Source organism: Pseudomassariella vexata, assembly GCF_002105095.1.
Source record: "Pseudomassariella vexata strain CBS 129021 chromosome Unknown BCR38scaffold_6, whole genome shotgun sequence".
NCBI classification, from domain to species: Eukaryota; Fungi; Ascomycota; class Sordariomycetes; order Amphisphaeriales; family Pseudomassariaceae; genus Pseudomassariella; species Pseudomassariella vexata.
Window position 1 is genome coordinate 57,995 of NW_024467961.1, and position 60,948 is coordinate 118,942.

Genomic DNA, 60,948 nt, shown 5'->3' on the forward strand with positions numbered 1-60,948 from the left:
TGCCCTACGGCAGAACAGCAGCGGCTACGCGTACGCGAGGCGTACGCTCACCGCCCCCGACAATTTGAGGTCCGCGGCTACTCGGACGGGTTATCTAGTGAGGGCAGGCTCACACCACCTATCTCATTGACCAGCGACGGGTTTACAGTTGTACGACCCCGGGGCCGCCCCCTAGGCGGATCGCGAGTGGAGCAGGAGCGAACCGAACGGTCTGCGTCAGCAATGCGCAGCTTCCTCACTAAGGGACGTACGAACGAAGATATACCATCGACAGCTTAATGGTAGTCTCTATTCTCTACTGGAATATCGCAGATTCAAAGGCGAACGCAACGCTAGCACTGGATAAGGGGGGTGACTATGATATAATAGCGGCTCAAGAGCCATGGATCAACCGGCGGACGAAGGCGATTTATTGCCTGAAGTCGTCCAGGTACGAAGTAGTGTACAGCAGCGGCAGAGCTGCGCTATATGTCCATAAACGATACGACGTGGCTACGTTGCGACCCCGTACCGGGATGGACTGGAGCAATATTACGTTCGGGGCAGGCCCGGACGCCCTTACGATCTGGTCTATCTATTCACCAAACCAGACCGGGAGCCGCTGGGTCAGCCCGCTCCAAGACCTCCCTAATGGGGCGCCGGAGGGGACACAATTCCTCGTGGGGGACTTCAATACACATCACCCGCTGTGGGACGTCCACGGACGGTCGTCACGGGGCAGCGACAACGTAGTGGAGTTTACGCGACGCTGGCGATTAGAGCTCGTTACGCCGTTCGGGGAAATCACACGGCAAAGGCACAAACAACGAGACTCAACTATCGACCTAGCCTGGGTGACGAAAGGGGCTAGGATTGATTACGATGGGGACCCGGGCCTAGAGGGCTCAGACCACAGAGCGCAAGCGATTAGGGTAATATCCAACGGGGAAGCAGTCAAGGAGGGCCGCCGCAGTGTCGAATGGTGGAACTGGGCGATGGCGGATAAGTGTCTCATCGTAGCCGAATCAAGCCAGAGATTTATGAATTATTTGCCGGTTGAGACGATAACGGAGTTGGACCAGGCTGTTGACTTGGTTATCCGGAACCTCCAAGAGATTGCCGACGTGGCGGTCCCGAGACGCACCGTTGGCCGAGGCGCTGGGGTCCCGTGGTGGTGCCCGCAGGTTAGCAAGGCTTGCGCTGAGACGAAGAGACGACGGCGGGACTACCTCCAGGCAAGGTCGCAGACCAACTGGGACGAATATACAAGAGCCGGCCAAAAACAACGGCTCAAAATCAGCGAAGCGCAGACGCGTAGCTGGCACAAGAAGCTCGAGGAGACGGCGAAGGATCACAAAAGCCTATGGGCACTGCAGATGTGGGCTAGGCTACGGAGCTGGGCCCCCCCTGAGGCCCACGGGTTGCCAGATCTCCGGAGGGACGCCGGCGACACGCTTACGGCACGTACACATGACGAGAAGGCAAAATTACTAGCTGAGAGGTTCTTCCCAGACCCGTGTATAGATCTATCGGACCTCGATCGCGGCCTATTACAGACAAGACCAGAGCTGAACGTCCCTAGGGAGGTGAACACAATGGATATCGAGTCTATCATCAAAGGAACGGCTGCTTGGAAGGCTCCCGGCGACGACCTGATCCCCACTGGCCTGCTAAAGGCCTGCGCTGAACCCCTATGGGAGATCCTAGCGGATCTGGCAACAGCTAGCTTTAGGCTGGGGTACTACCCGGAGCGCTTCCGCTCAGCGAGGGTGGTTGTTATCCCTAAGCCTAATAAAACGACAGCTCAGAAGCAGACCCCTGGCGGCTGGCGCCCCATTGCCCTGCTTAGCACGGTAGGGAAGGTAATAGAGACGGCGATGAGCCAGCGTATCACCAAAGTAGCTGAGGCGGCTGGCCTACTACCAAACGGCCAAATGGGTAACCGCGCTGGGAGGTCCACCGAACTGGCAATACGTATAGTTGAGGACGTGGTCTATACGGCGTGGAGACGCGGGGGCATCGCCTCGCTGCTACAGCTGGACATCAAGGGGGCATTCGATACGGTCAATTACAGACGGCTGATTTCCATATTAGCCCGGAAAGGCTACCCGGAGTGGGTTCAGGAGTGGGTACGCAGCTTCGTGGAGGATAGGACGGTACGCCTCCGGTTCGACGGCAAGGAGTCAGAGCCAATCCCCCTACGAGCTGGCGTCCCCCAGGGGTCACCGCTATCCCCGATACTGTTTATATTATACATTTCAACGCTGTACGAGGAGCTAGCGGAGCAGCACCCACTACTTTTGGTAGTCGGGTTCGCGGACGACACGAACCTGCTAAGCGTCGGCACCGATCCAGACACGACCTGCCGCCGATTGGAGGGCGCATGGGCTACGTGTCAGCGGTGGGCAGTGAGGCACGGGATGGAGTTCGCCCCTGACAAGAGTGAGCTAATGCACTTTACTAGGGCCCGAGAGCCCTTGCCGCAAAGTATTCGCCTTGGGGACGCCACAGTGTCGCCGGTAGTCTCAGCGAGGTTCCTAGGAGTCTGGTTCGACCGCAAACTGACGTGGCACGCCCATGTTGAGCGTGTTAAAACAAAAATGGCAACTCAAAAGCTAGCCCTGACAAAGCTAGTCAATATGTCGTGGGGCTGCGATCTTATACGGGCGAGGCTGTTATATACGGTGGTTATCCGTAGCGTGATCGCCTTCGGGGCGACTGCGTGGCATACTATAAGTGAGGAACCGGCAGGGCCAGCTAAGAGCCTGATGGGGATACAGAACGAGTGCCTCCGGGTAGTCTGTGGCGCCCACAAAGCGACGCCGGTTCGCCACCTGGAAGCAGAAGCAGCAATCCCGCCACTAGACCTCTATCTTAGTGCCAGATCAGGACGGAAAAAATAGGACTAGCAGCCTTCTTATTCAAGACAGGGGCTTTTGGCGTGTACTCGCCGCTATGCCGCTGTGGCGACGCCCCTGAGACGACAGAGCACGTAATCCTCTTTTGCGGGCTGTTGGAAGGACCGAGGGAACGATTACGGGCCGCTATCGCACCACGGCCACTATACTCTCGCAGAGACCTCGCAACAGCAACAGGAGAGCCAGTAGTTAGTGGGACTATTGTAAGGTGGCTGCTAGGGACGGGTCGGACAGCTTCAAGGCCCAGATAGCATCGATCTTCTCAGGGGGGACTTTGTTGGTAGGTTGAGAACCAACGTAGTATGGTAGTGAACGCAACGCAGTCGCCAATAGGGCGAACCGACGACGCAGCGTATGTATTTAGTCCAGCCATTAGGGCACGGTTTGACATACGGGAGTACTAGTAGAGGTACCGGGGGCTTCGAGCCTACGGCGTATTTAATAATAATAATATTTTCGCTTTGCCTTAAGCTCACTGAAAAAGACGAGTCAGCTCCAAGTCGCCACTCGGCTCACACAATATTACGGTCTCGGAGCGTCTTCGTGAATAATGAGGTGGATAGGCTATCTGTTGTGGAGAATTCTTCGCCGTTATACTCAACGGACTTCAAGTTCAAAAACGTCAATCTTGAAAGCATCCATTTCTATCAATACATTATCATTACCTCTCCCTTTTTTACGAACAGCCCGGGTATAAGAAATGGTGTCTTCTTCTCAAATCAACTCATACTTAAACAAACATAGACCGATTTCTCAATTCACGACAAACTCTCTTGCTTGTCGTGTTCAATGAGCAATGCCCAAGATGAATTTTTTCCACAATCGAACAATTTCGAGTCGTTGGTGTTTTAAAACATCAATCCATCGTATGGCTTCACCTTCTTGACGTTGATGTTCTCCCACATGAAGGTGGATCCCCACGTAATTGAGTACAGGCAGACGGAAGTGATGAGCATGTATCGTTGCGTCTCACCATACGACCGGTTGATGGCGTCGCGGGTGGGAGAGCCGATGGGGTAAGAGGATTGGACAGTAAGGTCCCCATAGATGGAGACCAAATCGGCCTGAGCATCGGCGGGCAAGTACTTCGCTAGCTTCTTGGGGAAAATTCCGGTCCACATGCCGGCGGCCATGGCGTATCCAACGGCGCCGCCGATTCTGGCCACAAGGCCTTCGATAGCGAGAATGGCGGGAATGTTCTGGTGCGCCGAGACAGCCATGACGGTCATTTGTTCGCAGATAACGAGGGTGCCACCACCGAAGGCGATGAAGATATGGCACATGACAATGAAGCCGATGTTGACGTCGGGCTGACGGAAGTGGATCATGAGGCCGACACCGAGAATAGTCATGGGCACACCGAAGTAGACGGCGGGCCACTTCAGACGGCCGTTATAGCGAATGATGACGCCCATGACGAGAGCCCAGAAGACAGAACCGATCGTATAGATGTTGCCGATGTAGGTTGCGTTGGTGACGCTCTCGTTGAACACGACGATCAGGAAGGAGTAGAAGTAGGTGTCCCACAAGTACCACGAGCAGTACAGACTGGCTACCATGGTGAAGGTGAAGAAGACGGTGCGGTTCTTCAGCAGAGGCCAGGGAAGGAAGGTGATAGGGGCGAAGTACTTCTCCCAGACGACAAAGGTGATGACGAGGAGCCCGCCAAAGATGAGGAAGCAAATGACGAGAGGGGAACGCCATTGCAAAGGCTGGTTAGAGAACAGGCTGAAGGAGAGCAGGAAGAGGGCCAAGCCGGTCATGATCAAAAGCAGGCCGATGACGTCGAACTCGCGACAGTAGTAGAGGAGATTCTCGACGGGGCCGCGACCGTGGGGGGTGACGTGGATCAGACCTTGCTTCTCGGCCTTCCTCTGGTTGTAGTAGAAAAGGATAGCCAGGGGCAAGCAAATGATAGGGAAGATAATGGCCCAGATACCAAAGCCCCAGCGGAAGCCGGCGGTGGCGAGGAGGCGTTCGCAGGCAGGCCCGTAGACCCATGTGGTGATTAGGTAAGGGGAGGATGCGTAGGCAATCCACCAGGCTCGGTTCTTCAGCTGGGATGTGTCGGCAATGAAGATGGTGATAGTGAAGTCAATGCAAGTGTAGCCGATCTGGTAGAAGACCTGGGCGGCGCAATAGGTCTCGACACTGTTGCAGCCGGCCATCATGACGAGGCCTAAGGTCATGCACAGAGAACAGAAGACGAAGCCCTGGGGTCGGCCGAAAATGTCAAGGGACTTGGCGTAGGGCAACTTGATGAGACCCGACATTATGCTGGCAAGGATGCCAGTGGTGGCCGTCAGGGAGTGGGCGGAGAAGTTGCTAGTGACATAGGGAGTCAAGGTGCCTGCCATACCGGAAGAGAAGGACTGGGCGAAGCTGATGAACCAAATCCTATTAATTGCATTGTTAGTTGTGCTTCTTTGCCATGTTCCTTCCTTCTGTGTCCCCGTTCCCTGGGGTACTTTCGGACTCACAATATGTAAGCGGCAATCAAGTGGTTCTTGGACCAGACCTTGAGGGTGGCCTCGGCGGCCTGGACACCATACTGCAGCTCCTTTTCCTTTTCCTGGTTGGAGTTGGCGTCGGTAGACGGGACACCTGACTTGGCGCCCGTCTCAGTGTCAACAGCATCGTTGCCGGTGCTGTGGCCCGTGTCGTCTTCGGCGATCTCGGGGGCTTGGTTCTTGTTGGCTTTGAGCCCGAGAATTCCTCCGCGGAACTTCATGTTGGGTTGACGGCTTGCGGTTGGACGACGACAAGAAGCAGGATGGTGAAGCAACAACAAAGTGGCAAGATGGCGCTGTCCGTGTCCGAGGAAGCAAGGGAGCAAGGCGAGGGAACATGACGGCTTGGAGCCATGGTTTAAGTATTTAATCACCCTCAAATAACTCTGGACCCGACGCGGCGAACCGAATCCACTCCGAGGACGACTTGAACCCTGTCAACCTACGCGAACTCAGGAAACCGAGGAAAGCGTGCCGTGAGAAAGCACACCTCCACGAGTTTCCATGCGTCCTAACCGCATGCGGGCAATGGCAGCCGGTCATCCAACCAGTCTCCAGTCGTGGGTGACAACTGGTTGGGTTCCCAGTGGCGCCCAGTGGGAAATAACTTGCAAGAATTTTCAGTGGGCTGCGACTTTGCAGGGTGGCCAGACCCCAGTCTCGTCGCTTCATCAAGCCGTCGCAGTGGAGCTGAAGCGCAGCCGTGGTTGGTGGTGATGTTGTGGAAGTTGGCCTCCAGAGGATCCAGAGCCGGTCGCGGCCGGGCCAGTGCGCTGTGTTGGGCATAGTACCCGCAGCCCAGTTATCTTATCAAGGGTTATCAGATCATCAGATTTGCAAAGATCAATCTAGATGGTGCATATGGGGTGGGTGCTCGGCAAGCCATAATGATCGGTGGTGGGGCTAGCCGGGTACAGATACCGAAAGGAGTTTCGTGCCTCCGTGCTTTTCAAACCGACCTATTGGCCTACTCCGGCCTATCGTCTGTGACCAAATGACTTGTCACGTTTCCCTCGTTGGGAACGGGACTCTCTGGAACCTTGTCAAGCATGTGCATACAAGTACATGATGCCTTGTGCATTCTGCCACAGCAACAACCTCGTTTCTCCGTTTTGACCGGTAGCGAGCCTGATCCATAGGCCTACACCTCCCCAGGGATTATATTTGTTAATGCAGTGACTTACCAGAGTCCTAGCCAATGCACTTAACCCTTTTTAGGTAGAGATTGCTTTTCTAGTAACTTGTACGGAAAGTAGTATCTATATATCTAACAATACCGATACGTAGTACTAAGTACCTTAGTGTAAAAACTGATCGTGCTTTTAAGGCTAAAATAGTAGCTAGTTTTGTGTTAATAGCTCAGTTTTACTGTGGGCTGTTTAAGTAATAGGCGTCTAGTTGTCTAGACTAGATGCGTATAGAAAACTAAATTAAATATAACGTACCCTACGGTCTAATTAAACACTTTCCCGTATTTCTATATAACCTAGGTTTATGCCTTATTTTCCACCTTTTACTATAGTACGTTATTAGGAAGAAAGCGATATTTAATTAGCACTTTAAGCGCCTTAACATAACCTAAACTAAGCGTATAATCCGTAGTACGCATCTGTAATATCCCCTATATAACCTTACATTACTATTATCTCGGCAGTATTTTACGATAGCATATACGATTATTAAAGTAAAAACTCACTTATTCCGAAGACGATACGATCGTACGATATATAATCGACCTAAATTTATAGTTATTACCTCCTCAGTTAATCGTGTTAAAGATAAAGTGAATCGACTACTATACTAACGCGACGGGGGACGCATTAGCGTTAATTAGGCTTCGATCTTCGTACGACGATAACTAGACCTCTAGAAGCGCCTTAATCGAAGAATAGACTACTCGAGAGTTTTCTACGATTCCTAACGCGTATCACGCGTAGTTTACTCTCGTACGTAATATAACAAACTAGTATATTTAAGAGGATATCTATAACTATCTAGGAATCAAAGACCCTGAATAACCTAATTAAGGCATAATCCTAGACCGAATACGTGAAAACCCGAATTATACGATATTAAAATAGCTCTCTAATAATTATACTTACTAGTCTTAACTATTTTACGAAGGATACAACGCAGATTATACACCGGCTTACTTTTTTAGAGGGTACGAACGCTATACTTTGCAAAGTGAATAATATATTTAGCTAGTAACGTCGTACGAATAAAACCTTTTATAGGATAAAGGACTACTTCGTATACAAGCTAGAGAAGATTTATAGTCTTATAAGTAGGTTAACGGATAGTTATAAGATAAATCGCGCTAGATCTATAATCGTACGAGGAGGCCTAAGACGCGCTAGCGACGCTATAGGGCGTACGGAGAGCCCGGTTATAATACGCGTACTTTTTAGAATAGTAAAGAAGTATCTAAAGAATATAGTTACGAGTATTTTTGATTGATTTTTAATATTATAGTTAAATTAACTTCTAGCTTATTATACGAGGCCTTAAGGAGTATTCAACTAGACAGTGGGATACGTTAGTACTACGTATTAGAATATACTAAAATATACTAGAAAGTAGGTTTAAGGAGATCTATATAGACTTGTCCTAATTTAGTATAATTATTTAGTATATACCGAACTAACAACTATAATCCCTAGGGAGGCGTGCGTTATCTAAAGTTAGTAGCGTGTCCTAGTCAAGCTGCGAGTCCGACCCGCACTATACCTTGATTCCCGTTGCTTCTCCAAGTCGATCTTACATTTGCATCTCACCTCCTGTCGGTACCTGCACTACTGGTCCACGCCAGTGTCCACGCCAGGGATGCGAAATACATTAAAAGGTCCATGACCGCGTCTCCCGCACATCGTAGACCCCTGATTGGGGGAGTTTGATGAATCACAATGCAATGCTTTAATCAGTAGTGAGACGCCCAGGAACAATCGAATGCGGATGGCGACTCGATCAACCGCGTCATGCGCCCGCGGGGCAGATGCTCTGCAGTCTTCCGCCCCCACTTGAGCATCTCAAGGAAACGCAAATCAGCAAATTGTTACCGCCACCCTGAACCTTTCCTTAATTTATTGTTGCCTCCTACACTGCGAAGTGTATTCGTTTTCACTCATCTAGCAATAGGGCGAGCTACTATGCTAGCCAGGTTTTGTGAGATTAGTTATATCTTCTATATCCTTAATTATTAGCGAAAATCCTTTCGAATCTATATCTAAAATATACTTAAGAATAGCTTCTTCTTCCGATTCGGTTATTTTTATCGAATTAGCGCCAATATCGCGTTATATAGGTCGGCTACTTATTCTATCGCGTAATATTAATTCCGGTACGTTATAGATAGTTATAGCCTTACGCTAACTTAGTTTTAGTCCTTTTTATATAGCTTAGATAGCTAAGTTTAACTTAACATTTTTTTAAATTAGATACTATAATTCGTCGTAGAGAGATACGTTATGAAAGTTAAGGGAGAGTTTTAGGGAAAAGTACGCGACTCGCTTGTAAACTACGTTAGGTAAACTGACAATTAATCCTTATTTTAGGTCTCTTATATTTGTAACACTATGCAGAATAAATGGATCACTGTACACACTTTTGTTTCGTAATGTCCAAGGTTAATTCCCAACTTGCTCACTTGACTTATTATCCTTCTCTGACAACAACAGCACGATAACAAACCGGACAAGGACTAGTTTCATGCTTCAGCCCTGTTGGCCCCACCGTTGGACCCTTGCTCCGTCGCTATGTGACCTCGGGTAGCTTCGTATGACTAGGCCATATCCAATTTCCGATTACTTAATCGACTGTCGGCTTTGCGTATAGATCGGGCTTAGCCACTGCCTGACTATGGCCAGTCCGTATGAAGCACGATATTTCTTTCGAGCCAGCATTTTTTTGATCCGAAATCGTCAATGTCGAGCCAACGCGTCTCAGCTCATTTCTCATTTGCCCATCTGTCCATCTGCCAGTTATCACCAAAGATCTCGTTATTCAGCGAGTACGAAAGTGCAATAGGGTTATAGTCCAATAGTCGGCATGTTTTCTTTATCACACGATTGTTTTCCGGCCGTGGGCGGTGTTTTCGGGGTTTCTTGTAGCACAGGAATCCCATACATAGGAAGGTACGGCCAAGTGAACGGTCGAAGGTCTACGAGACCCCGCATCAAGTCAGAAAGAAGTAGCCATGAGACGAGAGTAAATGCATATCTTTCTGGCCTTCGCATCAATTCTGCCATCTGCCATGGAACAAGTACGTCTTGGTCGAAGAAACAAGCTTTTGAGTCTGAGCGTCCGTGTCAATAAATATCGCAGTGGACCTTCAGCATATGCAGGTTCTCGCCTTTGCTGGCGCCGCAACGCATCTCATTAAACGGCACTACCAGAAGACGACTGAGCATGAAAGTCACATCTTATACTAAATTTGGAGGTGAACGATAATTGGGGCCAGCATGGGATATTATTGCTGTAACGCCTCCACGCACAACTTCGCCCCGTCGACAATACGACTTGAGGCTTAATGCCCGCCCCTCACTAATCCACACAAACAGATATTGACAAGCCCAAACCTGATTTTAGGGAGGGCAAGTCCAGGTGTTTACGATAGTCGCGCCATACTTTGAGCGCAAGAAAAACTCATACCGTTCATTAACTCGAGCGAGGTTGTCACTGTCCGGCGTCTCAATCATGGGAAAGAGCGCAGACTCATGTCTATGTACGTTACAGTCGTCCATAACGGTTAGCACGAGTGCTGAAGCGATTTAGAACTAAGGAAATTATATCTGCTCATAAAATGCTTCCCTGTAGGTGGATGCTTGACCTTTGAATAGCCGCCTCAGCATCGCCTGGCCTGGGTATGTCACTTCAGCCAGGTGGGACAGCCAGCAAGACGCGGGCCGTTAGACGACGCGTATTTTTTATACGCAGGGGAGGTAGGGTCCTTGCGGCCACTGAGGACTCTTTAAGCGAATCCCCATATGCGTATTTACGCAGGTAAGGAAATATTCATTAGATGCACACCCCTCTGGGCGCCGGCCAAACATGTTGACGCTGTGTTTGACAAGGGAAGGGCAGAATGCCTCTGGTCTATGGGTAGCAAATTCAGCCCAGCAGTTGGGCTACATTAGCCTCAGTTCGAGTTCAACTAAATGGGTTGCGATAGATTCTTGAATGGCTGATAGCGCAGAAGCCTTTGGTTAACCTATTTGCGGAAATTTTTGACACAACTTTCTGTGCATCTTGAAATTGCACTCATTTTGTTGCATCGATGTGATTTATGCACCGTTTCATTATGGATCACTTGAGCGGGCGGAGGGAGTACTGAACCTCGGATCCGATCCCGTGCCTTTCCGCTGTAGTAGTATTGCTACGTCCCAGGCTGGATTGCACGGGCCTCGTCATCGCCGATGCGTGTTCTCTTTCTATACTTTTCCTCTTCATGACAATTGCGCACTTGGAGGCTCCTCCGGATCTGCAGTTTCAAGGACATTAGAATAAACCAGTCGGAGTATCTCTCGAGGACCGTCCTATCCACACACCCTCTAATGTGCTCCGATATACGGAACTAACGACGACATACGTCGCCCTGAATACCAAGAGAAGATAACAAACCGTTGTATAAGTGTCAACGACTTCCCCTAGTGGGCAATGACCCGCGCAGAATCCAGCAAACGGGGAGGGCTTGGATAAAAAGCTATGGACTTATAGTCGTGTTGAATTTGTCCACGGCGAACACTTGAAGCTCTGACTCCGCAAATTGCGTGTCATCCGAATACACCTAGCTTGCTTGTTATTGGCATCCATCGTGTCTCCGCCCACTTCCCTGTGCCTACCCCACTTTTGTAGCCCATCTTAGACATGGATTTCGAAAAAGCTGCCGCGAATTTCAAAGTCAGAATCTGTTCACCTGGGACAAATTACTATGGTCCGCAGAGTAACCGCCTGGGCTCTGCGGTCTGGCTCTTGTGGCAGAAACATCCAAAGTCGTTGTTTAAGTAGACGATACACTCGGATCACCGTGTAAAAGCAGTCGAATGAGTCAAACTACGCCTCGCAGGGCTCAGAGCCGAGGTCAATGCCGGACCATCCCTACTACCGCCTTCCTGGTAAGGCTGGAATTTATGACCGTATGAATACGAACAAGAGAGACGTAGGAAATCGTTGCGGCTGTGGCCATGATCACGAGTAAATCCGGTTGTTTCCGAAAGATTCAACCATGGAGAAGTTGAAGACTCATCTCGTCGCTGTGCTAGTGCAATGCTGATGTGGCGACGTTCTAGCGTCGACTTTTCGTAAGTTTACAGAGGTCAAGCATATATATGTAGCATGAAGATGAATCTGGTCATGTTGGGCACGTTCTCCGTAGAATAATTGCGTTCACAGCAGCTTATAGTCCGTAGTACTTGAATAACCAGGCTCGGGTACTCAGCTGACTAAAGCTATTGTTACGAACCGTTGGTTCTAACCTGGCCAAAATCAACCCGACAGGCCCTACAATAGGCCATGACGGAACCCCGCAGGAACAAAGCCCCATAAGGACGGAAAGGAACAACTAGGCCCCCGACTAAAGGAAAAGGTCACGTGACAGGGATCACGCTTGGCAGAGTGATCCCCTACTTGGGATCACCAGGAGCGACGTGATCCAAGTGATTCAACGAGATCAGTGAAGGAGAGATGGATATATAAGGGACAGGACTCCCAGGCATTTCATAGATAGACAGTCTCTACTTCAGTGATCAATCTAAGCATCAATCTAACCCATTGGTGAGGCAAACTGCCTTGACGACTCTATTCCCGATTACCCTACTTGAATACTTCAGTTACCCAAAGCACTCTACTCCATGCGTCAAACCCCGATATTATTGCTTGAGGACTCCGCAGCAGGACTTACTTACTAGCACAAACCCTTACAGACTCTTTAGTGGTTTACGCAGCTAGACTATTAGAGGTTTCGTTACAGGTATGGACGAAATATATATATAGGAGAATACAATACGCGCTAATCCCGAGCTGTCGCATCAGAAACAGCATAAATAACCATTCACTAAAGGTAATGATAATTTCATTATTATTAATAGTGATCCATTTGACAGAGGTTTCTGACTTTCATCGATAACTTCTTCGAACAGCGTCAAATCATCAAACCGATTGCGGCATTCGATTCCTAGCGACCGTTTACGTCGGACAGTGACCTCGCATCGCACGCGAAGCGAGGACGCAAAGCAATGGCGGCGCCGATGGTGATTGACGGGGGACGGGCGGGACTCGAACAGAGTTTTCACCACCCCCAGGCCAACGAAAGTGCCCACGCACCGAACGTGGAGTGCATCAACAGTAAGAATGCAAAGAGGAAAGACATCGAAAGGGAACGAGCAAAAGTGGAACAAGAGATTGCCGACTTGGTCCCACATGAGAAGATTGAGGTCATGGGGGGTTTGATGGAGCGTTGGCTGGGGTTGAAACTGGCCGGCAGGACGCTGGAGGAGGGGGACGACAGACCCGCCACACATGCCGACGTACTGGCAGTGACTCTGGCCCTTGCCAAAATTCCTGCGGCGATCCAGACGATGGTTGAGAAGACCATGCAGGGTACGGTGCAGAACGTGGCCTTGCCTACAACTCGATCCTGGGCCTCAATCGCCTCAGGATCGGCCCAGGGACGGGGACCCGGTAAAGCCCCAGTGTGGCAGCAGCGGGTGGTAGTGCCCCAGCGAAGGGAGAGAGAGGTAGTGATCCGGGGGACAGAGGACCCTAATATGAAGGACAGATCGGCGGCTGAGGTCGTAAAAGCGGTGAACAATGCACGCGGCAGCACCGATGCAGTGGCGGCCCGCAGGCTGCGCAGTGGCGATACCGTAGGTTCGGCAGTGCTACCAGTGCTACGAATACGGCCATATCGCGAAACACTGCAAGAAGACGGCGTGTTGCGGCGTCTGCGCTGCAACGGCACACCCAGAGGGTGAAAAAGACTGCCCCGAGAAGGCACCTAGCGGCAAAAAACGTTGTGTGAACTGCAAAGGGAAGCACACGGCGTGGGACAGGGACTGCCCTACGGCAGAACAGCAGCGGCTACGTGTACGCGAGGCGTACGCTCACCGCTCCCGACAATTTGAGGTCCGCAGCTGCTCGGACGGGTTATCTAGTGAGGGCAGGCTCACACCACCTAGCTCATTGACCAGCGACGGGTTTACAGTTGTACGACCCCGGGGCCGCCCCCTAGGCGGATCGCGAGTGGAGCAGGAGCGAACCGAACGGTCTGCGTCAGCAATGCGCAGCTTCCTCACTAAGGGACGTACGAACGAAGATATACCATCGACAGCTTAATGGTAGTCTCTATTCTCTACTGGAATATCGCAGATTCAAAGGCGAACGCAACGCTAGCACTGGATAAGGGGGGTGACTATGATATAATAGCGGCTCAAGAGCCATGGATCAACCGGCGGACGAAGGCGATTTATTGCCTGAAGTCGTCCAGGTACGAAGTAGTGTACAGCAGCGGCAGAGCTGCGCTATATGTCCATAAACGATACGACGTGGCTACGTTGCGACCCCGTACCGGGATGGACTGGAGCAATATTACGTTCGGGGCAGGCCCGGACGCCCTTACGATCTGGTCTATCTATTCACCAAACCAGACCGGGAGCCGCTGGGTCAGCCCGCTCCAAGACCTCCCTAATGGGGCGCCGGAGGGGACACAATTCCTCGTGGGGGACTTCAATACACATCACCCGCTGTGGGACGTCCACGGACGGTCGTCACGGGGCAGCGACAACGTAGTGGAGTTTACGCGACGCTGGCGATTAGAGCTCGTTACGCCGTTCGGGGAAATCACACGGCAAAGGCACAAACAACGAGACTCAACTATCGACCTAGCCTGGGTGACGAAAGGGGCTAGGATTGATTACGATGGGGACCCGGGCCTAGAGGGCTCAGACCACAGAGCGCAAGCGATTAGGGTAATATCCAACGGGGAAGCAGTCAAGGAGGGCCGCCGCAGTGTCGAATGGTGGAACTGGGCGATGGCGGATAAGTGTCTCATCGTAGCCGAATCAAGCCAGAGATTTATGAATTATTTGCCGGTTGAGACGATAACGGAGTTGGACCAGGCTGTTGACTTGGTTATCCGGAACCTCCAAGAGATTGCCGACGTGGCGGTCCCGAGACGCACCGTTGGCCGAGGCGCTGGGGTCCCGTGGTGGTGCCCGCAGGTTAGCAAGGCTTGCGCTGAGACGAAGAGACGACGGCGGGACTACCTCCAGGCAAGGTCGCAGACCAACTGGGACGAATATACAAGAGCCGGCCAAAAACAACGGCTCAAAATCAGCGAAGCGCAGACGCGTAGCTGGCACAAGAAGCTCGAGGAGACGGCGAAGGATCACAAAAGCCTATGGGCACTGCAGATGTGGGCTAGGCTACGGAGCTGGGCCCCCCCTGAGGCCCACGGGTTGCCAGATCTCCGGAGGGACGCCGGCGACACGCTTACGGCACGTACACATGACGAGAAGGCAAAATTACTAGCTGAGAGGTTCTTCCCAGACCCGTGTATAGATCTATCGGACCTCGATCGCGGCCTATTACAGACAAGACCAGAGCTGAACGTCCCTAGGGAGGTGAACACAATGGATATCGAGTCTATCATCAAAGGAACGGCTGCTTGGAAGGCTCCCGGCGACGACCTGATCCCCACTGGCCTGCTAAAGGCCTGCGCTGAACCCCTATGGGAGATCCTAGCGGATCTGGCAACAGCTAGCTTTAGGCTGGGGTACTACCCGGAGCGCTTCCGCTCAGCGAGGGTGGTTGTTATCCCTAAGCCTAATAAAACGACAGCTCAGAAGCAGACCCCTGGCGGCTGGCGCCCCATTGCCCTGCTTAGCACGGTAGGGAAGGTAATAGAGACGGCGATGAGCCAGCGTATCACCAAAGTAGCTGAGGCGGCTGGCCTACTACCAAACGGCCAAATGGGTAACCGCGCTGGGAGGTCCACCGAACTGGCAATACGTATAGTTGAGGACGTGGTCTATACGGCGTGGAGACGCGGGGGCATCGCCTCGCTGCTACAGCTGGACATCAAGGGGGCATTCGATACGGTCAATTACAGACGGCTGATTTCCATATTAGCCCGGAAAGGCTACCCGGAGTGGGTTCAGGAGTGGGTACGCAGCTTCGTGGAGGATAGGACGGTACGCCTCCGGTTCGACGGCAAGGAGTCAGAGCCAATCCCCCTACGAGCTGGCGTCCCCCAGGGGTCACCGCTATCCCCGATACTGTTTATATTATACATTTCAACGCTGTACGAGGAGCTAGCGGAGCAGCACCCACTACTTTTGGTAGTCGGGTTCGCGGACGACACGAACCTGCTAAGCGTCGGCACCGATCCAGACACGACCTGCCGCCGATTGGAGGGCGCATGGGCTACGTGTCAGCGGTGGGCAGTGAGGCACGGGATGGAGTTCGCCCCTGACAAGAGTGAGCTAATGCACTTTACTAGGGCCCGAGAGCCCTTGCCGCAAAGTATTCGCCTTGGGGACGCCACAGTGTCGCCGGTAGTCTCAGCGAGGTTCCTAGGAGTCTGGTTCGACCGCAAACTGACGTGGCACGCCCATGTTGAGCGTGTTAAAACAAAAATGGCAACTCAAAAGCTAGCCCTGACAAAGCTAGTCAATATGTCGTGGGGCTGCGATCTTATACGGGCGAGGCTGTTATATACGGTGGTTATCCGTAGCGTGATCGCCTTCGGGGCGACTGCGTGGCATACTATAAGTGAGGAACCGGCAGGGCCAGCTAAGAGCCTGATGGGGATACAGAACGAGTGCCTCCGGGTAGTCTGTGGCGCCCACAAAGCGACGCCGGTTCGCCACCTGGAAGCAGAAGCAGCAATCCCGCCACTAGACCTCTATCTTAGTGCCAGATCAGGACGGAAAAAATAGGACTAGCAGCCTTCTTATTCAAGACAGGGGCTTTTGGCGTGTACTCGCCGCTATGCCGCTGTGGCGACGCCCCTGAGACGACAGAGCACGTAATCCTCTTTTGCGGGCTGTTGGAAGGACCGAGGGAACGATTACGGGCCGCTATCGCACCACGGCCACTATACTCTCGCAGAGACCTCGCAACAGCAACAGGAGAGCCAGTAGTTAGTGGGACTATTGTAAGGTGGCTGCTAGGGACGGGTCGGACAGCTTCAAGGCCCAGATAGCATCGATCTTCTCAGGGGGGACTTTGTTGGTAGGTTGAGAACCAACGTAGTATGGTAGTGAACGCAACGCAGTCGCCAATAGGGCGAACCGACGACGCAGCGTATGTATTTAGTCCAGCCATTAGGGCACGGTTTGACATACGGGAGTACTAGTAGAGGTACCGGGGGCTTCGAGCCTACGGCGTATTTAATAATAATAATATAATTTTGGATCAGATTGAAGCGCATGTAATTCTAGAATCATATCACTTTCATTCCAAGAACCAACCATAGTTATGTGGTGAAAAACCGCAGGTCAAAGTGGTAGCGTACGAAAATCTGCCGAAGTGTGTAATTGGACCGTGGACTACGTTATATAATTAACTGATTTCTATTAAATTTAGTAAAGTAACGTGAATGTACACCGAGCTGGCCACCCTTACATAACCTCGCATAGAAATTTTACGATAGTAAAACCACAACGCGGTAAATCAATTGAAACTACTCTGAATCTTCCTCTCCAGAAGATGGCAATGCGATCTTACAAGTTCGCGCATTATGCCCAGTCCCGTTGCAAATACCACAGCGCCTCGGGCGCGTTTCAACACGCTTTGCGCGACCACCATTTCGGCGCTCTTCTTGCTGTATCTGCGTCGCCAACTCCCTAGAGTCCCCTAGGTCCTGTCCTTCTTGGAAAATAAGTGATTCTCCTTCCCGTAATTGCATTTTTTAGTCCTCCGGCGCCGGCTTAGCATCTTATTTGCCTCTCGAAGCTCAGCGCACTCGGCCCGTAAGAGGGCGAGCTCGTGCATTATCATTTTTGCTCCCTTCGCAAACTGGTCGACAGCTGAGAAAATATTCGTCGGAGAGCTATTCTGATGCTCGGAGATGCGCTTTTTCAAAAAAGCAGACTGTGCATGAGCCTCTATCGGGTTCTGTGGCGTCTTTGATACCCACGGTCGGGTTGCAATAAGCTTTGGATCTTCGCATTGGGCCCTTTGGTAATCGTAAGGACGGTTCCAACGAGTTTTCAACTCTTTGCGACGTGCGACGAACCTCGAGGCCCAGCGCGTTCCAATGGGCCCTGCGTTACGTGTCGCGCGGATAGAATTTGCCATTGCTTCCACATCAGCAATCCGGGGCGGAAACGCTCGTGCATCTAAGTCCAGTATATGCTTGATAATGACCTCCTCTTCTAATTCTGTCATAGTTCGTGAATTGGGCAGAATATCGCGTCGGAAAGGTACGCCGTTTTTACGCGTTTGGAGGGTGCTTCGGGGGACTTGGTACGTTTTTGCCGCTTGTCGGAGACTAAGTTTTTGGTCATTTTTGAGAGCTTGAAGGGCTAGCATTAAGTCTGCTTCGTTGTATGATTTTGCCATAATTGGTTGTTGAGAAATCAAACATTAAGTTGGTCGGTCGCGTTGGCGCATGAAAGTGGCCAGCTCGGTGTCATGGCCAGCTCGGTGTACATTCACGTTATATATTTGTTCACATTGACACAATAGGACGGTTCATTACCGCCCTTTGGTTCAATGTTGGTGAAGGAGATTCACATCATTTCCCGATGACACTCATTCTGGCAACAAATCAACCGTCACCCATCGAACAGTTCGCAGCCTGTACTAGATGTTGTATTTAAACAAGCTGCCAAGAACACAGTCGATGTGACCAACCATCTCACACATAGAGGGCATACAATGCACTGCTCACAGCCACTGTTAACATAAGTCAAAAGGCGATACCGAACATGTGGGTATTTGCACGTTTTTCTGGCAGTCTGATGGTGGACCTTCAAGGCCATGACGCCGAATCGCCAGCTTGTGAGGACATATGGCCACCTACCGTACGTTATGGGCCAATGTGACTACCACCCAAAGCACCACACAATTTCTGCCTGTGGGGCAGGCATCCTTCATTTCTATGTAAGGCCGTTGTGACCACAGTTCACTCCTTGGAAAGTCTACAAAAATTATCGCACTTTCAATGCAATACAATTTGCACAATTAGTCCAATATTTGATAGCAAACAACCAGAGCCCATTATATGACGGCATCTAAGTACCCTGCAGTTTTTACCACAACAATCAAAGATGCTACAATGCCAAAACGAAATTTGCAAAAATAGTCATTCTAAGCCTCGGGGGAATCTTCCGTTCCCCGAACCTCGGACTAACCTACCTTAACGATTACGGTATATCACATGTAACTGACATAAATATCTATAGATTTCGTCACATTCTGGCTTCCCGCGAACAAGTGGATTGGGCCAAGATTCACTTATACAAGCAAGCAAACCTAATATGATGTGACCAACTATTGAAAACACTTATACGTGTTCATCGTGATCACCGTGATCCGATCACGGAGAAACAACTGAACTGAGCTAAGACTGTGTGACTGATGCGCGCAAGAGCACATCAGAGCAAGCCTCTTGATATGTGCGCTACGGTCACGTTGTACAAACTTTAGAGGCAGACATCGCCAGCGGGCATTATTCGGTTCTCGGTCAAACGTGGACATTTTCGATTGATGATTCGCGGAACATTTTATCAGCAATCCGTCGTTTAGATAACAGCTGTTCTGGATGCGGCCTTTTCCAAATTGTTCGTTGGCTCAGCCCTGGATCCCGGCCATCACATAAGATTGGCTGATTGGCGGATGCTTTCGCAATATTTTTGAAACTTGATCCCGGCATATTTCGGTGGGGGCCCCTTTTGTATTCGACGGCACAGTCAATGACTACCCTTTACGCTCAGGCGTCACCTCCAAAGCAAACTCCCCCATATTACTTTGAGCAGTCTTTTCTTCGCTGCGATGGCCCAGGTCGGTCCCGGGTCCCAATTCGTGGCAGTCCGTGGTGAAAATTCGTGATTCACGGCAACGAACATGGGAAACCCCAGTCATGCGGGTTTGCTCGAAAACGGGGCAGCTGGTTACTGGTGAAGCGTGGCCTAGCAGCTCGGGCAAGCAAGGAGCTTCTCAGATTGTGTAGCATCGGAGATAATGAACAATACCGGCATGTGGGGGTGGACGTGCTATAGCGGGCAAGCAAACACTTTGACCGTTTCGAGACGAATGACGGATTCGTGATCCTTGGTATGCCCCTCAGTAGAACAAAATACCACGAGTTGCCCCTGCTTCATCCCTTGAACGTTCGTTCTGCCTTTGAATTCCGCAACAGAACTTTCGTCACTTTTCGATTTCTGTTCGTGCCAGCCAGTATGTGACGATGATTTCCCCTCGAGCCGAACATCATTATATTTCGCCCGAAAGAGAGGTCAATGCAGGGCTATGGACCTTATTCAGCGGTGCGACTCTTTTCTTGAGTCTTCGGCTCTGGTGCAAGCTCACCCGAGGCCATGGGCTGTGGTATGATGATCACATTCTTGTGATATCCTGGGTATGCCGCACCAACTTTATCACGACGTCCCGCTATTTCATACTAATCATTTCATAGATAATACTACTTATGAACGACGCCCTTATTTCCTACGAGTTTGCGACAGGTTACGTGGTGGACAAGTGGGACGACCGGATGCACATTCTCATCAACATTTCATCATGTGGTACTCTTCTCGGCCAAACATGGACTAAAACCGCCTTCGCCGTGACTTTACTCAGGATGAGCAATCGCTGGCAACAGTACATCTTGTGGTTCTGCATAGCCACCATGAACGCCTACATGGCTGTCAAGATGGTCTTCCAATGGGCGAGGTATTGCGACGAGGCCAGCTACCAGGTGTGGTACAGGATTCCAGGCTTCTGCATCAACGCAACCTTCGCCGATGATTTCAAAGAAGGTGGCAATAGTAAGTGACTGGATTTGTAGGGCGCCTGCGCGCGCGAGAGAACTTTGGGAATACTGACATTTCATGTCACTAGCCTACAATATCATTATGGATTTCGTTTTTGCGCTGTTCCCCTGGCTGATCACATGGCGTTTAAATATCAAACGATATGAAAAGGCCGCTCTTTGCGTTACAATGAGCTTGGGGCTGTTGTAAGTTGAGGCATACAGGACTGAGAGAGGAATGATTGGGTCTGACTCGTTGGACAGGGTTGCTATTATTTCTGCTGTGCGGACTGTCTGGAAGTCTAAACCGATAATGCACGTCCACGACGCGTGGTATATGTGTGAGTGAAGCACTCGTCCACCGTCACTCTGCTGGTTATCATGCTGACATCATATTCGCAGGGCGAAACGGCCAGTCTATGGTCTGGTCAGTTATCTCTCCTCTTACACAACTTCGGGGAGATGTTCAAAAGCAGCAGCCACTAACTCCGCTTACCACAGGTACTCGGCCGAAATCTGCGGCACCATAATCGTGCAGTGCATCCCTATCCTCCGGCCCTTCCTCCGCGAGATCCACAGCTCCCTTACATCAAGGAAATTGGGCGATACCGAAGCTGGGAGAACCACCGGCGGATGGCGCAGCAACGTCGACGGAAAACGCGCCTCATCAACCATCACCAGCGCCGCCCACGATGACACCAAAAAGGCACCCGTCGAGTCCTTTGCCCTGCGCAAAATCCCGGAAGAGGCGGCAGCCGATACCATAGGGCAAGCGTGGGAACCTCACACATCATACTCGCCTTCCGAAGTCGACCGCGCGATAAAAGCCTCGCACACAGGGCCGCTCCAGCCTGGTGACGGATGGCCACTGTCGGCCCATACGGACGTGGGCTCGCATGTGGATGAGGACTCGCATTATGAACCGTGGGCGGAACCCGCGGCTGCACCAAGTGGGGAGACGGCGTTGTGGCCGCCACCGAGGAGACCGGCGCGTGTATAGGAGGAGGATTTTATTTTGTAATCGAAGTCAATACCTCAGAGCAAGAGGCAGGAAGAAAAGGCAAGGTTCAAAATACGTTTTATACGATAGGAAAAAATCAATGGGCTATCTTGATTGAAATTATTTCTTTTGTAGGCAAGCCGGGAGTGGAGGGTTACCTGACATATAGTGTGAATTTGGTCAATTTTATCAAACTTGAAGCTAAGATTTCTACGAAGTACAACTATGAGTATAGCAAGGAAACCCGGGTTAGCTGACCCGTAGCCGGGAGGCTCGCCGGGCAACAGGGTGGTGGGGGTATCCCAGAAGAAACCAACGAAAATATCCACCCCCGACGACCTCGTTCAGTCCTAGGGAATTCTGGTTCCTCGAAGGCAAGGTTCCAGATGACGGGGGTACGGTACATACGTGGACACTATGTGCACGACATGCCCAGCGTACACCCCAATTCAGCAAAATTAGTTACAGGAAAGGGAAATCCCAGGACCTCCAGCTACTACATGTGCTCTAGATTTCCACGTCTGGGAAAATAGTTTTGAAGTTACCGTGACATTCAAACCCTATGTGTTCAGTCCACATATGTACCGTCACCCCGGTTAATTAGGTGGCCCAAAAAAATTATATCTCCCGCCAACTAATCCTACACCCCGTCACCTGCAACCTGCTCGAAGGCTAGCTCCCTTACGAAGATCTTAGTCCAGAGCCGATATTAGGCGCGCGGTTACTATGCTATCCATGCTGGCAGGGTACTACCTACCTTGCCTTACTTTCAATGTGGTATCGTATGAATAAAGAAACGCCTTTGATTTCTAGGCGACGTTTTATGCGACTATCTACTATACAAGTGGTGTTTAATAATTCAAGTTATTGCGACTGGACTAGTCACTGCCGCTTTCAGTGCCGAATACTCGTTTTCATCCCAACCCTTCAGGCGTTCAAATCTGGGCACATCTGTATCCCGTCGGGGTTGTCCAGAACGGTAGACTGCTATCTTCATCACAAATTTGTCGAGGCCTCGCGAGTGTCGAGACAACTCATCCTTAAGCCAGGTCCAGAACTGGTGCGGCTTGTTGGGCTGACTCCACATCAGCACTATCTCGACGTCAAGCTCTCGTAAGCCGGTGAACGTCTCACTGATGCTGCACAATGCAGTCTCGACAGCACTCTTGCTCTTTGCCGTCTCCCATTGTTTCGATGCAATGACCAGAGCCACATGAACGTAACGCACCCGCCGCAAACCCTCCGGACTCGCGTTCCGAGTGAAGTAGTGCACCATCTCGGCGCCGAACAATGAGATGGTACTATCTGCGTACAGCCTGTGCAGAACGTCGTCGTAAACCTTGCGGCAGGTGAGCATCGCACGGATATGTGGCGCCACTGGTTGGCCCATCACCCGTAGAATGTAACCCTGCGTTGTATCCAACCGACTGCCGTCATAAATCATGGCGGGAATTAAATAACCTGCCCTGCAGCTGTGATCTCTTATCGTGATGATTTGTGATAGGCCTGATCCACCCGTAGTGATAATGCGACACAGTGCGGAGCTCGGGAGTTCTTCGTCGTCACGAATATGCTGTGCTAGTTGCCAGGTCGTCGGACGTGAGCCGCGCATCGAGGCTTTGAACTTGGGCTGAACAATTGCTGGGCCGCCAAGTGCAAGCTCGTATATGTACGAGCGAATCTCCAGTGGCAAGTGTAAAAACGACGTTTTGGAGGCCAATGTCACGGGTTGCGCATCATCGCGAATGATGGGTTGGGACGGCGGCAACTTGCTTTCCCAAACGAGACGCTCGAATTTGGTTCGTTGGCGAGCACGGCGGACATCTGAGCATTTCCTTGAGGCAGCCCGTTGGCAATCGCGGCAACAGGCGGTCGTTTTGAAGCAGACCCAGATGGGCATCCAAACCGGACAGCAGAGCACAAAGGCTGGCACAGCGACCCACCACGGAATCCCAGGCTGAGCTCGACGGCGCGCCATGTTACGTTGGCCAATTGAGCACTTGAGGTGGGGAGACGGGTCTTGAAAGTAGCGCTTTGTTAGCTGGGGAAGATCAATAGACACCCAACTAAGGAGGCTAAGAGTTACATGAAGAGTGGATTATTTGTGGTCATGTTTGACGATGGAACGCTGAATCTCGTGGCGCCTTGGCGAGAACCCTCTTGTGATTGATAGGACTCCAGCGTATTGACAGGGGCTGGGTCTTCAACTTTGTCCCGAAACAGAATTGATGGATGCCTTCTGTGGTTGAGATAGCTTTAATGACCAGTAAGTTGATCGGCAGAGCCGTTTCGCGTCCGTCGCGCATCGCACCGAGAAGACCTGCTCGACCTCGCAACGTCGTAAGCAATGAGGGTGACGTCAAGTGTTTCGGAGAAGTTAGTAGTGCGTGGAGAAGTCGCAAGTTGCCTTAGCTCTCAACAAGTGCCCCGCACTCTCCCTCAGTGCTGTCAGAATGAGCCTTGTGAGGCTGACCTAAGCATTAGCTTCGAGCAGTCAAGCCAACGCGCAAAGCGGCCGATTGAAGTCCGAAAGGTTGACTATGTATCTTGAGGAACATCATTACTTGATCAACGAAAGGGCTGTGTGGCTGTGGCTAAAGAAGCAAGGCATGAAATCTGCAATTAAGATATGAGTGCTGGAAAGAGGCGAGACGAAGAAACGAGATGAATGACGACAGTCGGTCCAAGACGCAGACCATGTACAACTATGATCCACATATGTCAAACATCCGGTGGCCTTCGACTCATCCCAATAATACCGCATATTGACAACACCACTCTCGTCCCGTCGTGCCTGTAACATCGAGCCTTGCTAGGGAGGCCTTGTGTTTGCAACATATATCCTCTTTCGTGCCAGCTACGACTTGTTAGAGCTGCTCTGCTCTTGGCGCTACACACAAACAATTTGCGTATGCGCTTGGCCACGCACTGAGATCCAGCTGCAGTGCCCCATTCAGCTCTATGTCATCAAAGCCGATAACGGTTGTTGTGGCTTGATGGCATCCTAATTCAACATTTTTCATTTTTGTTTTTTTCTCTATCTTAACGACCAGCATCCAAATTTGATTCCAGGTGGGGAGCGGGTGTGGTAATTTATTGTGGCAAAAGGGGTTGGCCCTTTGCACAAGACATGAACACTGGAAAGCGTGGCCTTCTAGTATATCTCGGATCCACTACTAGTACCAACGACTCGGTCTGACCTTGCGAACCTCATAAGCAGATAGTCTCATTGCCCTCCTGGCCCAGGACATTTTGCCAAGTCACCTTGGATCCACCCTTTGCAGTGGCGGTGTCGTCGATGGCTCAAACCTGCTGCATGACCTTCTGGCCAGTATCGAGTTGTGAGGTTCAAGAGAATGTATCTTCTGCCAACTCTAAACAAGATACTGTGGTCGATCTTGGGATCGTGTTTCACATACCATCACCACCAAGGCCCAACCCAGATTGGACCCGGGCCGATGGCGTCTAGAATCAATGGGAGGTTAAAAGTAGTGTCAAGAGACGCTTGGGATAACTCGTCCAAAGGGTCCAATGGCATGTCTGGAGGGTTCTGGTGTACGTATATGTGAAGCGCGCGACGGAAAGCCTCCACCGTGGCTAAACTTCGTCTGGTCAACTCGACCGCTTCCAGAAATTGAGCTGCATCCAAGGGACGGCCACTCTGATCACCCGTCAAAGCCAATCTCAGTGAGCCCGCGTTGGCATCGAAAGACATTGCTGCAATGCGTTCGAGACACGATGCGCCAACTCTTCGCGTGACACGGTAGCCGATTCAGTCGTCTAGAGCAGTAGCCCTGCTTCGTACTAGAGATTGTTAGTTATAGATCAGTCATGGGGTCAACAACCACTTGCCGGTGAGCTGCAGGATAGGCTGGTGCTCACCATGAGATCGGGCAACTGGACAACGCATGCGACTACCTCGCGATCCCAGTCACGCGGCTGTGAATCTTGGGAGTCGCCTTGGGCAAGCGTCATGTGAGAGTTCATGAGAACAATCCACGTCTTCAGAATAGGATAGTCGCCTTGGGAACTGATGTAAATACTTCTGCTCAACAGCATATTCGCTGCCGCGGCCGCTCATGTGTCCAGATTTTCAAAGCGGCCCGATGATACCTGCTACGTTATCGCAGCCGGGCCATACCACATCGCCAGTAGAGTCTGCAAGATCCGGCCAAAGCCACGCATGAAAGCACTGTAGCAATTATGCTGTGCCTTACCATATACGAGGTACTTGACGTGATACACCGTCGCCTCAAAACTATCACTGATAGTATCACTGATAGGTCCGTCTGTGTAATGTTCAAAAACGACTCCAACCGCCGGAAACCCCGTTTTAAGGGCGCTACCAGCTGGCTCAACGCCTACCGAAACTGCACTGGTCTCAACCAAACCGTCGTAATCAATGCCCAAGGCCGCAACAGAAAAGGCGGCTTGAAGGGGGCCGTATGTCAGTCGTGAACTATGAATCATGCGTTATATCTCGAAACATTGAGTACGCAGACACACAATGATATACCAAGGGTTTTCGTTCTGGCGGGAGACTCACGGCGTCGAGAAGTGTGGGTATGGGTGTAATTAAGTGCCGCGCCAGCAAACTTGAAAACGCGCTAGGGGCTGCTTGGGACGCTGGAAAAATGGCCAGGCAAAGTGAACGCCGTAGCTATCCCTCCCACGACGCGAGAAATCAGGTACATTCTGATCACAGTTCGTGCCTGGGCTTATGCAGGTGCAGCAGATGCCAGATGAATTATCGAGCTCGAAATCTGGCACAGTCGGAGGGTGATGAGGGTACGCCAAACATTGCATACTGTTGACTCTAAGCCCTGGAATATGGAATTAGCATACAGCGTGTGGTCTACCATCGAACGGCGAGAGGCGAAATTGCCGTCCGTGGAACCTAGGAGATTTCTTTGCAGAGTCGAACGATTGGTCGATTGTTTCATCTGATAGATTGGGTGGCGTCAATTCATAGTTCACAGCGACTCAGGCGGAACGGGAGAGGAGGGGGGCCATGAAGCGCGTTCTCCAAAAATTTCCATACACGTGGCCGGGCCAAGGTTGGAGTCAAAATTCGAACGCTGACGCGCTCTGGGTCTTGGAACAGTGGAAGCCTCGCATTGACGCGTAGTCTCATACAATTACTTTTATTGGATTGACATGGTATATGATTGCAATTAGCACATTTTTGGACAAGCTACATGAACTATCACAAATTCGCGTCTTCCAGCCAGGAGCTTCCTCGAGGAATTAATTTCTTTTCTATTGTTATCTAACAAAATGATAATTCTCCCGCCAAACGTGCTATATCTCATTTGACTTTTATTTCAGGTGATATACGTTTACCTCTTACCTGTAACGCCTGGCGTGCGCGACAAGTAGGCCCCGCTGTCGCTTCCCAGAAACGGCATAACCGCATTCTAATCTCGTCGCATTTGCAATGTGTTGTCCCTCCTCCTTGTGAGCTTTGCCGTATCTACAATTTGACTGCTCCTCTACACAACTACCCAAAGAGAGGCCCGTGGCCGACCTAGAGTGCGCCAACTGTCCAAGACGGCGAGCACGTGGCCCCAACCGGCCGTCGCGTCCATTTGGGAAACGACGACAACTTGACAACTTTGTCGGCCTTGAGCAGTACCAACTCACCTGCCTGCTCTCCCTCATCAGTCAACAGCATCTGCGGGGACGGGAGGTCGCTCAATCGCCTTCTGTCAAGCCGTACGCATTGTTGTGGAGGAAAGGCTAGCTAAGCTGGCAGAGGTGAAGTCAACCTCTGGAACGACCACGACGTGCCGTACATTGACTTTGGTCTTAAGGCTAGGCTAGAAACTATCGTGATACTTCTTCCATTGTAACCGTATTCAAGATACAACCTTCCTAGGCTTGCCTGATATCGTGTCCGGAACTTGAGATAATCAACGACGCGTCAGTCAACATGACCAAAAACTTAGATATAGCTCAGGCCGCTGGTCAGTAAGGGCATGCCAGGGAGATTCAGCCCACATTGACGCGGTAATTTAACGACTTCAAGAGATATGTATATTTAAGACAGGCTATCCTTGTATTATATCAAAATTTGTTATATTTGACGGCATTGTCTCTGTGCGTTGTGATACATCAAGGGCAGGGTTATTCTCGAAGAAGTTGACCGATTTCAATCCGACACGGAAGACTTTGCAAGACAGGATGGGCCAGTGTTCAGGTCGCGGAACATGCGTGAAAGCAAACGTGCACGATAGGCCTTCACCAGACCCAATGTCATGCTTTCTAGATGGCCACGTACGCAATCCTGAGCCTCCGGTACTTTGCCACAGGAAGTTGCCTGCCGGGTACAGCTTGTTCTCGTTGTATTTTGTGAAGTAAAAGTGTTAGAGGGAAGTCGGTTGCCAGTCACCAGGTGGGTACTAGCAGTGTAGTGTAGATGACTCAATAACGACAAGTTTATCGCAGCCCTTCCTCAAGAGAGGGGGGTCACAGCAGCCTATTTATGCATTGCTGACCCTCGCATAGGCCAGGTGCCGGAAAGCCACTGGAGCCCAATGGTTATATAAGACCTATAGGCCAATGTGGCTTATCTGCACCTGATACCAACGCTCTTAGGCTGCCTTACGTCGATGGCTTAGAGGTATATTCGGCGTCCGAGTTAGCATGCCACGAATGTTGCACCGCTGGCTTTTCGTCGACAATGTTTTCAAGTGGATCATAGGCAGCCGGTCGATTCTCGTCACCTTCATGATCAGATCACCGTACAGCCAGGGCTCCGGCTGGACTACCATATCCTCGCTGAAGTGTAGTCTTGCGATCTCGACTTGGACTAGGGAGTGGCTCATACTAATCTCCTCGAGTCTGTGCATGTCGATGTTGGTAGTAAGTTGGTGGCATATTAGACCTAGATCACGGCTAAGGAATACCTTACCTTTCGACATGTCAGTGTTATCCTCCAAGACGTCTGGCATCTCTCTTTACTTGGTACGTCACGCACGTTCATCACTTGAGAGCGGGGCCTATGCACTTGATGAAGGCAATGGATTCCGACTTCAATGGCTCCTTGACGGCGATTATTTGGAAGATGAACTTTTTGCCAGGTTTTTTGGCCCGGATTGCCTGGCTTATTTCCATCACTTCGTAGGATTAGAGCCTGAGGAAGGGTTGCCCGCTGTCATCTTGGGTCTTTGGGCAGTCCATGGCTTGATGAGACGAGGGACAGGCTTCCGGGTCGCTTGGTTGACACATACGGATAATTATCATGTATGACCAGCAAGGAGATATTAAGGCCACCTTATGAGGCAAGCTGTGGGATATGTCTCATGATAGGCTATGATACGTCACGAGTGGGTGTGGGAATTTTGGAAAAAAGACACCAGCATTAGCCCCAAACGTATCGCTACAAATGACCAAGAGGACTATAGTCTATTCCAGAGTCCCAGACTCCACCATGAGTATTTCTGAACTGATGAGGCGTATGGGAACTATGTGGCTGGATGTGATGACGTCGGCACAGTCGAACCTTGTTAAGCACAACATGTACAAAACCAAACCGAACCGAGTCACGATCAGCGAACCTGGCCTATCAGCGATTATTCGCTTCCCCGTCTTTAGCATAAAAGGAAACTTTCTAATTCAAGGGAGCCCTGCGTTTGGGCGTTCTTAGTAACTTCAGGTTCGAAGATATGGCAGCACTATTCCCGCTGAAGCAGATAAGGCGAGGGATCTTAATTGCCGGAAACTAGTTAGAGCGTTCGGTATAGACAGGCATAAAGAAGATCAACTGATAAGCCTCCAAACTGGAAACAGATTGAGATGTCACAAGGCTGTGTGATAGGGATATATCATTCGTAGCAGTCGTCATAGGACCTCGGAACCGTGAGGTGAATACATATAATAAGGAGGCTGTGTAAGTCGAGGACGTAAACAGCCTATTTTCATTGTACAAACACCGCGCAAGCATACTACGAGCTACGGAAACGAAGCCTCTGTTGTATCAGCAACTGATCCAAATGTGTAGCCAAAAGGTACATGTTTCTATATTTGAGGCCCTTATGGTCGACTGCCTTAACTCCTTTGGACTTGGGGAGATCAGAGTCACGATGATTTCTGTGCTTTGTAATAGCTTGCCATAAGTCCGATGTGATTTAACATGCTACGCCTATGTGATGACAATTTTCCGTAAACCCCCCTTTTAAGCTCAATAGGCATCATCAATTTGCATGCAAAAACTGATTGAACCACGCAACTGCAGCATTCTTCCCCCTAACCATAGCCTCCCTCTCACCTTCCTTCTTCTCATCTCCCCTCACAAGACAACCATGTTCCACCCCAGAGAAATGCTGATAATCAAACGGTAACCCCACCTTAGTAATCGTCTCAAAACTGTACAACTTCAACTCGGGCGTAAAAATATGATCAATCTCGGACGCCAAAATCTGCACCGGCACCGCCACATCGTCGATATCCTTCGTCACCACCAACGACGGATGCCCTATACTAATGCAATCCACCAATGGCGGCTGATGCTCCCTCGCGCCCAATCGGAAAGACGCCCACCCCCCATAGCAAAACCCGATCGCGCCGACTTTTTCGTAATTCTTCTTCAAAGCACGCGCACAGTCGAAGATCTCGGGCTCGCGCACTCCGCGCCCGTTGCGCTTGATGAAATCAGCGATGCCGATCTCCTCATAGCGGCCCTCGAGCAAAAGCTGTGTCGAGAGGATCTCGCCGCCGAAGAAGTCAGGCACGTAGACCGTCGCGTCGGCTTCGCGCGCGTAATGGTCGGCTAGGAGGCGGACGTTAGGGAAGGTCCAGCCGAAGGCGTCGTGGACGAGTAGGATGGCGGCCGAGGGGTTTTTGCCGGCGATGTAGGTGTCGTTGTTGCATAGTTTGCCGACGGTACCGGCGGGGGTACCGTCCCAGGTGAAGCCGGTGAGGCAGCAGGATGAGAGGGACATCTTGGTGGCGAGACGAATACGAATGAGGTGGATATGTTGATGAGATATTGATAGTGTTTAATTCGTTATTTATGTCCTTTCTGTGCTCGGGGGTAGTGTATCTAGGATGAGTGTAGTGAGCTTCGGCCGCCAGCTCTGAAATTACAAACCAAAGACTCAACGTGTGATCCGAGGGCGGTAAGATAATATATAAGCCAATGGCATTGGGATAACCCGGAATCATCGGGTTTCACGAGTTCTCGTAGCGGCTGGTTTATTGGCTGCATGATTGGCCAGTAAGACCGACGTCCTCGGAGATTACCAAGAGTACTTACACAGATCTTACTTCTGCTAAGTATCTCGGAGCCGGCTGGTCTCGTAGGAGGCTTGCGGAGGCTCCAACTTCGTTCTATTAGACACGAAAAGCCAATGACCCGGTGCCCGCGACGATCCAAATATTGTTAGCTGAGGAAAAATAAACACGTTAAGTCCACATTTCAAGATAGTTGTGATCGAAAACCGAAACATGTAGCTGAATCGTCAATATTACCTGACTTCTTCCAGACGGACCATTGGAAAATAATATCTCGATGTCGCGGTAGTGAAAGCAAGAAGGGAGTAGGAAGGGGGGGGGGGGGAAGGGATAAATGAAACCGCAGAAAATATAGCAAGACTCTGCCCTAGTCAAGAACGACCACCATACCCCTTCCTGGTCCTCGGCTCATGCGACGATGACTTAACCCTATCAGCCTTTATCTCTTGATCCGGGATGAGCGACCTGGCTGCATCAAGCTTACTGTTGCTGGGCCTCCCCTTCCACATCGGCTTGGTCACCGCCTGTTAGGGTAGCCACAAACCATGAATTACCTAGTTTCGTTCAAGAACCGGCTTTCCCGGCGACTAGAATTGTAGATTTACTCTGAAAATTAGCCAAATAACCTTCATTAATTGATGGCAATGTTGGCTGAATTTATTGGCTAGTTGAAAAAGGTTGCGTGTAGCGACTTGTGAATTTCTTATATCCTAAAGGTGTCCCAGGGGCTGTTGTCGTCGCCAGGGTCTAGGTAGTGGCTCTCAGATGGCGAGTTCTGGCAGGTTCCCAAATCTGGGGCTTGAAATCCATCAAGTAGCATTCCGTCATAGGATCGAACTGCTTGAGGTAAGTAAACTGTTTACATTTTCGCTTTCAACTTCGCACACCCGTCAAGAACATTTATTTAGGATCTTCCGTCCGTCATCGAGTACGTTCTGGCATCCGGAACGAATATGCAGCGCCCGTTGATCCGAACAGTTATGGACCAAGGCCTCGTCCGCATCCTGAAACATGAATTTAAGTGATTCAAGGTTGAAGTTAAAGTCCCTGGTTCCGTCAGGGGCTTTATTGTAGTCCTGGGCGAGGTAGTAGGCCTTGGTGACGATATTTATTGTATGTCCGACTCTAATGGGGGTTGTCATCTTATCTCTGCGGAAAGGATGTGGCTGTGTTCTAGATACCTTATTTTCCATATCGGAGAGATTATAGTATAGGCAGCCATGGACTCACGTCCAAATTTACTCTGTCACACCAGCATCGCCCGAGTGGCGCCAGGCAATCGTAGGAAATAGAGAGCATCAAATTTATTTTTCTCTTTTTCTCTATAATTTCGAAATAGGCCACTCTGTTGGGCACTACAAATCGCTGTCAATGATACAATAGTAGTTCATATTCAGGGGGGCACTCATCAACAATAGTATCGCAGTCGTTGTATGTTTCGTATTCTTATGATTCAATTCAAGATATGGAATAAGGGTAGCTTTTTACGTAATAAATTGTTCATTTTCAATGAAAAAGTGTCGTTACTCATAATCATAGTGGTATACAAACCCCTTTTCCCGCAGTTTGGTAACCCTGACCCAAAGCCTATCCACAGACACCAGCACCTACTCCAAAGTCAGTATGAATTCCAATCATAAACATCAGAAATAAACTTACTCGTAGAACTTAACGGCTGCGGAATAAGACCAGCTTCAGCCAAGTCCTTAAAATTCCATTCAGGCGCGGCTTCATTTTTCCAAGTCCAGAAGATCCACCCCGCAGCCTTTTCGTAGGCTACAATCTGCGCATTGACAAAACTCTTGATGTTGCTCTTATCAGAATCACTGAGCCCAGCGACCGTACCCGAGGCCTTCCCTTCACAAGACCCAATGTATGACGATGTTGCACCCTCCCAGCTGTACGTGCCATCGTATCTTGCCCCCACACCGCGGCCGTTCAGCCACTTCGCACAATCTGTAACGGCACCTGTGAACTCTCCTGCAATGGTCCACTTACTCGTGCTAGCCATCTGTGTACCGAAACCACATGCGCTGCTGACGTGCTCATTGATGCTAAAAGCCAGCGAGCCGGAATCAAAAACCTCGTAGTGATGTGTGTCGAGCAGCAGCGAGTCCAGACCTGAGCCCCAAGAGTTCCAGCTCGTAACCCCCGTAAAGGCGTCGTGGAAAGTGATGGCGACATTAGTGTTTTCTAGATTAGCCGCACCTTCAGACATGAACTGGCGGACGATATTCATGTCGAGTTTCGGACTCATGGGCTCGTTGAGAAGCTCGATAGCAGCGACGGCCGGGTGAGCGGCATGGTCGTCGCGGATTTTGTTGAGGGTCGTCAGGGTCTGCGCAACAGTGTCGCCTTGAGTCCAGCCGACGGTACCGCGTTTGCCCGAGTTGTCGAGGCCGTTTTGGGAGCCTGGGGCGCCGTGGAGATCGATCATGACCTTGATGCCGGCCGCTTGGGCCCAGTCGAGCGCCTTGCCCAGGTACTCATAGGCGCCTGACACGTAGGTGTCGCCCTCCAGGGGGGTTACAGCCCAGTATCCGATGGGGATTCGGACGAAGTTGAGCCCTTTGGAGGCTATGTCGGTGAAGTCTTCTGCTGTGATCCAAGTACTCCAGTGTTTCTGAAGGACAGTCGAGGCTGCGTCTTGGCCGAGTGTCTCTCCTAGTGTGTATTCGTCTACTACTTTGTCTGGCGTTGCCTCGAATATCGATGGAGTGATCCATGGCTAGAGAAGTGTCAGTTGACAGTTTTCCTAATTCAACATGTCGCATAGTCGCTTTTCTGACCTCCAACACAAGCCAGCCACCCAGGTTTACCCCTCTGATCTTCTCATCGCCAAAAGCGAACTTTAAGTCTCGTTTTGTCAGAGAAATTATGGGCGCTGGCGCAGCCTTTGCAATGCATGTGAGCAATGTAGCAACTGCGGCCGCCATGCTGAGAATATGTAAGAGTCCCATTGTTGATTGTTTCGCTCGAATCTTGGCAAAAGATCAAGACTGAACATCCTGGACTAGGAAATCTAGACTTAATCACGTATTTACACCATTTCCCTCTCCCTCCCCCCTCTCCAAGTTTTCGAGGACCAGAACCCTATTTCATCATCATCGTCATCGCATCTCATGGGCTCCCCGCAACGATCGTTTCTTCGGAACCCACGTAGCATTGTATATTAAACGAAGCTAGTCCATAGCCTTGGTTGGCTGTCATGCCCTTTAGAACCTTGTCAGCTGCACTCTAATGTCATGTTGTGTTCCCCGTGACTAGGGGCAGTAGGCCACACGGAAGCCATATATCCCTTGCCGATCTTTGCGCTGTACACGGGTAACATATGGCGAGCTTTGCCAATTGTGGTAGCGATTGTTGATGTGTATGCCATCATTGGTTAATCCACCCCTAAGGCCTACCCCGGAATTAAAGAGCGGGGGGGGCTTGGGGGTAATCAAATCCCCGCAGTCTGGGGTGCGACCAGCGAACTGCGTTGCTTGGCTAAATTTCTTTACACATGACGCCGAACTGGGCCAAATGACGTCTCCATGACATAAGCTATAAATACATTTGGGCTATAGAATATTGTAGGAGCTATATAGGTCAGTATTCGTGGCATTGTGAAAATTTGACCGTGTCTTGATATCAAGAGGCTCACATATGGGCTATATTCATGGGTGTTATAACGAGCTCTTCCGACCAATCGCAGAGTTCGTGCACATGGACTTCATGTCAATTACAATATCCTGACGACGATAGTTACTACGTGCAGAAAAGGTCGCAAATACAATGAAATATCAAACCTGGATGATGGAAGGTGTCCGCATCGGGAGTGACTTCTAGTGCCCTAAGCTTGTATCTTCTCAAGCTTGAATACTTATCTGCTTAAGTGTGAACGGGATGGTGCAAAAATTGAATGGACAACGAATTTGACAGATTCTTCTATGCTCGGTGCGAGTTATATATCCCGCCTACGACACTTGGCATCGATCTAATGTATGCAAGAACAAAAGCTCATCACCGCCACTTATCAACGCTATCCCATCAATCACAGACATTGCGAATAATACACATCCTTCATCGTACAAGTCAACCCATCCGCACACTGAAAACTGCCCGTCCAAGTGGCCCCGTCACACTGCGCAAACTTAGCCCCCGGTGTCGCCGTCGCCAGCGCCGAAATGCGCTCGTACGCCCGCTCCGCCACGGTCACGATGTAACTCGAGGGATTGGTGGTGACGTGGCCAGGGAAGATACTCGCATCGACGACGAACAGGTTGTCGGTGCCGTAGACCTTGGTGTTGGTATCGACGACAGCGGAGCCGCCGGACCGCCCGTCGTCGGTGCCCATTTTGTTGGCGCCGATCCAGTGGTTGGAGCGGCGGTTGGTGTAGGACACGAGCATCTGTGATATGCTTAGTTAAGTTGCTTTTTGGAGAGCGGTGAGTGAGTGGCGGATAGCTACTTACATTGTTTACATAGTCTTCGACGGATGTATCTGCGTCGGGGAATTCCCAGGTTAGATTAGCGACGTTTTTCAAGGCGTCCTGCAGATTCTTGATGCCCTGGATGACGGCGAGGACATCGTTCTTGTCATTCAGATAAGGCAGCGTGGACACAACAGTGTTCAAACTGTTGGTGATGGTCATACGGCCTCTGGAGGTGGCGCCACGACCCAGATACTGGCTCATCGTCATCGATTCTGTATTTCGTGATCAGCAAGATATCTTGGTCGTGGATTTGCGAAAGACTTACTGCCATTCTCCACACCAAGGCTTCCCTCCACCCTGGCTGTCCACTGCAGCTGCCGAACGATGCCATCAGCGCCACTGATCTCATCCCAGAACCTGAAGTTGTTAAATTCGCTCGTCTACCTGAGTATATCGAAGACTTACATTGGTCCGATATTTGGCGCTGCTTGGGTGAGAATGCCGGATCGCTTGTCTGTTCTCGCAGTTAGACATGATTCATGACATGCTCAGTATATTCCACGTACCCATATACAGACTTTCGTCAGTGGCATTGGGGTTGTCCCAGGCCTCGTAGAAGTCGTAGAATACAACGTCAGGGTGAGAGATGACGGTATCAGTCTAAGACACACTAATCAGCAGACGATGGAGTTTGGAGAGACGTCAGTGTTACGTTTGTGTGATCCTCCAAGTTGTATCCAACAGGGAGAGTGATCCACGATGAGTTGGAAATCATCGTTGGGCCGTCAGATGAACCTTTCACTACAGCCAATTGGTCTGCGGGGCCAATGCCACCTGTGCCTATTAGTACCAGAAAAAGAAATGTGGTGAATTGATCCACTTACTCCGCAGAAGCAGCTTAGCTGAGCCAAATGTTCCAGCGGAAAGAATGACACGACCGCTGATGGGCGTGACATTGACGACACCAGCGTAACCTCCAGCGGCTTGAGGCTCGACTTCAACACCAGTGATGTGGCCACCTGTGCGAATAACACGTTTGACCGTGGTGTCAGTCCACAATTTAAAGTTGGATCTAGCATGGGCCGACACCAGGTATGTAGCCATAGGTCCACCACGCTCTCCGTTCGAGAACATATACGGAGTGTGAGCGTAGGTGTGGTTCTTCTGGTCAGGGACACTGTTTGCCGTGATTTCAGCCCAGCCACCAGCCTTGAGGCCACTGGCGAGAACGTTGAAACCCTGCTGCAGATACAGCGTGCCATCCATGGATGGGTGATCTGTGCCGGGGATGCGCGAGAAGACTCGACCCGCTGCAGCAGACATGTCAGTAGACTTCCAGCCGGTAGGAAAGTTGTAGTCCCAGTCAATGGGATTGGGTTTCCACCATAATCCAGCGTTCACAGCTGTACCACCGCCGAGAACACAGCCAGCCATCTGGTCCGTGTCGGTGCAAGCAATACCTGCGCTGTCAACCCAGATCTGGTTGCACAGTCCTGGAACATCGAAACGCGTCAGGTTGGTGCCATCAAGCCAGTCAGGCTTGAGAGTTCCGCCCCAGCGGCCAGAAGACGGTGGGCCCTTCTCAATGAGCAAAACACTCTTTCCTGCCTCACTCAACTTGTCTGCCAACGGAATTCCACCTGCGCCTCCACCAACAATGATGTAGTCATATGTCGCGGTCGGGACAGGTACCCCTGAGACTGTAGCTGTAGCGGTAGTCGAGGTGGTGGTGACAGTGCCAGTAGTAGTAACCGTGGTTGTGGGCGTTGCCGTCGCACCACCACAGGCTCCTGTCACGGTGTTGGTCGCTAATGCTGCCCATTCGCTGTACGATGGGTTCGCAGCATTGCTGTCAAGGACGGCACCGAAGATGCTCTGAGCTTCGTGTTGCGCCATAGTGACCGATGCCGGGCACTGGGGGTTGGATGGTGCAGCAATAGCCTGTGACCAGCCGAGCACTACTGCACTGTCGCTCGTTGGGTTGCTACCGGTAGCACCATCTTGGTCCCAAGCCAGACAGCCCTGGCAGTGGAAAAGTAGCGTAAAGTGGGTCGAGTTGACGGTAGAAGAGATCTGTGTAAGGGTTGCATCACCAGTGTACTGAACTGGTGTGTCGTAGCCAGTGGCCCAAAGGAATGCAGTCAGAATCTCGCCATCGTAAGGCCAAGCCATGAGAAGTAGGCTGTTGGTCATCGGACCACCGAGGGATATGCCACACCATCCTGTGGCTATGGAGCTATTGGATGCGCATTGCTGATGGAGTCAGTGATTTGCATCGAGTGAGGACTCGTGGCACTGACCAGATATCCAATGAATTCGGTTGCATCGGTTGTAAGACCATCCTCAGGCAATGCCATTCCAAACTTAAGTCCACCATAAGTAGTCACGCCCGAAGCGCCACTACCAGTTGCTGGAACGATCCATGTATCGAATATGATGCCCGTGTCCGGGTCAGTGTAGACCGTTGGAGTGCTGCTCTGAGCCAATGATGGATGGATATCTACCTCCTTTGATTAGCAGGCACACGCTCAATGTCGTGTGGCGAGAAGACTCACAAGAACTGACTGCAAGCAGCAGGGTAACGAAGAAGGCGAAGCAGCCCATGTTGACTGTAGCCTGCACTCACCGACTGACTACGTCACAACAGTCTACCAGAGAAACAGAGAAAGAAGCCAAGGCGTGCTGACAAGACGGAGACGAAACGACAGACGAGAAACGCAGCCATGATATACGCAGAAAGAAACCGACTCAACTCAGAGACTAGGTAAAAAACCCCTTTGCTTGCCCCTTGGTCATGGTAGATGCTGGAGTAACATCGCCATATGACCATTGCCATTTGGTAACTTTAGAGAAGGACCTCATAGGAGGAAATTTCACCCCCGGTCATGTTACCCTATATTACATTCCGCGGACACGCATTCGGCACGATCCGAGTGTCTGGACCATATTGCTGAGTTTGATTGCGGAGTTGAAGTGCGGAGCATGTCAACCGGGGATGCAAGGCGGCATGGGCGGCATGGGCGGCATGGGCGGCATGGCGAACCGGGGAAGCTGGACGCAGCAATTACCCTCGTCCAAGCCACAATATGTATGGGACGCGACATACAGATCCAGCACTTCATAAAGTGGTTGCTGTCGTCCAACCAAACCAACAACTCTCGGGCAAGCAGGGGATCTTAACCTCGAAATATGGGACTTTGGCCTCATAAGAATAGAAGACATGAACCCGAACGGACTATGTCTTGAGCTGTTTGCCAAATACTCTGATTTTGTCGCATTCGCCGACGAAGCTAGGGACCGCGCCTGGTTTCGTGGAATTGCCGGTTTTGTCACGGAGGAAGATTGCGCGGTTGACGGACCGAATGACGCTGAAAGCACTTGTCTTTGCCAAGCAACCCCCCGTCTCAAACCCATTTTGAGGTAAATTGTGGCTGCAAGCTAACCTGTGACTGTTGACGTCCCTTGCATGCAACATTAATATGAAAACATTGGAGAGAAATTGATTCATAGAAGCAACAATAATCCAGCAACCAGGAAATGTTGCCACGCTCTTTCGGTCCAAGTCTTCGAGAAGAGGTCAGAAATTGGATACACAGACCATGCAGCTGGATAATGGAAACACCTCAGGTTAGATCATCCAATGGTTCAGTTGAGGCTTCCAATCCTAGAGGCCTTTTATCAGCAATTTGAAATCCGATATCTGCTTGCAGCGCGCCACATTTTAAGCTACCCCAAGACGCACGGATCATGGCTTCCCCTGATTTTCGCTAAGGTTAGATCTTGACGCTCCTGCCGATTGATCCCAGACCTTCCAAGTTGCAACTGCCTTGTTGGCCCGGGCATCGAATCACGACGCTTGTATTAACAAAGCAGACGAGCAACCCCCAAAACGAAATTGTATGCCAAGGAGCAGCGACACTCTGGCCCACGCCCAGCTATCTAGCACCTGCAACTTCGGTAGCTTCGAAGCCCTGCTCACGTGCAACAAACTGCTACGCGGTAAGGTCTCATCGCATGAACAGGCATCTATCGGAGGCATTGCCGGACTGAGCTCCGAACGGCCGAATGTTTCCCAACAAAGCTGACCGTACCATGGTTACAAAGAATTGGGAAAGGTACAAACTCACTTAGGAATCTGGTCTATCCGGCAAGTGACATATCATTTTCGAGATGGCGCGACACTACCCCCTTGACGGCCTCAACCTCGACTTCGGTCGATACGAGCATCGAGACTTGGGACCACAGGACATGATGGTCAATCGGATCATGGAGAACTACATGTTTCCCGGCAAGGTGAAAGGCCGAGTGCTACGCCAGAAAATCGATAGCAACTTCACTTTCGGGCCGATCAAAACCCAGGACCGAGAACTTGGCCTCGACATGCAAGTAATGTGGCGGATGCTCGCAACTGAATGGGACATGACCTTGCACCACGTCCCGGGCATGTGCAATCTTTTGTTGCATGGCGACATTACTACACGGTGGACAAAGATATCGTCAAAGAACTACTGGGTCAAAAAGTTCTGGAACGGGAGATTCGTTTGGAAAGACAAACGCCCGTACCATTGGCCCCTTCTCGAGAACATGGTCCTCGGCCTTGTTCAGCGCCACTACCTTGAAGTTGAGCCCTCATCAAGACTGTATGGGGCGCATGCTCGGAAGCTTTGCCAACATGGAGCTGGTAAGTATCTTGATCTTAACCGCCAAAAAGCCTCCAGCGGCTTACACCAATACTTTCATCTATGCCTCTAGAGTGCGGTTTAACCACAATGACAAAGTGCGGAACTTTGAGGGAATGAGGGACTGTTTTGGAGCCTACGCATGCATTTCCAGTCGTTCTGACGAGACATCGATGAGCAATTGCTGAATTTGATGGATCACAGGCCCCCCTGAAGCACCTGGATGGAAGAACGAGATGATAGAGCATCTAAAATCCTATAGAGTGTCTGCCAAGAGGCAATGGACGCATTCTTTATTCTCAGGCACCTCTTGGTATCCGCCTTGCGACAACCCTGCAGAGTGGTGGTTCATCTCCATTGATCCTATATTCTTCAGCCTTCCTTTGAAGGACCTCAAGGCGCGCTTGCGAGAGATTCGCCCAAAATCCTATCGGAAGCGTCAAAAATCCACTAAAATAGGTGAGCTGCACGACATCGAGTGTCTCACCCGTGGAAGGCCACAACGAACCGCCAGCATGCCCCCTCCGGGGAGCTGGGCCACTGCCAGTTTCCTCGGCGACGATCCAGGAGAAGAAATGGGTTACTGGATCATTTACTTCCCGCGTCGGCGGATATCGGAGCTCGATAAGATGGCACGCCGAAGAAGTCTGAGTCGATCTCATATCAGAGCCATGTTCAGAGACAAGTTGCCACGGAGGTCGGATCAATATGGGAATCTGTCTAACAACAAATCAGGGGGGCCATGCGCCAATTGTGCCCAGCGCACTCACCGGACGCTGACGTGTCCCTATCAATGCGGCCACTGCGACAAAGAAGGCCACCAGGCTCCGGCATGTCCGGTGAAGGCGTCCAACCGGTGCAAATGCCGGCCATTCCCTGAGTTGCACGTCGTGGCTGAGTGCAAGATTCGTTGCAGTCGCCGCTGTGGTAATTCGTATCCTCCTGGCCACCATAAGCATTTAAATGCAATGACCTGTACATATCGCTGTTGTATGTGTGGTCTGCAGGGGCATTCTGGAAAGGAGTGCAGGTGTAAGACTTGTCGCTGTGGCGGGCGCCACCTGGGGCAGGGCTGTCGGTGGAAGGTAGAGTGTCGGGTTGAGGGCTGCGATCGGTATCTATGTGGTCTACACTGCAGCGAGTGTGGCACGAAGCGGAACAAATCGTCTAATTTCGTGGGTGGGAGATGCCAGGATTGCCTGGGAAACGGTCATCCGGTAGCGCCAACGGCGGATCGAAATCGCGATCTATGAAGAATCTATGTCATATCAAGGCATATAGAGGAGCATAGTTGGCCAATGTATTATAGGGCTGATTCCCCAGCATCTAGTCAAAAAGCAAACCCAACGGGAGTCAAGGGGGGCTATATAGTATGATTATTATTACAAAATAGAGTTTTACTATCAAGAAGTTCAGAATGATATCTGACGGTTCACCTCGAGTAACGTGTACGACTCCGCTTGTCCACCAAAAGATGAGTGACGCCCACTCAGTCAACTTGGGACATGTTGGGTACAAGACGGTCCAACAGAAAGAGCAGCTCCTAGTGTCGACCCTCATCACCCTCCTTGCCCTGTCCACCCTGTCCCTCGTCTTCCTCACCTCCTTGACCACCCTGGCTCTCTCCTCCTTGACCACCCTGGCTTTCCCCTCCTTTACCACCCTGGCTCTCCCCTCCTTGACCATCCTGGCTACCCCCCTGACCAGCCTCGAACTTGGGCACGAAACCGCAAGTCTTCTTGAACCACTTCGCAGCCTCTATTTGCTCGGTCAACCTTCCGGGTTTCTAGTGTCGCAAGGAAGCATAGGGTAAGACTTACTCTTAGGGCAGCTATGGCATTTGCCGCAGACCACCTTGGTGCAGGGAATGACCTCTTTCTGGAGCCAGCCGGAGAGCTCGGGCTGCGGGATCGAGCAGAACTCAGCGTTGGTAGTCTTGCCGATTTGGACTTGGCCCTTGCTGAGCTGGAAGAGGTGGGCTTTGAAGCAGGCGGCCTATGGACAATGCCATTATCAGCATCTCACGTTTAATATATTGGGATGCAAGTTGATGAACAGTTGGCTGACCTGGCAGTCCTTCAGCCCCTTGACACTGAGAGGAGCCCAGGGCTTGGGCTTCAAGTTGGGCTCGGGGTTGGCGGCGGCGAGGCCGGCGGTGGCGAGGATGGCGAGGATGGAGAAGCGCATTTTGGTTGGGGTTTATTAGTCGTGGAACTATAGAAAATTATGGTAAAGTCGATATTGAATTAGTGAAAGACTGGAGCTGAGTTGGTAGAATGAGTGTATGAGTCTGCGATGCTTTGCTGATGGTGATTTCCAACTGGGAATGGCGACAGTTCTTATGGTGATATGAAGTTGTTTTCTATCCAAGCTTTTGTCTGTGGCGCGGCATCTAGAACTACCAGGTTTCAGTCCAAACATACTGTTCAGTGCCTTATTGCTGAGCTAACAGCTATATGCCGATGCTTACCATGGCAATGATAGACACGAAGAACGCTATGACTGGTTTACGGTTCTTTGCATCCACGCTGGTTGAAATACGCTCTGATGAAAAGCAGCTTCTTGAAAATAAGCTACCGGAGAGACACTCAGCACATGGAAAATGTTCATTCGCCAAGGTGGCACCGTGTAGAAGACTCAAAGCCAAGATTCTGCCGTCCGCGGAAATAATACACATAATTTACTGGAACTTAAAGTGCACTCTCCTGTATCTGTAGGCTTTGGACCAATGTCCATCCCTATAGAAATGCCAAACACCGAGCCTTGACGCCAAGATGCCCGTTGCTGGCTAAGATTTGTGGCTGTTCTAGATCAAGTGGCTACCATGTGCACTAGAAACGGTTCGTGCTTCGTATTCTTTTAGATATATCCAATTGTTCTGTTCCAAGTGGTCCGTCTCTAAAATCTGGTGACCCGACCATTGCTATCCCGGTCTCGGGCGCTTTCTTAGCAGAAGGGAGAAAGAGGTCATATGTGAATACTCAACAGTTACTAACCCTAACCAATACATAGTCCTGACCCTAACTCTAGCACTAACCTGAATTCTTACTGTAACCTGTGATGGCGTCGCTCTGATTGTTGGGGACATACGCTTCTCCAAGAATGAGTTTCGCAAAGACAGAGGCAATGCCAACTACTAATGCGTAGCACGTACTGTAAACAATTTCCTCAGCTGGATGGGTCAGCGAGTGATATCTGCCCAAATGTAAAACCACAAGTTAGTCGCACACGAGGATACGATAACTCATTACAAAGCGAGAACCATTCCGCCCATACTTGAAACTTCCAGCACCACCAGAAGCATGCAGATTCCGCACCAATATTGTTTGCCAGCTGAAGCGCTCATTCATAAGCTCTACCAGAAACTTACCCGTTCGTCCAATGTCGCAAACAGCACACCGCACTTCATCAAGCATACCGGCCGTTCCACAAACGACCATCGTTTCACCCAAATTTCCCTTTCCAAGATACTTCTGATAACTAACCTCCTCCTGATAGCAATCTCACCAACCGGCTACAGAGTCAAAACATTTGGGCCAAGAGACTCCTTAGCGCTGTTGACGACTACTTGGCTACGCGCACCCCAGAGGCAGAACCGTTAGTAGATATGGAAGAAGCAACCGACCAAAGCGATGAAGGCGAGGACAAAGTGCAATCCGAGGAAAACCGCATACGACCTTTGCGAATGGGCAAGATACTCGCTAGGAGTATGATGGCAGGTGACAGAGTGGCAACGATATCCCAGACCCAATGAGTCAGTCAGGCTTTTGTTGTGTATTCGCGGGTGAAACAAAGTTGCGCAGATAAATCCCCGCATTAAACACGCTTTGATAGTGCAGAGCATAGCCACCCAGGGGTTCTGATTACAAGCACAACCGGTATAGTCTCACACCTGTCAGCGTATACCCCCACTTGCAGCCACATAGATCAGTCAATTATGAGAAACAGCGCCTATAGGCTGCTTTGTCGCTTGGTATACCAGACAACTTAGTTGGACTACTCTATGAGTGCGCTGGAAAATACAGCTGCACTATGCTATACCAAGTTGAAATGTACTACCGTAACGCTTGGCGCAGTTGTGGTAGTAACTCCAGTATCTAGTGGCACAATCAACTCGTCTTCGGGCAAGATGTGCATGCCATTGTAAATGGCAGTAAATTGAAGATGCACGCCGGTGGAGTACGCATACGAGAGCTGCTGACTATGTTGTAGGTCTCACCTTTTCCGAACTGTTGCGACACTCTGAACCATGAGCAAGTTATCATGGCTTCGCTATGATTTCAGCCTCTCCTGCGTTGTCTAAATTTATTCTCGGTAGCTTAAGCGGTTGAAATCTCCGGAATTTGCGGTACAGAGGTTCACAAACTGCCTGTTGACAGACAACTCTGAACAAATTTCCATGCCTTAGCCATGTCTTTTAGTTGTACTATGTGGATACTCGACGTGGTCCCGGTAGACGAATATAAACCTGCTGTCAAGGTTATGGCTATGGGGCTAAACCTTAGCCATGGGCCTAAGGATTCAACAGTTATTAGGGTTTGTTGAATGACAGCTTGTATGAACGTTCTGTAATAATTTGGCTCGTGAAGTCATATTTACACTCTACTTAAACCACAGGTCATTCTCCTTTTAGAACCAGTTGAGCAAGCAGTCATCCATTGCTTTATTTCAAACAACAGTCCATCGTTCATGGCGGCCTTAGCATGTAGGATGCACAGCGCGACCGCATATAACTGGTCCCATGATCCTGGCAGTGAATTTAACTTCAATTGAGAAGTATTAATTGGGTACAGATGACGTCTAAACTGAGTTATTTCATCAACGGGGCCACAGCATTTCGTAACGTAAGAGAGATTGCTAAGAGCTTCTGCAACAGGTTCATCAGGGAAGCAAATGCAAAAGAAAAGGGAATCACGTTGACTAGTAAGAGCCTATGTGCTGAGTATTAACTGGTTAGTGAGAATATGTGACTATTTTTCTAACTTTGAAGATGTCTATGACAAGGGCTTGAAAAGGGCTTGGACAAAGAAGCCATTGGTGTTATTGTTTTTGATGAGGTTTCCAAGATAACTCTTGTCGTGGAAAGACTCACCAAATGCAAGTTGGAAAAACTTGAGGAGAGAGGCTCTAGATGCTTTGAAATCATGGATATGATTGTTGTCAATCTACTGTAGGCGAGTTGCAGAAGCCTTGTTCTGCAAGACGGTCACACTATCAATCTCTACTGAAGGATCCTGTAAAGGGGAATACCTTCGACATGTACTTTTTTCCCCACAGAAGGTGTTATGTGTAGACTTTGGCTCACCTTCAGCAGGAAAGCCAAGACTATTGTAATGACTGTCCTGTTCCGCAGCGGAAAATATAGGCCTGGTGTGAGTTTTGTTTCGGGGTATCAGACTTTTTCTCGGTATACAAACAAACAGTGAAGAGGCCTTTTCCTTCTCGGAATATTGAAGAAAATAAGCAACTTTGTGCCCAAATCCGATCGCAGATAACCCTTTATAGTTATGAGAAGCTTTGTTTTCCTGCCTCCTTAGCTTGATCTAAGTGTCGTGCAGTGGGTCGATGATAGTCTAAGTGTGACAGAATTATGGTAGACAACAGACCATAATGATGCTTCGCCTTTCTCCTTCTTGGACGTACAAAATTCTTGTCTGTGACTTCCAACACCTTTCAGGCGTTTTTGTATGCTAACTTGATTCTCTTCAACTCAAATCATACAATACACCGGCATTTCCGCACCAAACATCGCCAAAACCTGTTGATTACTCCGCTCTCTCTCAAACATGTCAGTGAATAACATCGCCAATATGACTGTTGGAACAATCATTCGCAGCTGTTGCAGCAGCAGCCATACCAGCCATCACGACAAGATGGGCCATGACAGCACGAACAACACCAATATGAACCACGACAGCTCCCACTCCATGGCCATGACCTTCTTCCAGGCCGAGAACACGTCTCTCTTCTCCACAGCCTGGACCCCGAACAGCACCGCAGCGTACGCAGGCACCTGCTTCTTCCTCATTTTTCTCGCATTTGCCATGCGAACCATGATGGCCCTCAAACCCATCTTCGAGCAGTCACAGTTGCAAGCGACGAAGAAGTCCAATCAGAACAACGGCGCCGGAGACATCGAGAATGGAAACAAGGAAGGACGCGGTGGATCGAACACGAAGGGAAAAGGTTTTATTGTCGAGTTCAGAAAGCGATGGGCGACCTGGAACCTCACAGTAAACTTTGTGAGAGCGATTTACGAGTTGTTCTTGGTCGGCATCGGATATCTCCTGATGCTGGCTGTCATGAGCTACAACGTGGGCTACTTCGTGTCTATCTTGACAGGAGTTTTCCTTGGTACCTTGGTCATGGGTCATCTGGCCTCGGATGCGGAGACGGCGGAGCACTGCTAAAGGGGAGAAATCATGATGAAGGGATCAGACTCGGGAAATGCATTCGAGAGAGAAGGAATGCCTGCTTGTGAGAGCCCATATTCGACAGCAAAGCCGCTAGGATAGCGATGGTAGATAATTCAATCCCAGCAAAGTGCAACATACCACAAAACATACATCACTACAGTGCCTGCCTACGCTCGTCTAATATTTTTCTCCAAAATGCAAGTAACCCTATAGCTCATCCCATCAATCCATGTAGTCGGCCCGAGCCGCAACAAGTTGGTGATGTAATTGTATGGAAACGAGGGGAGGGGCAACGAGCAATGACGTCGAATTACCGCCACTATGGTAAAGCTATGTCATTTCCTTTTGTACCTCAACAGTTACTGCAAACGTAAATAATCTGATCCATTAGAACTTCGAACACTTTTCTATTCCAACCACGTATTTTCAGCCAAGTCGGCCCTTGCTAGCTACTGAGTAATATTAACCAACCAACTCATCCGCAATGCCAGCTCTACCAGGGAGCTGCTACTGCCAGGCCATTCGGTACACAATCACGCTCGACAACCCCGAGTCGGACGCTCGTACTAGCATCTGCCACTGCGGCAACTGCAAGAATTTTACTGGCGGAAATTACGGCATCACAACCAAGATCCCCAAGTCGTCGTTTAAGATCACCCAGGGCCAAGACCACATCAAAGTCCACGAGGCGGATAACGGTAGCGGGGTTGAGCTGCATCGGGAGTTTTGTGGCACTTGTGGTGGAAGTTTGCTCGAGTATGGCGTACGTGACACTGGCCCCTATTTGACCACTTCGCTGTACCTAAGGATTCGTATGGCTTGGACGGGTGTACTTGCTGACAGGGTATGCTTAGGCTAATGCTGGAAATTTCATATACATATTCTATGGTACTATGGAAGATCATACTCGTGGCCAGCTAGAGCCAAAGGGCGAGTTCTTCTGCATGATGAGGGACCCTTGGATGCCTGAGATACAGGGTAAGATTGTTCTGACGAAAGGGGTTTGATCGGTCATGTTGCTGACACTCATAGTTAGGCCTCTTCCACAAGGAGAAGATAAAGGAGTGAATGAGCATCTCGACCCATAATGTCGATCGCTCATTACATTACCCCGGCCACTAGGTTGTGTGGCCTGAGATAGTCCAGAAGGCTCATCATAATGATCCTTACCCTTGTATGAGCATCCAATCCACACTACCACGGTCGACTGACAAGCCCATTTGCTGAATATTGACGGTCTTCCTGGTGCACCATTACTGAACCCAAGAGCTTAGCCACATGAGTACCATGCCAACGCGTCGGAAGATACTAGGACCGCCAGGGACATACTCGTGAAGTAAAACCCAATGATACAACCGAACATGGTTGTTATGTTTTGTCAAGTCTTAGACTTTATCAGTATTGAATCTTTGGAGCATGGATTTGTAGCTTGTAGGTGGTGTGGCAGACTTCAAGAAGACACTGGTAAAGCCGCAATAGGGGCTTCTAACTGAGGGGATCAAAATCAAAGTCGACCAACTGCTACTCTACTTGCCCGTGTATGTCAGGAGTGAAGCGGTCCAATGAACAACCCGAGTGATTGCCAAGCCATCATCGTTGTGTTCATTACAAAATTTTACAATTTGCCACCAGCTTGTCTAAAGTTCGCAAGCGGACCCGCAATAGTGTCCTAGCTACTTAGATACTCTAACAAAAATTCAGCCAACGCGAAACATAGCCGGGCGTGTGTCATGTCTCAGATATTCAACCTCTGGCTAGCCGGTACTCCTGAATCTCAAGGCGACAATTTCCGACTCCGACTCCGACTCCGACTCCAACTCCAACGCCCGCGGCATACTTCAGATCTCAGACTCTCCTAAGCAGAAGCGGACAACAAGACAGAACCAGGCGGACTTTCCTTCATAGTATTTACTCATCGTCCCAATACCCATCACCATCTCCATCCCCCTCAATTTCAATCGAAGACCCAAGCGCTTCTTTGCCCTGGCGGATCATCTCTTTCAGTCGAGCATTAAAGTCGTTGATTCTGGCATCCGCCTCTCTCTCCTCATGCATCCTTCTAGCTGCCAGCTTCTTCGCCTCCGGGTCCAGCCTTGGACTGCGTTCCTCTACCAGATCGTGTACTGAGCCCTCGCATCGCCGCAACCGCCCGGTTGCTGCTGAAGCAGCGGAGGCGTTTGACGCGGTGCTTTGCGTCCGTCGGTGGCCGCGGGTTTGAGACGAGTTGGGGCGAACATTCGGGCTGGGTATCCGGCTCGGTTGCTGGGAAAGCCGAGTGGGAGAAAAGAGCGCCGGCGTATGCGGCCGGCTGGGCACCGGCAACCGACTCGGTGTTGCGGGTGGTTGCACGGCGAAGGGGGATCGTGGGTTTGCGAAGCTAGCTGGCTCACGGTTGGAAAGCGCTGGAGCACCTGCATGGCTGATTCGGCTCGAGCTCTGACGTGCAAACCCCGGGGCACTGAGACGGCTCACAGGCTTGCTGATGAGACGATTCAGCACAGGTCGAGTCTGCGGCTGAGCTATTTGACGCATTGTCCGAGATGCGAAGCTGGACCGCGACTTGTCAGGCGAGTCGTTCACGATGACCCAGTTCTTGCGGAGTTCATCGTTTGTATTTCCATCGAATATCTGCCGTCGTTTCGCTGCAGGGGGCGGGGTGGATTCGGGGGTCTCGCGCTCGTAGTAAAATGGTGCGTAATCCGACTCTGGAAAGCCGCCCGGGACAGGGCTACAACTGTCTACAGGCAGTGTGGGAACATCGTGCTCATTACACCAGGTCTGTCCGTTTTGCGAAGATTCTGTTCCGATCGCGTACCCCACGCCAGGACCGGCGTAGAATCCGCGAAACGCACCCGCTGTGCAGAACTGCCAGACTTTGCCCATAACGCCGCCTATGGTGTTCAGCGCGATTCTGCTCCATCCATCGACTTGCGGTACATCTCGTCTCGAATCGGCCATTGTATGCCTAGACAACGGTGAGTCAAGGTCAGCGTGTGGGCGTTTCGAGCCCAACGCACGTCTATAGTCGACGTCAGAATATGTGCTGTCCTCCATACCCCCCATTTGCTTCTGCAATGCTCCACTGGGTGTTTCAATCTGTCCAGCGAGCGTGTAACGTATCTCTCTGCCGCCGCTTATCCTTGTACCTGAGTCAGGTCTGTTGTCCATCTCGTCCTCCATATTCACATCGGCCGACACCGCCCACCCATTCCGTGGCGTCGTGTCCATAGCCCGTAGTCGTTTTCTCTTCACATTCGACGCGGGTGTCGTGGAGTCCGAGCACAGGCTTCCTGTGGATCTGGCAAGATACGCTGAACTCGAGGTTGATGGCGAGAGTGGTGGTCGAAATAATCCAGAGTGCACGCCGCCAAGGGGTGCTCCATTCGGTGCCTCACAGTGTAACCCTCCAGACATGATAACTTGCGGGCCAAAGGCCATCTCGGGTTGGCTGCGAAGACGTATAGATGGGCGAACTCAGACAAGAGGCGAAGCTCGGGGACAGAGTTCAGTGTCGACGTGGAGAATCAAGTCACACGCAGTATACCAATCGTTTGCGCTCCTTTGCGATGGCTCTTTGCGTCGCGTTACCATGCACAAGTCACCATCGCAATGTCGATCGTCGGCACTCGATTACTGTATCCTTCGCGGATCCGCAGGTCGGACCTTTGCGCGCGATGGATGCCGGGTTGCCTCGCTTCGTATGGGCGTTGACCCAAGCCGGTGTTGGGGATGGGATGAAATGCGCGTGCTGACAAGCTTCCCAAGGTTTGGAGTCGCGTGCGCTTGCAGTCTTAAAAGAGCGCTGTTGCTGCTGCGCGGCAGCCGTCAAATCAGAATGGTTGGTTGGTCGCTTGCCGACGTCTGCCTGCTGCTCTAGCTCTCGGCGGCGATGTGCTGCAACAACTTTAGACGGAAGCATCAATTAATTCTAGCCGTTTCGCTGCTGAACATCAGCAGGCAATCAAGATATGGCATCGTTGTATCCTTACACCGCTCATTCTTTTGCTTCGGCCTGGCGATCGATGCGCAGCGATGACAGCAAAATGCCTGGTTGTATTTGGTGTGACGTAGTGAGTGTTAAGACGCGATATGCAGGCGATCACGTCTCAACGACTGCGCGCGCGCAGAGAAGATAGTAGAAGAATGCGCCCGGAGTGTCCGGAGGTCGAAACGTATGACAATCGCCCTAGGGTGCTTTTTCCTAGCTCTCCAGTTTTTGGACCCTGAATTGCCAACGTCCCATGAATCTAGACTCTTGAGTTCGAGATGACAGGTGACAGGGGGCAGCGGTTGCTGGGTCAGAACTCGTTGCAACTAAACACGAAATTCGGCGATGCGGGGCAATTTAGAGAGGCAAGTTTCAGAACCTGCAAAATAAAACAAATGTGGAACCGTCTATAGTTTTCGTCTTGTGTAAGGTCCTATTCACCCTGCCAGCTGGATAAATCATCTACTCTAGTGATATGAACATGTTCTCGTTAATCAAATTGGAATGGCTTAGGCGTAGCCACTCAGGTCGTAAAGGTTCCTGCAGGTTATGCGCCCTTCTCTCCGGTTGTGGCCTTCTGATTCCAGAATGCAACTCTTTCCTTTAGGATGTCCTGCGCCCATTCCTGCGTCTCGGTGAGGACCAGTCTCTTCGCCACGTATACAAACTCAGACAGATCGAGGCAATGGTTTGCGCGCTTTTCGTACTCCACCATTTGGCAGAGCAACTCCATCTTGTCCAAATCGTGCACGAAGTGGCTATCTATCGTGGCGGAATCCTCATACTCCTGCCAGATGGCACGGATATCCTTGCCCGCGAGGCCACCATATACATTTCCTAGCAAGTTGTTGGCAATGTAGTCCATTGTGGCCGTCTCGCGGCGGTTTTTTTCAGATTTCGGAACACCATCCACTGGTGTGATATCACCAACGATCGATTCGGCCATGTCGTGGATAAGGCACATCTTCATGCACTTGGCGAGGTCGAGTTTTGAGGCCAACGTCGGGGGGCAGAGGAGTGTCATCATCGACATTCGATACATGTGGTCCGAAATTGATTCGCCCCTATCATTCCCTCGTTAGTCGTTCCGCGACCAGTGTCATCGTTGCGTGCATCCCAGCGGCGGGATCGCAAAGGATGGTAAAGACCGGCAAGGTGAACCGGGGAGGGGCGCGCGTACCTGTCAATGCCAAATCGCCGCCATCCCTCTCGCTTGTTGGTCTTCAGGCGCTCCAGAACGTGAAAGAAGGGAAGTGGTGAGCTCGTTCCCTCCTCGGGAGGCGCTGGGTAAATCGTCGCAAGCACCTTTTCGACGGACCACGGCTCGGAGATAACAGGTGCAGGTACCCAAGCGGGATCTGGCAAGGAAGCAAAAGCGAGTCAACGTCGGTACAGCACGGAATTGACTAAGAACTCTTACCACAGGTCTCCTTGCCGTTGGTTGTGGCTTCTTCCGGCATTTTGATCGTGGTTTTGTACGCTGGTGGGGCGGTGTGGGAAAAAGCAGGATCGAAATGAGGAATGCGGAAACCGACGAAGGCGCCAGACAAAGCAGCGAGACGGCAAAAGGCCTGAGATGACTGCTCGCTTCTAGTTCCTCAGAAGTCACGATGAGAACAAGTGAATGTGATTATGAGGTCTTCAATGTTCTGGGAAAAGGCCAACCAGTAGTGACTGTACCATTCAAGCTATACTATAAGCTATCGTTTGCATGTGTGCCGTCTGCCGACGATCTGATTGTAATAGAGACACATCGTTACATGGCTTGGAATTTTTTGGGTTAAGCAAACATGGATGAAATAAAGGAGCCAATCATCATCCTCCGCATGCCAGAGATCTCCCGGTGGTAGGGGTTCAACCCATGCTACCCCACATATCTGGTTACTTTTTCGAGCTTATCTATTGGTTGGTACCGTTTGACAATGCCTTTGTTAATTGGACAGCCTGGTGAGCTGGAAATGGCCGGTAACGGGCCAAACCCCCGAATGAACCGCAAACGGCGAAATGCTGCAGTGTTGGCGCTGTACGTTTACCATCTCGTGTGGAACTTACTTTATAATCCGTTTATCGACTATAATATTTGTTACACAACAATGTTATACCAATCGAGACCAGGTCCGCGAAGTGGCTGGCCGGGTTTTGTTGCGCCATCCTAATCATCGGCTTCAGATGCTGAGTCCGACAAAACCTTGTAGTTATGTGCCGATACAATGCTTATCTTCAATTACTGGTAGGTACCCAGAGGCTTTCTCTTATGCGCATTCAAAGCCATTAATGCGCCCCAAAACCACGCTGCTTCTGCGATTCCTGCTGGCAAATCGATGTTGAGCCTTGTGTAACCCATTTTGCGAGATGAACGGCATTGATGGTTAGCGGGCCTGCTAATGTAGGCAGCTCTGTGGACTTCAGGAGGCAGTCACCTCGGAGACGGTTGTGCATTGAGATAGGTCCAGCTCAAGTTGCAACGAGTGCAGGTAGAGAGACATCAATACGATCAAGGAATTTCATAGACCAAGGCGGTTCTTCTTCATCTCCTCTATCAGCTCAGCCGGTTTCAGATTGCGTCTAGTCCAACCTCACCCCGGCGGCAGCGTCACTTGCCTCTTGCCCGGTTTTTCCTTTTGCAGCTCCCCTATGACCTCATTTTCCAAGCGCCATTAAACTCCCCATCTGAAAGGAATCAAAACCTGATGTTTTTCAAACACTTAAATTCGAGTTCTTTTCCTCTCATGAAACCTCTATCAGTGCGGTTCTAATCTCTTGAAGCCATGTTGAGATCAAGTTCTCGACTTTGACCCCTTTTCCTTTCATATGATAGCTGAAAGAGAAACACAGACGCCCTTCGGTCCCTTACGCTGGATCCAGTTCTTCTTCAGCTGCTGGCTTTTCCTGGGAACCGTACGCCCGACAAGCCCATTCTCAGATGTCCTCGATGTCATGTTTGATCGCGAAAGGTCTTTCCAGGCCGCCAGTAAGTCGTCATGGAAGGCGTTCAGGGATGTCTCCAGACGAACGTGGGCTTCGATCATCTCTCCCCACCTACGCACCCCGTCATATCGGATGACCTGAACTTTGGCAGCAATCTTGGCCGCGCTGGGAGTAACACGGTAGCCGGCAGGGAAGTACCGCGAGGCTTCGACTTTAGGAGAGTCGGTAATCAATGTTGCCACGCCACTGGCGGCAGCCTCCAAGGGGGTGATGCCTAGAGTCTCGTATCGTGAGGGGCAAATGAATATTCCGTTACCCCGGGTCGCAGAGAAGAGAGCATATAGGTCATCCTTGGGCAATTTGGCGAGCACCAAGAAGTGCTGTCGTTGTTCGACGGGGACTAGCTTGAGAAGACTTCGTCGACGCGAATCGTCACTTTCCGGATCGCCCACGACGAGTACTTTCACTGGGACGCCCCGTTTGAGAAGTTCAAGACCCGCCTGCACCAGGAGATCCACGTTTTTGAAGTAGTCAAGGCGTGCAACGGCAGTGAAGAGCAGTATCTCGGCCTGGGACACAAAATCCTTGATGGTGTCAGGGAGCAAATCCGGGTCACTGCATGGTGGTACGCCAATAGGAGGCCGGAGCCGCTTGAACCGCTGTGAGCCGAGTCCTTGGCCTTCGAGAAAATGCTGCTGCATCGCCGAGTGGGCCAGGACAGAGCCGAAGTTATCTTGAATCAATCTGTCGACACCAAGCTTCTGCTGTTTCTCCAAAACTTCGATCTTGGCAGGGTCGCCACCGAAGGCCAGTTCTGTCAATGACCGGGTAAAGCTCTCCTTGAAGTCGGAAACAAAGGGTCCATGGTGAGTCACGCAGAATTGTAACCCCTGGGGATGGTATTCGAGCAGCGTGTCGGTCTGGTAGTACACGATGGGTGCTAGTTCGCCGAGGCTAGGATAGTTCTCACTCAGGTAGGCTTCCAGAAGGCTCCGGGTGATGCTACGAGTCGACATCCTGAAGTGGAATGACACCGTCACTACTTTTACGCCGTCGTACAGATCAGGCTCCAGGGCGCAGTGAGGCTGAGTCAGACGCTCATCCCGTTGATACAGAACAACGCCTCGGAGTATTTTCGCCTCAGACAGGACGCGTAGCACGGACAGCGCAAAGGAGGTGGCCCCAACTTGGGCAGCTGAGATTGAGTCCTTTGGGAAGTACTTCTTGTTCAGTACAACAATGCCTGGGGCAAGTTCGGCGGCCATGTTGGTTGATGTGGAGGTGTCTCTGGCTGTGAGGTAGAGAATGGCGACAGTTTCTCTCCACCCCTTAATTCAAGGGGCAAGAGTAAATAAAAGAAGCTTGGGTATTGCTCGATATGTAACGTCGAGGATGACTGAAAATAGAGTGGAAAGGTAGGCAAAAGGCACTTGAAACTCTACGGATTTCAAGCGGGGGGTTAAACTTGCTAGAAACTGTGCAGTTTGAGGACGACGACAGCTTTCGTAATAGTCTGGCCAGCAAACAGCTCTTAAGTAGTATTAGAGGGCGTATAATGCTGTGCGATAAACTAAGTTGCGAGAATCTGCTGAGATAATATCCCTTCTTCTGACAGCCCATATCGTTACGGCGTTTTCCCCGTATATATGGCAACTCAACCTCACTTCGCAATTTGCTGCCTATACCAGCAGCTTAGGTCTCTGACAAGGCTAGTGACAATGTTCTCCCGACACTTGGGGGCTCCTTGTGCATACCGAGTGCATAGCCCCAACCTTGTCAAACCCTGGCACAGAATCTTGTCGCAGTGGTGAGAAATGTCGACGGCGCGCATGTTCACACCGCAATGAAAACCCGGGTCCAAGAATCAATCCGGTTGGCCAAGATCGTAACCCTTGTCCCAAATTTGCATGATGGCAGGACAATATTCAGCGGCACAGTCGCTCCTCCACACGAAGAAACCTCGGACACTGCTTTGTCACGTTACTAATATCCTGGACCCTTGACTCATTTCTCAGTCCAGTTGTCTGGATATTTGATCCGGGTTACGTTGATAGTAAAGAGTAAGCAACATAATGAGCAATGATAGAGAGTCTACAGCATGGCGCTATACATGTCAGATCAGGTCGAGTCACCGCTCCTGAGCCATCTATCTTGTACTAAGACCGGGTACGTAGCGTTGCACTGATGCAACTGCATCGTTCCCCCAATGGAATCGCAACGGATTGGTTGGGTGTGTGTGAGACGAAATCGATGCGACGCCTTATAGGCTGACTCAAACATGGGTCCGTCATGCACGTTGGTTCTTCGGGTTGAGCACGCTTGCAAATTGGGTGGCACGCGCATAAACAATGCATAGATGAACGGTCAGGGCCGCTGTCCCAGTATTCAAGAATGGATACAGTCAGCGAAGCGGCCTTTGTCTCCTTTCGGGGGAAGTTGCCGGCGTGCCCTCTGCCAAATTCCCCTTATACCGTGTCCCCACCCCGAAGCTGAACAGCTCTTTTTGTGGCGATGAAGCTGCTGACACAAATCTGACCGCAGTGTTTTTACCGACTTCTTTACTCATCACTCAATACTTGCAAAAGTTCTGCGATACATTCTTTTCTTAGACCCGCCTCGTTTGTAGCAGTGCTGACTACAGAGCTTACCTAATAACGGGCTGAGCTGTCGCAGCATTTCACCACAAGTTTCTATATATACTTACTGATTTTCTACCCCCTTGCATCATGGTTCTCGATCGGGATGGCCGTCGTTGGCATCTTCATGGGGCTCAGAACCCTTCCACGCAGAACCTCGTGGCCGGTGTTGGCGTCGGCTTCTCCGCTGGCGTCTTTGTTTCGCTGAACCTTCTTGGCGCAGGAGGTGGCAGGCCTGAGTCTGCTCATGTCATCCAAACCGCTAATGCGATTCTGTCTTCGGTTTGGTTCCTCTCAGCCTGCGTGGGGGGGACATACCTCAACTTCTTCGGTCCTGCCATTACCATGAGTTTTGGCATCTGCACTTATATCCTGTACGTCGGATCGCTGTGGTATTACGAGGCCTATGGGCGAGAGTCTTTCCCATTGGCAGCTGGCGCTATTATCGGGGTCGGGGCGGGTGCAGTCTGGATTACTTCCGGCTATATTCAAGTCGCCTATTCGGATGACAGCAACAAGGGCAAGTTCATCGCCATACAGAACACCATCCAAGCAACCAGTTCCATTCTCTGTAGCATTTTGCCCGTCATCCTCAACCGGAACAACGACAAACGGGCTGGAGTTCCTGCTGCAATTTACATCACATTCATTATAGTCATGGGTTGCGCCGCGCTTCTGGCCCTGTTGACTCTCCGTCGCCTCAAGGACCTGGAATCTGCCGAGAACTCCACGACTACGCATCACGAAAAACATAGTACAGCCACCGAGTTCAAAGCAAATCTTTCGATCGTTCGAGACTGGCAGTTACTAATGATGCTGCCGGCCTTCCTCCCAGCTGGCTCCTTTTTAATTTACCTCGGGTCGGTCAACGCATTCCAGAACAACCTGCGAGTTCGATCGCTCGTTTCATTCGTAGCACTCATCGTTCAAATTCCCTTCGGACACCTACTTCATTTCTTTCTTGATCACCCAGGTTGGTCAAAACGAAAGCGTGGGCTTATTGGTTTGGCTTTCGTCGGCGTACCTCTTTGCGCAGCCTGGATGTGGGAGATTATTCGGACCAGAGGCTTTGATCGAAGCAACCCACCATCGAACCCCTTGGATTGGAATGATTCCGACTTCGGCCCAGTAATGGTTCTCTTTGTGCTAAATTGGACTTTTTCCATCTTGTGGCAGTACCTGGTGCCGTGGTTGATAGGGGCCCTGACCATGTCACCAGACAAGTTAAGCCACTACATGGGTGCTCAACGCGGCTTTCTGGCTGCTGGTGAGGCCGTCTGCTTTGGTGTTGACTCCATCAAGATACCCTACGTTACATTTGCAAGTGCTATATTCGATTTCTACCTTGTGGGCATTTTCGCCCTTGCTTATTTGTGCATTTACTACGTTACTGAGAAGAATGACAGCCTGGAAAACGAACATGATATGGCTGTTTCGAAAATAGAATCGGTGAATGGAAAGGGTACGAATTGCAAGGAAAAGGCAGAGGTGCAGGCTCCAATTATAACCACAAGCCAAAAGCCTGTGTGAGCCATGACACTGTGACATGTAGCTGGAATGTTATAGCCCGGTTTTTGTTGTGGTCACAAAGCTATGTCGGGCAGGCGTGGACAAATTTTGTTTCTCAAATTTCACATGCAATGACTGTTTCGTCGAGTCCTTTCTATTAGGTGCACGCATGATTTCTTCTCAGTCCTCAATTATTCTGAGTACAGATTTTAGTTCCCACCCAAAGTAACCCAATCTCATGATCCTTAATAAAGTATAATGTGATTCATAAGCGAGTCGCACATTTTTCCCTAAAAAACACTGCCTTAACTTTTATAACCTATCTCTCCACGCCTAATTATAGAATCTGATTTGAAAGACGTTAAGTTAAACTTAGATATCTAAGATAATAAAAAACACTTAAAGCTAAATCGTCGTAAGGCTTTAACTATCTGTAACGTACCGGAATTAATATTACGCGATAGAATAAGTGGCCGACCTATACAATGGGATAGCCGCGCTAATTCGATAAAAATAACCGAATCAGAAGAAGAGGATATCTTTAAGTATATTGACGTGGGGTTAGGGTTTTTGGGTGCTTGTTTTCGTTTTTTCCGGTTTCAGACGAGTTATGTAAGCGCGTTCTTGAAGGGTATTTAAGACCTTATATACATAGTCACTCTCTTGAGAAAAAGATGGGAATTCAAGCGGCCTTTTCCACAGTAATCTGAACCAATTTCTCTTTACTTGGACAGGCATTCAATATCTGACGTACCTGTTGAGGTACTTTTGTTGCCCCTATAGATCTGATTGTGCCTGCTGAGGCTACAGTTGTTAGTACCTGTTGAGGTACTTGACGTTCCGATCAGGGCAAGGAGCTCTTGATCTTGTTATTTCTTTCCACCTCCCGGATAGTAAGGTCTTGTTGAGGATCTTGTTATTCGTTGCCATCATCTTGCACCTTAAACCTGCGGGTGGTTTCACTGCCCGTCGTCAATATTTTAGACACATACTTAAGAGGATTTCGCCTGCAGAAGATATACTTAATCTCCTACTCGCGGAGCGTAGTGCGAGATATGTTAGTAAGTACTAGGCTTTAAACTTCGTATAACGGTAACTAGAGCTCTAGACGCGTTTAAATTGCCTATACGATTACTAGAGGGCTTTGTACGAAGATCCTAAGAAGATTTAGGAATATGATGCGAGTGTATATGGGGCGTGAAATGTTGTATTGGGAAAGGTTGGCTAGGTCAGTTATTTTGGTGTAGGGGTACTTGCTGAGGTGTAGATCTGCTAAGTTAGCCAAATCGCTGTCGACGGAGACTGCTTAAGCCAGGTTCTATATGGCGGGGCACCAAATGCATTAAGTCGATTGATAGGCTAAAGTACTGTTGTATCAATGTTGCTAGCTGCCGTATGTATGTCCTTGACGGGGCTACGGATACTGATACCTTTGACTGTGGTCGGGGCAGTACTCTTGACGATGTGTTCGCTCTGGTGCGTTCAGCATGGGGGATCGTATGATCGGAAGACGACGGCGGTGGGCTCGATGAAAGGGAACGAGGTCGAAAGATCTTGACGGCCGGCGGCTACGGGCGCTGGATATTGTGGATCGACTGCGGTAGTGGGCGCTACTCGATCGAAGGTGATCAAACAGCTGCTTTCTTGACTCGAAGGATTCTTGACAGCAGTGATAGCGGCTTGGCTTGGGGCTAATCTATGTATCTTGGCGGGCGGAAGGAGTTCGCTTGGGGAGACGCTGGCGCGGCTGTGAGGATGAAGCTATTCGCAATTGCTTGTCTGGTGTGACTGGTGCTAACTTTGGTGTTGATGAAGTCGGCGGCGGCGGCTGCTGTTGGCTTGACTCTGGGCTTTTTTGCAATGAGGCTATTCGCCACGGCTTTACTAGTGTAGTTTTTGATGGTGGCGGCGGAGCATAATACAGGGGCGTAGGGCTTGTTGATCGAAGTATCCTCATTTTGTCTTGTAGAGTGACCACCTGCCGTAGTTGTTCAATTTCACGCTTGGCTACTTGAAGCTGTTGATCCTCTGGTACTTGAGGATCCTGTTGTTGTTTACTCTGGCGTTGACAGCTGTTGGCTATGACGCGGCTTATATAGCTGTTGCGTGTAGGGAAGGTTTTATGATAGTTCTGGTAAGTACGTCGTTGAAGATCTTGGCGTTGAAGTTCTTCTGCATGCTGTTGCCCTTGCTGGCGCTCGCGTTCCTGCTGTTGTTGACGCTGCTGCTTCTCGTCTGACTCGAATCGGCGTTTTTCTTAAGGGATGCGTCCCCTATGAGGATAGCAGTAACGTCCCACACCTACATCCGGGACACCCCCACATGTGGGACACCCTGAAAATGTCACTGTATATAAAAAATAATATTAAATACGCCGTAGGTGTTAACCCTCGGTACCTCTACAAGTACTCCCTTAAGGGGCTATAGATGATATAGCGGGCCCTTAAGCCGGGTCGGGCGGTTATACAGGTAAACTTGTAGCCAAACGACTACTAAACCTCCTGTCCCTCCCTAAGTCTGTGCTACAACCCCTGCCTGAACTACCGATAAGTGTGGTAATGTGGCACTTAAATTCGTCCTCAGGGGTGGGATGCTGCTGATGTGCAGAAGATGCTCGACTATTTTTTGTCGCGACAAGTCGTAGTATCTGCTAATTGGGGTTCTCGTCGAGCGTATACATTCACTGTATATTATAACCATTAATTTCAACCTTTTTTACACTTATTCTAATGTTACTACAATACAGCTTTCACCGTCACTAGGGTTTTCAGACTCGCTAGACTCATCTGTACTATCCTCAATTTCACCAGCCTCGATTTGAGCCTTCCGAATAGCCTTGATATTAGTGAACTTCGAATTTGGGCTCATCTTGACCTTCCTCCGCTTCCTAGCCCTACTAGCCTCAAGCTCTGCCTCTATTGCCTCAATCTTTCGCTGTGCGACAGCTAATTGGTAGTCCTTCTCATCAAAGCCCTTTTGAACTTTCCGAAAGAGTAGTCGCTGGGTATTTGGATCACTATCAAGCTTGCTGAATAAGCTGAGTTGATCTTGGAGTTCATCTCTCCTCTTAGGCATTGACTAGGCTACTGCTAATGTCTCTAACGCCCAGTCCTGACTACCCTTATTATCATAGTACCCTTTGCAAGTCTGACTAGGCTGTCTGATTAGTGCTGACGTATTCTCAAGGAGCAGGGGGCTCATAAGGAGTCTAGCTATGCTCGAAGGCCAGAGACCAGTATATTTCCATCCACTGATAATGTTCTTAGCGGTCAATGCTGCTAGACGTGCCTTTCTATAGTAGAGGAGAAAGTTTCTCTTCCCTACGACAGTAGTAGTATCCCATCGGTCAAGGTAACCAAGCTACTTCTTATAGGCTGCCTTGAGGGGTCCAAAGACTGACTGATCGAGAGTCTGGAGAAAGTGGGATGTGTGTGGCGGCAAGAAAAGCAAGTGTATCTTGTTTATGAAGCAGAAGTACATAAACTCTGTCGTTTCGTGGCTACTATGCCCATCTAGGATAAACAACCTAATCTCTTCAGGGTCCTCTGGTTGAGTCAAAGGAATAAAGATCTTTTGTAGCCACTCAATAGCCGTAGAGTCTGACGTCCACCCATTCTCTGTTGCTGTAAACCTCTAGGCTTCGTATGGAGTCAAGTCCAGAGGAAACCACTGCTGCTGGACAGACTTCCCCTTGTATATCACAAGTGGGGGTAGTGCAGTACCAGTCGCAGAGATACACTCTATAAGAGATGTCCAAGC

The 60,948-nt window shown here is 50.3% G+C and overlaps 14 protein-coding genes across 14 annotated transcripts; 5 read left to right on the forward strand and 9 right to left on the reverse strand.

The window, feature by feature from the left end:
* Positions 1–3,745: 3,745 nt before the first annotated feature.
* Positions 3,746–5,628, reverse strand: BCR38DRAFT_341994 (uncharacterized protein; the record flags this gene model as incomplete). The annotated part of the gene is made up of 2 exons (XM_040855914.1): positions 3,746–5,294; positions 5,378–5,628. 2 exons carry the CDS (start codon positions 5,626–5,628, stop codon positions 3,746–3,748), a joined length of 1,800 nt encoding a protein of 599 aa, XP_040715935.1.
* Positions 5,629–19,679: 14,051 nt separating this feature from the next.
* BCR38DRAFT_390532 (uncharacterized protein) lies at positions 19,680–21,526 on the forward strand. The gene is made up of 6 exons (XM_040857556.1): positions 19,680–19,988; positions 20,046–20,397; positions 20,471–20,588; positions 20,646–20,722; positions 20,784–20,808; positions 20,883–21,526. The coding sequence occupies exons 1-6, from the start codon at positions 19,818–19,820 to the stop codon at positions 21,379–21,381; spliced, it is 1,242 nt and encodes a 413-aa protein (XP_040715936.1). The 5' UTR covers positions 19,680–19,817; the 3' UTR covers positions 21,382–21,526.
* Positions 21,527–22,129: 603 nt separating this feature from the next.
* On the reverse strand, positions 22,130–23,486 carry BCR38DRAFT_184895 (uncharacterized protein). Its single transcript, XM_040853961.1, has one exon. The coding sequence runs from the start codon at positions 23,357–23,359 to the stop codon at positions 22,241–22,243; it is 1,119 nt and encodes a 372-aa protein (XP_040715937.1). The 5' UTR covers positions 23,360–23,486; the 3' UTR covers positions 22,130–22,240.
* Positions 23,487–29,576: 6,090 nt separating this feature from the next.
* Positions 29,577–30,451, reverse strand: BCR38DRAFT_512964 (Alpha/Beta hydrolase protein; the record flags this gene model as incomplete). The annotated part of the gene is made up of 1 exon (XM_040865052.1): positions 29,577–30,451. The coding sequence occupies exon 1, from the start codon at positions 30,321–30,323 to the stop codon at positions 29,577–29,579; it is 747 nt and encodes a 248-aa protein (XP_040715938.1). The 5' UTR covers positions 30,324–30,451.
* Positions 30,452–32,202: 1,751 nt separating this feature from the next.
* Positions 32,203–33,551, reverse strand: BCR38DRAFT_484265 (glucan 1,3-beta-glucosidase precursor; the record flags this gene model as incomplete). Its single annotated transcript, XM_040863727.1, has 3 exons — positions 32,203–32,222; positions 32,275–33,343; positions 33,405–33,551. 3 exons carry the CDS (start codon positions 33,549–33,551, stop codon positions 32,203–32,205), a joined length of 1,236 nt encoding a protein of 411 aa, XP_040715939.1.
* Positions 33,552–34,520: 969 nt separating this feature from the next.
* On the reverse strand, positions 34,521–38,071 carry BCR38DRAFT_390538 (fungal cellulose binding domain-containing protein). The gene is made up of 9 exons (XM_040857557.1): positions 37,589–38,071; positions 37,334–37,533; positions 35,918–37,286; positions 35,746–35,867; positions 35,600–35,693; positions 35,499–35,547; positions 35,359–35,450; positions 35,073–35,305; positions 34,521–35,008 (listed from the first exon to the last, which is right to left on the reverse strand). The coding sequence occupies exons 1-9, from the start codon at positions 37,635–37,637 to the stop codon at positions 34,652–34,654; spliced, it is 2,565 nt and encodes an 854-aa protein (XP_040715940.1). The 5' UTR covers positions 37,638–38,071; the 3' UTR covers positions 34,521–34,651.
* A 754-nt stretch (positions 38,072–38,825) lies between these two features.
* Positions 38,826–41,105, forward strand: BCR38DRAFT_431008 (uncharacterized protein). The gene is made up of 3 exons (XM_040860070.1): positions 38,826–39,032; positions 39,138–39,714; positions 39,917–41,105. Exons 2-3 carry the CDS (start codon positions 39,204–39,206, stop codon positions 40,963–40,965), a joined length of 1,560 nt encoding a protein of 519 aa, XP_040715941.1. The 5' UTR covers positions 38,826–39,032; positions 39,138–39,203; the 3' UTR covers positions 40,966–41,105.
* Positions 41,106–41,482: 377 nt separating this feature from the next.
* On the reverse strand, positions 41,483–41,899 carry BCR38DRAFT_340807 (uncharacterized protein; the record flags this gene model as incomplete). Its single annotated transcript, XM_040855815.1, has 2 exons — positions 41,483–41,707; positions 41,780–41,899. 2 exons carry the CDS (start codon positions 41,897–41,899, stop codon positions 41,483–41,485), a joined length of 345 nt encoding a protein of 114 aa, XP_040715942.1.
* A 3,623-nt stretch (positions 41,900–45,522) lies between these two features.
* On the forward strand, positions 45,523–46,122 carry BCR38DRAFT_341354 (Ctr copper transporter family-domain-containing protein; the record flags this gene model as incomplete). Its single annotated transcript, XM_040855863.1, has 1 exon — positions 45,523–46,122. The coding sequence occupies one exon, from the start codon at positions 45,523–45,525 to the stop codon at positions 46,120–46,122; it is 600 nt and encodes a 199-aa protein (XP_040715943.1).
* Positions 46,123–46,479: 357 nt separating this feature from the next.
* BCR38DRAFT_465444 (Mss4-like protein) lies at positions 46,480–47,661 on the forward strand. The gene is made up of 3 exons (XM_040862702.1): positions 46,480–46,891; positions 46,983–47,106; positions 47,165–47,661. Exons 1-3 carry the CDS (start codon positions 46,613–46,615, stop codon positions 47,194–47,196), a joined length of 435 nt encoding a protein of 144 aa, XP_040715944.1. The 5' UTR covers positions 46,480–46,612; the 3' UTR covers positions 47,197–47,661.
* A 375-nt stretch (positions 47,662–48,036) lies between these two features.
* On the reverse strand, positions 48,037–49,566 carry BCR38DRAFT_457122 (uncharacterized protein; the record flags this gene model as incomplete). The annotated part of the gene is made up of 1 exon (XM_040862001.1): positions 48,037–49,566. One exon carries the CDS (start codon positions 49,564–49,566, stop codon positions 48,037–48,039), a length of 1,530 nt encoding a protein of 509 aa, XP_040715945.1.
* A 1,097-nt stretch (positions 49,567–50,663) lies between these two features.
* Positions 50,664–51,475, reverse strand: BCR38DRAFT_341702 (HD domain-containing protein; the record flags this gene model as incomplete). Its single annotated transcript, XM_040855888.1, has 2 exons — positions 50,664–51,180; positions 51,297–51,475. Coding segments are annotated over 2 exons (696 nt in total), but the record flags the coding sequence as incomplete, so codon positions are not given.
* Positions 51,476–52,843: 1,368 nt separating this feature from the next.
* Positions 52,844–54,647, reverse strand: BCR38DRAFT_512974 (uncharacterized protein; the record flags this gene model as incomplete). The annotated part of the gene is made up of 3 exons (XM_040865053.1): positions 54,015–54,647; positions 53,019–53,984; positions 52,844–52,920 (listed from the first exon to the last, which is right to left on the reverse strand). The coding sequence occupies exons 1-3, from the start codon at positions 54,307–54,309 to the stop codon at positions 52,844–52,846; spliced, it is 1,338 nt and encodes a 445-aa protein (XP_040715947.1). The 5' UTR covers positions 54,310–54,647.
* An 803-nt stretch (positions 54,648–55,450) lies between these two features.
* On the forward strand, positions 55,451–57,410 carry BCR38DRAFT_431019 (uncharacterized protein). Its single transcript, XM_040860071.1, has one exon. It carries the CDS (start codon positions 55,771–55,773, stop codon positions 57,208–57,210), a length of 1,440 nt encoding a protein of 479 aa, XP_040715948.1. The 5' UTR covers positions 55,451–55,770; the 3' UTR covers positions 57,211–57,410.
* The last annotated feature ends 3,538 nt before the right edge of the window (positions 57,411–60,948 follow it).

Coding starts and splice junctions, on each gene's coding strand:
- BCR38DRAFT_390532 (XM_040857556.1), top strand. CDS start 19,818: ATGATTTCCCCTCGAGCCGAACATCATTATATTTCGCCCGAAAGAGAG. Junction 20,723..20,783: donor CCACGACGCGTGGTATATGT/GTGAGTGAAGCA, acceptor TCATATTCGCAG/GGCGAAACGGCCAGTCTATG. Junction 20,809..20,882: donor AACGGCCAGTCTATGGTCTG/GTCAGTTATCTC, acceptor CGCTTACCACAG/GTACTCGGCCGAAATCTGCG.
- BCR38DRAFT_184895 (XM_040853961.1), bottom strand. CDS start 23,359: ATGGCGCGCCGTCGAGCTCAGCCTGGGATTCCGTGGTGGGTCGCTGTG.
- BCR38DRAFT_390538 (XM_040857557.1), bottom strand. CDS start 37,637: ATGGGCTGCTTCGCCTTCTTCGTTACCCTGCTGCTTGCAGTCAGTTCT. Junction 35,548..35,599: donor TGACGAAAGTCTGTATATGG/GTACGTGGAATA, acceptor CTGCGAGAACAG/ACAAGCGATCCGGCATTCTC. Junction 35,451..35,498: donor GCGCCAAATATCGGACCAAT/GTAAGTCTTCGA, acceptor TAACAACTTCAG/GTTCTGGGATGAGATCAGTG.
- BCR38DRAFT_431008 (XM_040860070.1), top strand. CDS start 39,204: ATGGCGCGACACTACCCCCTTGACGGCCTCAACCTCGACTTCGGTCGA. Junction 39,715..39,916: donor GCTTTGCCAACATGGAGCTG/GTAAGTATCTTG, acceptor GATGGATCACAG/GCCCCCCTGAAGCACCTGGA.
- BCR38DRAFT_465444 (XM_040862702.1), top strand. CDS start 46,613: ATGCCAGCTCTACCAGGGAGCTGCTACTGCCAGGCCATTCGGTACACA. Junction 46,892..46,982: donor GAAGTTTGCTCGAGTATGGC/GTACGTGACACT, acceptor GGGTATGCTTAG/GCTAATGCTGGAAATTTCAT. Junction 47,107..47,164: donor TTGGATGCCTGAGATACAGG/GTAAGATTGTTC, acceptor ACTCATAGTTAG/GCCTCTTCCACAAGGAGAAG.
- BCR38DRAFT_431019 (XM_040860071.1), top strand. CDS start 55,771: ATGGTTCTCGATCGGGATGGCCGTCGTTGGCATCTTCATGGGGCTCAG.